Raw genomic sequence first — 64239 nt, 5'->3', positions numbered from 1 at the left:
ATGAGTAATAAAATTCATTCCTTTTTATATCAAAGCAGAACACATTGTTTTAGTTCATCAGAGCATCATCACCAAACTCTAAACCCTAACACATGCTTAATCCCCTGTTTGACAACAATAATGAGAAAAATAGGAAGAAATCTAACGAAAATAGTGGCCACAGGGAGAAATGTAATGAGAACAGAGGTAATCAACAAAGTCAAGCCGAACGAAAAAAACATCTTACCTTGCAAAGTTGTCTTTCGTCATCAATGTACAGGGAGAAATCGAACGAAAATGGAGGTCACAAACCAAATGCCACTATCCGTCACCATGTCGTCAAACCAATAGTGATGCAAAGGTGGGAAGGAGCATAACAAACTTAGCACCCACAATTCATCCTCTCTCTCACAAAAGGTAAAAGGGAAAAGGATAAATGAATGGTCAATTTTTGTTTTGACTTAATAATTGGTAAAAAAAAATGCATATATTCCAACTGACAATTTGGTCCACACATACCTGGTCCAACATGTAACTTTCACTTCCACTATGTGGATTTTCCGCATTGTGCCATGTCTCCAAAAACATTAACATAAACATAAGAGACTTGATGGTATGACTCAATTGTCAACTCATTTACAAAATTATGGACTTAATTGATCATTTTCATAGTATAGAGACTAAATTGACACTGAGTGTGTGACAGCCTCTACCCCAACATGCATATAAATGGAAAAAAACTTATAAAACGTGAAATATAATTAAATCAATTTTATTCAATAAAATTGTAAGTAAATCTACGTGGATAAAAGGTCCACATTTACTTTACTATTATCAAATAAAACTTATCAGAAACATTTTCAACTCAAAATAAGGTCGCCCAAGTTTACAAAATAACTCAAGTTAAGCAACAAAATAAAATAAAGTAAAATAACATGCTCGGAACATCATGCAATTAAAACAAAAAACTCATGCCCCAATGTCACATCCTATCAGAGTATTGTGTCCCACGCGTTCTCTAGCACGAGGTTCCTTATAGTAGTCTACCTAGTCATCTATTTCCATGAACACAAGGTTCGAGATCATCATCGGATCCAAACATAAACAACACACGGGGAGCGAGTCATCACATTTCTAAATAAAATACGGATAAACCAAAACATAAGAAAAATACATTATGGAAATATTTATCACATAGCTTGACTTAATACAATCAACGTCACTTCACTGCTTTATCATTTAAAATTCATTTTTCAATCATCAATCACATTACACATGAATCACACACTCAAATCAAGACGAACAGCACTCACCAATTTCATGATAAACAATTCACAGACGTTATGCAACAATTATACTAAAACTCAAGCCTATATGTAATGTGGTACCATGCTAGTGAAAAACAATACCAAAGCGCTTAGGAGTACATAGCCAGACATGCCGCACAATGGGTATGTCAGGTCACTCTCACTAAGTGAAATCATAAGGTGACCAATCAAGGTCACTCTATTTTTTGAGAATGCTCCAATCATATGGGATCAACATAGGCTTAAAGGAACACTCAAATCGAGTGTATTTATCCCTAAGGCCTAGACTTTCAAGAATTCTTTAGGGCTTGACCTTCCTAATTCAGGTCCAACTCCTAAAACAACTTTTGCACACAGACACTGCTAATGAATTATACAATATCCACGACCTCACACTTATTTTCAAACGCGTTTAACACATTGTGCTACAATTTAACACCTTAAGCTCCTAACTTAGAACCCTACACTTTTCTTTTAACACCTTGCACATAAACATTTTTCTCAAGGTAAACACCAGTCAGATTATTGTATAATTCACAATATAAGTAATATCACATCAAGAATTGACCAAACACTTATTCACAACCATATCCCAGGCCCACAATTTAACATCTCAAAACTTCACAATCCACAATCACATGCTTACGTGTATCTCATAAATTATCACATGCTCAACTTGTCACTTATACTCAATCTCAATCACAATTTCATAATCCCAAAATATCATGTCATTACCCTTGAAGAATCATATACACATCACACAACAGTAAAATTTACATGACACAAAACACACACACACACACACACACATCATACAATTGTAATCTTCCAACATTGAAGGCATATAATCATTCACTTATTCATTCGATTAATATCAACCACATGTGCATGTGTAGTAAACAAGTATATCCTTACATTTCCTCCTAAGTTACTACAACCTTTGTAGAGTAAAATTACAAGTACATGGTATGTACTAATCCTATTAAGTTCATACTTATCTTTCTTGAAAGCTAAGAAAATAAAGGTGGTGTCCAAATTTCAGGATTATCTAACGATTAATGAGTCTGGGATCTTAATTTTACTGGAACATGTTTGGGTGTATGCAGGTAAAAGAGAGGGTTTTGGGAGAGGAAGAAGATAGAAAAAATCTAAAAGGAAGAAAAAGCGTAGAGAAGTATCGTAATTATAAAAACTACATAATATGTCTCCATTTATAATTTATAGCTAGGGTACTCTTTATTTTTCTTTATTTTATTATTTTATAAAAATAAACTGTATTTTACCTTTTTCGTTAAATAAATAACCTATCAAAATAATCTTTATTTTCTAAAACATCATTTTATTCTATTTATTTTCTAATACTATGAAACCCTTATTTTAATTAACAAAACCATTTCCTCACATTTATTTAATTTCTAGAAATTCTACTAATTTCTAAATAAAACTTTTTTTATTTATTTTACAAAAAAGTGGTGTGTTACAACTTCACCTCCCTTCAAGGATTTCGTCCCCGAAACTTTACCGAAAGAAAGAGAAGAAAGAGATTACACATTTGGTTCTCAATAATAATATTTTAAATTATTTTTTTGAAAAGAAGAAAAAAATGACTCATGAAGTATCGTTAATAATATTTTAGAAGAAATATATTTGTTTGAAAAAGAATGTTAATTTTTTTGATTATTTTTCTATGATGATACGTGGTAAAATGATATATTTTAAATTTAACTTTTCAAAGAAATATTACTGATTTTGACTAACTTTTATTAATTTTTGTAACCATTTTTTTTTATTAATTTTGAAAGTCCTAATATTAATCCCTATCGCCGTTTATTATTGAAGTGACATACATTTAGATGACTCATCGTCGTGTATCATCATAGAATTGTCTTTACATATCTAAATACATGTTACGTTATTACTATACAATGTTTCCTTTCCTAAAAAAAACAATGCTAAAAATAATTTAAAAAAATCAAATTTATGGGGATTAAAATAAAAAAAATTAAGGATTAAACTGAAAATTCATCATATTTATAAAAACTAAAAACATAATTAAATCTTTACATTTTAATAAATACAATTTTATGTTTTTATATTTTAAAAATATTTTTCATCCTATAATTTTACACTTGGTTGAAATAAATGTTGAAGTTTTAATATTAATATTTGGTCACCATTTATTTCATGAAAAATGTCATATTTTTACACTTGGTTGAGAGACAATAATTTTTTTTTTTTGAAATTGACAATAAGTTTTAAGTGTGACTAAAATTATATTTGGTAAAATTAGAGGTGAAATTAGCTGAAAATTTAAAAGTTAGAAAGCTAGCTTGTAACTAAAGGTTGATAATCGGAAGTTAAAAAACCAGCTTATTAAATTTAGGTATTTGGTAAAATTAATTGTTGAAATAGTTGAAAAATATAAAATAATAGAAAAATAATAAAATTATAATTTATTTAAAAGAGTAACTAGAAATTTGAATAAATATATCAAAGATAAAAATGAAAACAAATATAAAAAGTTAGAGGTTAGCATTTTAAAAAATGTTACTTCATTTAACTTTTAAAAAAATAATAGAAGCTATTAAAAAATTATTTACCGAAATAGTCAAATAAATTTTTAAATTAGTAAAAGATACTAAAAAATAATTAAAATATTTTGTTAAATATAACCTAAATTTTTATTAAAAATTAATTTCATAATTAGTTCAATATGACAATATGTTCGCTAGCACCGAAAAGCCTACTGTGGTTACCAAATAAAAAAATAAAATGAGAAACGTTTCCTTCTTTATTTTCTTTTCTCTAACCAAACATACTGTTTGAGTCAACACAAGGTCTCTTCCCTCTTTGCAATTTTTTCAACACGTGTTATAATTATCCACGGCACATTTTCAAACAATAAACTTTACTCACTAAATTTCATGACACTCGTGCCATTGTAAATGGCACTAATTTCCAACCAGACAATTGCCTGCAATGGCAAAGAAAAGGTGTACTACAAAACGCATGGCATGAAATTCCAACAATGGAAAGGGTAAAGTAGGCACTGAGGAAAAAAAACACACCACGTATAATGTTCAGCCGCCTTAGCCAGTTAATGAGATTGCCCTTTCACTGTCAATGAACATTTTCAATGGTGTTGAACTCGCTGATTAATTGACCAATGACACCAATAAAAAGACGTGAATATTGAATAATGTGCCCCACCACAGAGGCTGAACACGCAATCCAAATGTAATTCAACTAGGCATCAGGCAAATCACTGTTCTAGGGGGGGACCATTTTCACATGGGAAAGGATAAAAATAAGAAAAAGCCACAATAAAGGACAAACCTTTCATCAATCCACAATTTTACCCCCCAACTGGGCCACACATTTTAGATTATTATTGATCATATGGTAAAACTCCAAGACAAACTTATCATAAAAAATATTTCTAAAATGATATTGTAAAAGTATTTTACATTATTAATACATGTTTATTTTTTCTCAAACTATAATTTGGAAGAAACTTCAACTCTTATTTATATCCCAGTCTTGCATAGAATAGTAATCTTAAGTAACAAGGCTAGACTGATAAAAAAAAAAAAGCACACAAGGGCTAAACATATAAGTTTTTTATTGTAACAACTACTAGACCTGTAAAGGATAAGTCAAAAATATCTAGTTCTACTAGGCCTACAGAATTACATGTGAAGAAAATTCCAGTAAGACTTGGCTGAAGGAACATCACATGAAAATAAGAATTCATGATGTGGATAACGAGCTTCCAGATTCAACTTGTCATTTTCACTGGTACCATATTGAAATATCTGGCTGTTTCTGAAGAGTATCCATCCCTACTCCTTGCATATCCTCCTTGAAATCAAATGATGCCAAATCACAAAGGGAACCAAACATTGAGTGGAAGTTGTTGTTGTTGTGATTGGTCTCAAAGGGAGCATTCAAAGCTTTGAAACGGTCAAATTGACCTTCTTCTCTTGCAAACATGTGATGATTGTTGGGCATGTTAGCTTCATCAAAGATGTTGCCTTCTGCAGTGATTCCTTGACCGCGAATGAAGTTGTCCTGTTGCTGCTGCATGGCATGCTGAGGAAGGTCGAAATTTTCTGCAGCTAAGTGATTACAGGAACTTGTCTTCTTGTTGCCTCGAACATTTGTGTCATAGTTAGTCATAAGGTCAGTAATCATTTTCTGGCCATTATCTGAAACTTCAAGTCCAGTTAGATCAATAACAGGTGGAACCATACTACCAGGCTGAGCAGTAGATTTGGGTTGAACAAAGGACGGGGGGTGTACGACTGGCTTTATCTCATTAACAGGAAAACTTGGACCCCCAAAATCTGAAGTACCTCTATAAGCACAAATCAACTGATGGTTGTCCCTTGAAATTCGGTCAGGGAAACCGAGGCGAACTTGACTGTAAGGGCACTGAGGGTGTTCACATGTGTAAATTTTCAGATCCATCATGTTGAAGTCATTAGAAACCTTCCTCTTCCGAATGAAATCCAAATTTGTAACAGTCTCTCCCTTTATTGAAAAAGAGGGCTGTTGAACTGGCAGAGTTACCCTCACTCTTTCCATCCCAAGATTGGATGTGTGAAGATTCTCATGTTTGCAGTCTTCCACGTCAAAGTTAGGCTCATCCTCACCCCCTTCAACATCATACTCATTGCTATCATTGATCACCAAAGATCCACTACCTCCAGCTGAGGCTAATGGGGGGATATAATCAGGGTATAGCTCTCTTGCTAAGGCCTCCTCTTGATTGATGATTGCAAGCCAGGTTGCACTTTCCTTTGCTGTCATCTTATCTTGAAGACATTTGGACTGCCTCACAAGCTTGCGAATCTTTGCAATATCAGGAGACATGTGCTTAATAACTGCAGTCAGAACACCGACTTTCCACGCCTTCTTCAGGTCATGAGGCTTCTTGTAAGGAGGAGAATTTTGATCTTTTGATAAACCGATTTGGGGCCACCACTCTTCATTCCCTGTGGGCCACCATGGTGGAGGAACACCCTTCTCCAATGGAAACCGCCTCTGAGGGGGATCACAGTGCTGCATGAGTGCCGACAAGAGAGAACCCAAGGTTGTGTCCTGCAGCTCTTGCAAGGTGTGTGGAGTTGGACCAATGGAATTGCATCCATCATTCCTCCCTGGGATAGTGTTATCAGCTTGATACTTGGCTATGGCAGCAGGACCATTTCGATCAAACCGGACTTTATCCTTCCACCATTCACGAAGATTATCAGATGCCCCAGTCACCGGTTTTCCCTTCTCAGGAATAATCCCATAGACAAATCCTTGGGCCTTACAAACCTCCATCATCTTCAGCATGTACTTCAAGATTCCATCTTGAGCCCTCGACATCTTTTTCCTCCTAGCCTGTTCTTGGGACTGCCTCTGCTTCACTGCATCAATTCCTTCCTTAGATTTACTTTGTTCTTTCAGTCGCTTGAGACGCATTTTGTCCTTCCACATCCTCTGCTCGAGTTCATCTACCCCAATTTCTTCATCAGTAAAATCATCCTCAACAATTACCTCAGGATCAGTTTGCCGGGTGGTAATATCCTCCTCTCCAAGGGGAGCAGATATCATATCCAAATTATTACAAAGCCCCATCTCATCAAACATCATCATCATTTTCCAAGGAGAAAAAATATGGATGCAACCTGTAAGCTTCTGACGATGAAAGTAACAAGATAGGTTTCAAACTTTACTCTCTAGCACTATACACCAGTTCAAGTTGACAAATACTAAACTTTTAAAGGTCTTTACACCTGCCAACAGCAACAAAACAAAGAACAATCAACATGGTGCGAAAACAAAATTCTTTCCAGATGATGAGAATCTCTACATCATAAAATATGCACATAACACCAAGATTTATCTGACACAAAGTTTCAAAAGGATAAAAACATCAATCAAAAAACAAAACAAAACATGAGCATATGCTAAAAACACAAATATAAAAAAAAAATCTCAAATGGCTCATCACCACAAAAATAATTTGAAATTTTATCAATGACAAGGATAAAAATTCCATCTTATATATGAAAACCAAGGTTTTAAGGTCCATGGTTGCGATTTCGACTGCAAAGTCAAGGTTTTTGAAGTCTCCAGACTACAATGTGATCGCAATTGCAGCCTGATCAACCGCAATTTCTCGCAACATCAAGAATCACTACGAAACTGAGACCACAATTTAAAAACTTGATGAAAACTAATAGATCAGGCTACCCTGATTCCACAGATCCAATTCACCAACGAAACAAACATGAAAACAAAAGCAGCATAAGCACAGACAATAAATGATGATGCCAATAAAAACAAACAATAAATGATGATTTCAAAAGATTCTCTCATCAATCCATCATGGAAAAATTGCAGCTTTCAGATAAAAAGACAAATTAGCTAAATTGATGAGGAAATTTATCAATCTAATAACCCCCCACACCCAACAAAAGAAAAAATCAAAAACATGTAAGTAAATTTTTTTGAAAAAAACAGAAACTTCTCCATCATAGATCAAAAGGGTGGTGAAAATCAGTACCTACTAAAAGCACAAAACAAAACAACACAAACCCATGAATACGATTAACCAAGCAGATAGCAAAGAGATGAACAGTGAAAAGGGTAAGCAAGAAAATAAGTGCACAGAACACTACCAGAAGATCCAGAAATGAGTCTCTGTGGTGGCCATAAGTCAATAAGAGAAGAAGAAGAAGGTGCTTTGTGTTGAGACTTTCATCAGAGAAGGTGGGAAGAAAGAGAGAGGAGAGAGAAAGGAAAAAGAGACAGAGAGTTGAACATTATGCTGGCTTTATTGCCTTCAGAAAGTGGGGGCAGAGTCCTAGGTGAAAGTGAAGATGGTGTGGTTATTGGTGGATTAAACCCCATATCGAGGATGGATATTTATAAGCTTGTTCCTTCCTACTGACTAGTGTTCTTTCATTATTAATTAAGGAATTAAAAAAATATTTATTGTAAAAATTATAATTAAAGGTAAAAAAATAATCAAAAATATAATTTTGTATATTTTAATAATTATTTTTTGTAATTTTTTAATGTCTTAGTGACACTAATTAGTATTTGTCTATTTATAACATAGGTGAGTTATTTCTTTCTGGATTTAGATATCTTGATGTAACTAAAAAATATTAAATAATTATAGAAAATAAAATTAATTGCAACAGAAATTATTAATTTTGTTTATGTATTTTCATTTATAGTATTTTTTAACTATATTCCTTTCTAGTTTTTTTTTAAAATAAACTATCTTTCTTATAGTGTAAGCAGACCTTAAAATTATTACATTAGTTATAAAAATATATGAATTTATGAATATCTATTATTAAGCATGCAAGTAGCTTAGAATTATTTTAACTTAATTAGTCTTAGTTCAATTTCATGTGTTGTTATTGGGTAAAAGATGAAGAAAGAATATTATTACTCATAATGATCCTATCCTATTCATCCGAAACATTCTTATGATTCTATATGATCCTATCCTATTCAACCGAAACATTCTTATAATTCTATATGATCCATAAATAATACAAGTAGTTTAGACAAAAAAAAGTCTATTTATTTATAGTAACATCCATTATTCCATAGATTCACTCTCTCAATAATACTAACTACTTTGACATTTATATTAAAGGTTATAATTGAGGTGTATCTATACTATATCATTTTAACGTGACTCCAAACACACATTAAATTTCAAATCTATCACTTTTTAACTTTTAAATATATTTTTCGTATATCATTTATCTGGATATGGCAAAGCATGGATGAAAAATTAAGTTAACTAACCAATCAAATTGATCCATATAAGAACTAGTTCATTAAATAGTTTAATTTAGTCTATAAAAAATTTAAAAATTACTTTTTATTACTTACTAATAGCCCGTTTGGAACCGCATCCATTATTCCATAAATGTGCATCTTTGGTTAATGCTAGCTAACTTTTTATCAAAAATTGTAATTGACACTTGTTTAAGCAGATTACATGTATTTCCAAACAAGCATTAAACTTTATATATGTCGCATTTTAACTTTTACCACTATAAGAAAAATGACATATACCTACGGACAAAAACTGTCATTATAAATAAAAAATCCGTAGGTAAATGTATAATAGACTTTGTCCTACAGACGTTTCTTCTGTCAACTTTGAGAGGCGTATAATGGCGGCTAATTGTCTATCACTATAGGTTTTACCTACTATGTATAGCGTGTAGGTAAAAGTCATTAACTTTTACTTACATCTCCTAAATGTAGGTAAAAGTCTTTAATATGTATATATCATCTTCAACTGTAGGTAAAAATCATATAATAATAATAATAATAAATCTTCTAGTTATTCTCCCTTCCGGTCACGATTGTTGTGGGAAAATGTCTTGCTATACCCTTTAGTGTGGCTCTCATCTAATTTGAGAAAACAAAGTCTCAGATTAATCACAAACACAAGCTTTATTCAATGGATATGAGTATAAGAGAAAAATGAGAACAAAAGGAAAATCTTTCTAGTCATGAAAGCCTTATCCGGATCTGCAACAATTGGAGAGAGAGTTCCATCGTAGTCAAGAAAAACTACAATTTGCTTTCCTTTGGCACTATATACTATCTGTTCAAAGGTGTTCAGAGCTGAAGGGTGATAAAGCTGCAAAGAGTGGTGAAATAGAAGTAGAGTCAGGTGATGAGCATAACCACACAGAGAATCATAAACCATGCAACATGTCCAAGGAGAGTGGAAATTCAATCCTAATCCCACACAAGGGTCAAGGAATAGCTGAAAAACTCACATTGGGGCTTACATTTCGCTTATGGTGCCTGATGGGACTTCTAGTTCCCAGGGTGGTGTCAAAAAGTTGGACCTTCAATGTACTGAGAAAACACAACAGCAAACCATTGAAATTAGTGCATTTGGAAGATTTTATTTACAACTTATCTTATGACATACATACTTATGTAAGTATTTGAGAAAGCTTATGACTTATGATATGTCCATAATGTGTTTTTAGCTTTATTTCAATAAACTGTTGAATTTCTTTTTATTTCTATAGCTTTTAAAAGTAACTTACAACATGAAAATAATTTAATCTTCAATCATAGAAAAAACGTATAGATAAGCATAAATGTATAGATAAGCACTTACATTATGCTCAAAGTCAAAGACTTTCCTTCTAAAGAATGCAAATCGAGATCGTTCTTAATGATGGAACTATATATTGTTCTACATTTCAAGTTTCATATTCCATTATAGTACTACATAGTTTATTGAGAGAAGAAATATATAGCACTATATATATATATATATATTGTTAACTAATTATGAGCTAAATTTTAAAAAGTGTAGAATATATAAATTGTATTCACCCCTGTGTGGTTCAATCTTCAACCTTAACATGCTTGAATGCTTTAGCCTCTGAGAAACTTGTCTCCTTTTTAGTAATGTCAGGCATAGGCACGCTACTTGCCACTTTAGAAGCAGCTGAAACAACTTTAGAGGCAGCTGAACCACTTTAGATTGATATATACTAATATACTACTAACATAAAGTAAAACTATATATAACTTGCTCCAATGAAAGACTTCTCCATCATCAACACTTAATTTATTTTTATCAAAAAATAAACTTCATGAACAAAAGGTTTAGATAACAAATAATTTAAAGTAGAATTGCTGCTTAATTTATGTCACAAATTCATGTCACAAACCATGAGTTAAAAAATTTATTTTTATTTGAAATCATGTATGAATGAGTTAAACTCTTGAAACAAATATTTTTTTGAACTTTTTCATTATCATTTTTATTTGGATAAAAAAAACTATAAACAAATTATATACATTAATTAGGCAACCAGATGTCTTCAATTTTATTCTAAAATAGAAAGAAACGGGTGATATAGGAAAAAGAAATATTCACATTATTATTAGAAAAAAGAAACTAAAAGTTAAAAAAAACTCAATATTAAAAGCTGTATTTTTTCAAGGATCCTAGTTTTCTAATCCTATGTAGAAACACGTTGGTATCTATCTCACAAAAAGACTACTAACATAAATTTACTTTTTAAATTGCTGTCACCCCCATATTTCCAGCCACTTCCCTCACAATGGCATGCAACAATCATGGGGTGATGACTGACCTATCTCAAGATGAATAACATAAGTATTTTTTATTCAAATCAATAGCACTTTACACAAGAAAAAATAATGACAAATTAAATTATTGATATGTCTATGGCTTATTATCATAAAGGATTCAAAATGAATGGATTGGAATTATATGAATGCATGTAGCAGCCCGCAAAATGTTAGAAGAGAAACGATTGTTAGGAAATAAAAAATTCAGCAAAAGTTAGACTCTCATATTATCATGAATATGGGTGCTCAATTCCATATGGAGTGTCCAAAAGCTACCCCAAAAGACTTTGGTACATACCCACTAACCATTACTTCAAAAAGCTTTCTTACTGCAAACACAAACTGTGCACACGCTCCAATTGCATTTTCATCAATTCCACTGCATAGTTGCCACATCAAATTGCATAATAAGGTAAATAAAAATCATTCACATCAAATTGCATAATAAGGATCTAATTAGATAGCCACTGGGAAGCATTTCAGCTCGTATGAAGTTTGAAGCAGCTGGCCCTGTGGGGCCACCTGTTGAAGAAGTCAAGGACCTCTCACAAATCTGCAAGGCAAAAAAATCATGAAAAGTGAAATACAATATTCTATCATGAAAAGTGAAATACAATATTCTATCAAATTTCAATAATCGGCAAAATAGAAAAATAAAATGACAGGAAATTAAAAGATTAGATGGAGTTGATATAATTCATTCTATAACCAACATCTATGTGTTGTGCATGAGATTCATGGCATTTATAATGATAAAAGAGTGACCAGCACGTAATATATACTTTGAAGACAACAACAATTTAAAGTTACAAGTTTCCACATCAATACTGGAAATGCTTTCAAATAACAGAATGTGCTCTGTGACGATTAACATGACATATTCATCATCAGAGTCAGAGATGTTAAACTACAGAAAAGAATCGTGAAAGCTGCTAATGGATATTTCATTAACATAAAATGGGAGTAGTCCAAACCTCTATTGCATCATATAATCCAGGAATTGCTGATATGTCGCCACCAATGACTTTTAGAATAAAATCCAACTTTTTCTTAAAGTTAAAATTTTCTCAAATGATTAAATATATTGCATGGTGCATAAGGTTGAATGTCTTTGTAATTTGTAGAAATATGGCTTGACAAGTGTTTCAAGCTTGCTTAAAGAAATGTGAGAGGATGAAATTGCATGTGGCTGTATTAGATCACATTGAAGAGAAAGGTGTCATGAGAAGAAAAGAGGGGTTGTTTCCATAATTAGTAACTAACTATAACCACCAAGGCACAAGGTGGCAACCTTGCTGTTAATAATCATGACAAATGCAGGAAGAGGAGAGTCTTTCCTTCACCTAGTTAAATATAGCATTCAGTTCCAGTGCTAAATGGATTAGATCTGAAAAAGAAAGTGAACACTCAAACTAAAGATATACCTTCGTTTGAGGGCACCATGTCAGAAACCACAAAAGAGAGCGTGGAAATCAAAGTGAGAAACAACAATGAAGTGCAAGGCTTCATCTTGTTTTGTTAGCCACTCACTTAACTTCACTTTAGTTCTATCTAACAGAATTCAAAAGCACTTTCCAAGAAAGAGTAGAACTCGTGAGAAGAAGAAGAATTGAAAAGCTGCAACTAAGTACTATTAAAGGTTCTACAAATCAGCAGAGTGAAAGAGGAGTTTAAAAACTCAAGATTTGGCAACTACCGGTGGAAAGAATAACCAACTAGCTGGTTGGAATGAGAAACAGAGAAAACTAAAAGTGAGCAAATTGTTAGGGTGACAATGACAATGGACTCTCAAACCATAGCAAAAATGAAAACTTGAATTGAAAGAGAGTTTAACCAACAAGCAAGTGCCAACAATTAATTTGATTAAGATTGCCACATACACATAAGCTGTTAAAGATATGCCGTTTCATTTTTATAATTTATGTCATCAAGGAAAGTAATCTAGTAAGAAAAGTAAGGGTATTATATTAACACGTATAAATATGTTCAAAATGACGATTTATGCTATAAAGACAACTATTTTCATATTAACACCTTGTTGTTAACTTGTATTCCACACAGATACATGACAATATTAATTTTTTTATTTAAAAAAGAGGTCCATTGTGACATAGCTCCAACAGAATTACACAACACGCATTTTTCAACTATTCATTGTTGGATCGAGTGGTCTCAGAATAATTAAGAAGGGGGGTTGAATTAATTATTCCTAAACTCTTACTAATTAAAAAAATTACTCTTCTAAGGCTTTTACTATGTTGTTAAGAGAATAAGGAGTAGAAGAGAAACTTAACAGAAAGTAAAAGTGGAAATTAAAATGCACAGCGGAAAGTAAAAGAGTAGGAAAGAAGAAGACAAACACATAAGAATTTTTATACTGGTTCGGCAACAACCCGTGCCTACATCCAGTCCCCAAGCGACCTACGGTCCTTGAGATTTCTTTTAATCTTGTAAAAATCCTTTTACAAGCAAAGATCCACAAGGGATGTACCCTCCCTTGTTCTCTTTGAACCTAGTGGATGTACCCTCCACTAGAACTGATCCACAAGAGATGTACCCTCTCTTGTTCTTAGTCAAACCCAAGTAGATGTACCCTCTACTTGTACCACAAAGGATGTACTCTCCAATGTGTTAAGACAAAGATCTCAGGCGGTTAAACCTTTGATACTTTGTGAATGGAGATACAAAAGAATTCTCAGGCAGTTAGTCCTTTGAACACTTTTGTATAAGGGAATGGGAAGAATCAAAATAATTCTCAGACTATGTTGTTTTGAATTCTTTGACAAGGGAGAAGGGAGACACAAAAGAATTTAGGCGATTAGTCATTTGTTCTTTTGGAAAAGGGAGAAGAGAGACACAAAAAGAATTCAGGCGGTTAGTCCTTGGTGAATTCTTTTTGGCAAAGGGAGAAGGGAATGAAAAGAAAGAATAACACAAGTTTTCAAGGTTTAGAAAACCAGAAAACTTTGGAAAGCTTTTGGCACAAAGAAGAAGAAGAAGTTCAAAGAGATTCAAGGCTTGTAAAAGATTGATTGAATAAGTGTCTTGAAAAGAAAATCAAAGCCTTGCTTTTATAGACTCTTCATGTCTGGCCAAATGGACCATTTAGAAGAGTTATAACTTTTAGAAAAACTTAAAACCAATTTGAAAAAGTCAAAAAACCATTTGAAGAGTTACATCTTTTGATTTATTCAGAAACAATCACTGGTCCCAATTCAATTAAATTTATTTCCCAACACACACATCAAATATTCACTTAATGCATGTGAAATTACAAAACTACCCCTAATACAAAAACTAGTCTAGGTGCCCTAAAATATAAGGGCTGAAAAATCCTACATTTCTAGGGTACTCTACCTACATTATGGAGCCCTAAATACAAGGACCAAAAATGATAAAATCCTAATCGAATATGTACAAAGATAAGTAGGCTCATACTTAGCCCATGGGCCCAAAATCTACCCTAAGGCTCATGAGAACCCTAGGGCCTTCTCTTGCATCTCTGACCCAATCTACTTGGAGTCTTATATCTAATGCCCTTGCGGGGTAGGATTGCATCAGAACTCGGTTTTTATATTTTGGTTTTGTGATTCTGATGAAATAAATAACATAAAATAAATTTTAATAAAAATTAAATGAGAATAAAATAATTAAGTAAAGATAGAAACACAAGACTAGGATAGTGATGTCGATCTTGATGAATAAATGTCTAGGTTTGGACTTGGAATTCACTCGGTTCTCTGTAACTTCACAATTCTCTATTCATCTCTTTTGCTAACCCCCAATTCACTAATATATTCTACCCAGCTCTTGTGATGCAATCCTCCCAAGGAGGGGACCCATCACCAAAGCCATGGCTAGGAGACTTTAGAAAGATTGGTCCAGGGATGCAGGAAAAAGGCCCTAGGATTCTCATGAGCCTTAGGGTAGATTTTGGGCCGATGGGCTAAGTTTGAGCCCACTTATCTTTGTACATATTATATTAGGGTTTCATTATTTTGTGGGCCTTGTATTTAGGGCTCCATAATGTAAGGATGGTACCCCACAAGTTTAGGGTACCCTAATAATGTAGGATTTTTCAACCCTTGTCATTTAAGGCACCTAGACTAGTTTTTGTATTAGGGGTAGTTTTATAATTTCACATGCGTTAAATGCACTATTCAATGTGTGTGTTGGGAGAGAAATTTAATTGAATTGGGACATGCCCAATCCAATTAAATTTCAGACCAGCCTAAGGGGGAGGTGAACATTTGCTTGCCAATCAAATTTCCCTCTAATTTTGTGTGACAGTTTGGCTATAAATAGAGACCTTGTGTGTGGATTTTGCAACTTCGATCATTTGAGAAATTAGACTTTAAAGTTCAGACCTCATTCTCCATCTCTCCCTCTCCCTCCACTCATCTTCTCTTACCTTCAAGCTCTTATCCATGGCTTCCTATGGTGGTGAACTTGTTCTTGACTCATCTTCTCCTTGAAGTAGCATCTCCAGTCACCTTTCCTCTTTCTCCATTCCGCTGCCATTGATCTTCAAGAAGCAAAGGACTTTATTGATGAAGAACATCCAAGGATTACAAGCTCTACATTGAGCTACATTATCTTGCATGGTCACAGATTCTAAACTACTTTCCCGATACCCATTCCCTTGGACATACTAACACTAGCAAGTCAATTAAGTACTTGATTCATGTTTGAATTTCAACAAGACTTGCCAAAGCGCAAGTCAATTCCTAAATTTACCTATAAGATGGTTAATAAAAAAACATTAAGTACAAAAAAAAAATAAAGAACTCAAGATGAAGTATTGAATTGATAGAATTAAAGCAAAACAAGGTTAATCCTTTCCTCTCCTAGGTGGAAGGAATTGCACTCATAAAAATAATACAATAAAACCTAGAGTGTCTAACGGAATAATGGAGGCATCTAGTAGGTAGAAGTCTAAAATATAATTCTAAGAATTGCTTAGGACTTCTACACTATTACAATGAATGCCTAGCCTTCTATTATAGAATTGTAGTTAGGTTTAATTAAGGAGATAATCACAAGAAATTACAAAAAAATAATATCTCTAATTAATTAAAGTAATTATCATCTTCAACTGATTTATCCTTGAAAAATATCTTGCTCTTAATTTTCCTAGCTTTTATTTCCAATTTCCACAATTTCTCCTTCCAGAACATTTTGCTGATTTTGGGCCTCTAGAGCTCTTACTAGAATGGCCTGTTTTTTACTAAAAAAACTATCAAAAATTTATTAAAAATGAATAAAACATAAAATTCTACCTAAGACAAAGCAAAAACTGAATTTAAGTCTATTTTGATTCAAAACAAGGCCTAAAGTTAACTAAGATGCCAAATAAACGTCACAAAATGCATATGAAAATCTGATAAATTTGACGTTTATACACACTCCAAACTTAGAACCTTGCTTGTCCTTAAGTAAGACTAAGTGGCAAGAGATATATTAGTGAGATCTCTTGATTCTGCAATTGCTGTTACTTTTGGTTGCCATTGCCTGCTTAAACATCTCAACACTTTGTTAATAAGATCTTCATTAGGAAATATTTTTCCCAATGATGCAAGATGATTAACTATATGAGTAAATCTCTTTTGCATATCTTCTATGGTCTCATATTGAAACATTTTGAACAGTTCATATTCATGTGTGAGAGTGTTTATTCTAGATCTCTTGACATCAGTTGTGCCTTCATAGATTACTTGCAATGTATCCCACATTTCTTTTGCATTTTTACAATTTGAGACTCTAAAAAATTCATCCATGCCTAATGTAGAAGTGATTATATTTTTGGCCTTTAAATTGTATTAAACCTTTCTTCTTTCATCATCATTCCATTCTTCTCTTGGTTTTTCTATAGTTGCATTTCCCACTACCTTTGTAGGAATAAAAGGACCAACTTCAATGGCATCCCATATATTTAAATCTATGGCCTCAATAAGGATCTGCATTCGGGTTTTCCAATAGTAATAACCCTCGCCATTGAACATAAGAGGCCTATTAATAGAATTTCCCTCAAGAAATGGAAAGTTGGATGAGGCCATTTCTATTCTTGAATTTTTTAAACTTTATACAAGAATCCTTCTCTGATACCACTTGTTAGACAAATGGCCTCAATTATCTTAAGAAGGGGGGTTGAATTAAGATAAAAGGAACTATTCCCCAATTTAAAATTCCGCTCTCTCTTTTTAGATTAACAATGCACCCTTAACATGAATTACTCAAAAGACAATTCAGAATAAACTTCTTTAAAGGAAAAAGATAAATAGCAATAAATAAAAGAAGTTTAAGGGAAGAGAGAAATGCAAACTTGATTTATACTGGTTCGGTCACTTCCTGTGCCTACGTCCAGTACTCAAGCAACCTACTTGAGATTTTCCACTCTCTTTGTAAAATCCTTTTACAAAGTCTGAATCACACAGGGACAACCCTTCCCTTGTATTCAGGAATCCTTTACAACAAGAGACCCTCGGTCTCTTAACCCCTTTTCAGAAGTAAAAAGAAAAGAAAAAGAAATCTCTCTTGAAAGAGACAGATTGTACAATGAAGATCAATCACAATTCCTTATTTGAATATGCAAGTGTTTGACCAAGGAATCTTTGAGAGGATAAGACATTTCAATTTAGAAAAACTCTCTTAATCTTTTGAGAGGATAAAACTTTTTTAGGCAATCAAAAAACTCTCTCTCAATTCGTGTTTCCAAGTCACATATAAATAGACCTTTGATGGCCATTCATAAACCATTTGAATACATGTGACTCTTGAAAGTTATTTTCTGAAAATCTCCTCTGGTAATCGATTACAATATTTGTGTAATCGATTACAGACTTTAATATTTGAATTAAAATGTTTATTAACTGCTGGTAATCGATTACCAATATGGTGTAATCGATTACACAGTCTAAAATTTGAATTCAAATATTTAGTAGCTGTTGTAAACCATTTTTGGCCACTAGTAATCGATTACATCCTCTGGTAATCGATTACTAGAGAGTAAATCTCTTGAAAAACACTTTTTAACTCAAATTACTTGGCCAAACCTTTTGCTAAATCAATTAGGAATTCCCTTCCTAAAATACTAGTGATCATCTTGATGTTGTGGCTTGAATTCTTGAATCATTTGCATCATTTGCATCAAATCATCATGATCATCATCAAAACATCAAAGTCATTTGCTTCTACATCGGTCACTTTTCGAGGAACCCAGAAATTCAGGGCTAGGAGATCTGAGGCCCCACCTACATTAGCTACCCCTGCTCCCCCTACATCAGCTCCTTCTACCTCTCCTCTCCCTCCACCACCAACAGCTCTAGTTCTTCCAGGTCCCTTCGCTCATAGCTCAAAGCCTTCCTTGTCTATGCTGCAAAGCCTGCATCAGGGCCAGCTCCTAATCATGCAGAGTTTGCAAGATGTGGTCCAGCAGCGGCCAGTTATGAGCATCGAGGAGTTTCTTCAGAAGGTGGCCTGGCCAAGAGTCTAGCCTTCTTCTTTGGGAGGGGGTAAGGCCTCTATAGCCCATGAGCCTCAGCAGGACCAGGAGGACGACATTCTAGAGGCCTCAGAGCCCACTCCACCTGAGCCTTTCATTTTTGAGACTGATCCAGTTATTGTTCAGGAGGATGTTGCAGTACCAGAGCCATCTCCTCAACCTGAGCCTGAGCCATTTGCACTAGTGTTGGACCTGCCTCTTTCTTAGGATCCATCATCTGCACCAGCACTGGACCTGAATGAGCATGCATAGGATCATTGACAGGATCAGGATTTTTATTCCCATGCTTTTTGAACAAATTTATTATTATCTCGTCTTTAGTACATTTTATAATTTAGATTTATGTTTATGTTTCAGTCTTTAGATTTATGTTTATGTTTCAGCTTTTAAATTTCAGTTTTTAGTTTTTATTTTGGTTGAAAGCTTGTACAAAGTTTGATTGAACAGTGCATTTTTATCATCCAGTGGTTGATTCTTGATTTTGGAATTCAGTGTTTGTGATTGGTTTGAATTGATCAATTGTATGATGTGAGTGAATTGAAATGCGTAAATCATATGCTTTGAATGAGCATGCAGTCATTAGAAGAGAAAGAACATGAAGTTAGGATCATGACTGAAAATGTTAGTTGGTTTGTCAGGTTGATTGCAAAGGAACACGTTAGCCACAACCTGGTGAGAGTGTGATCTTTAATTATGAGAGAAAGACTAGCAGTAAGTAATGGTTTTTGCATGAATCTCTGAATATGAAATGAATGCATGAGTATGAAGATGATGAAGGCCATGTTTTAATTGAAAGTAGCCACTTAGCCAAAAAGCTTACCTTGTGTATGAAGGATTTATCCCTTGCACCCAGTTTGAGCTGAAAGTATGATTGTTTGATTGAACCTTGAGCCTGTACAATTTATCTCCTTCTACCTTGTCTTAGGTTGTAGGAGAGCATCATTCATGAAAGGAAAATTTTGGTTCAAAGCAATTTTCCCCAAATTTAGGAGAGTTTATTGGGTGAAAGCTTCCAACGGTAAGAAATAATAGCACACACAGGAGTTAATAAGCACAACAATGTGTTAAAAAAACTGTAAGTAGTAAATAAAAATAAAAATGTATGTTGTTATTCAAGAAAAAGAAAAGCTAAGTGTAGAAAGGCAAGTAATAGAGCTGGATTAAAACGAAAGAGGTTAATCTATGAATGAATGCTCTCTTAGAACTTAAGTTTTGCATCCTAGAAAAACCATGATTTGTTTGCAGCCTAGCCTCATTACAAGTCTAGTAAAAGTCCTTCGGATTCAAGTTTGTGTGTTCTTGACTGTATGGTATGAGATAAGTGCAAAGATTGAGACTTATGTTGGTTGTTGACTGATGGATAGCCTAAACACTTGTGCTTGAGTGAAACAGTGACCGTGAGGCTTTGGTTGATGATCCTTCCTTGATATCCATCATTCCTACTAACTTATCTCAGTTGTGTTTCATAATAATCATGTTCATGTCTTTGAAAAAATGCATGTCTTGTGAGAAGTTGTTGATGGAAACATTGAATGCCATTCATGTCATGTGATTGAATTCTTTGGAATAAACACATTTGTGAAGAACCACTGTGAATTTTTGTCCCTTGAGAACAAGTGAATTGTTCTTTCTTTGCTTGAGGACAAGCAAAAATGTAAATTTGGGGGAGTTTGTTAGTCGTCATTTACGAATAACTTTTGTATAGAAAAGTTTTCCAAAATGTATATAAATCTCCCAATTTATGGTTCTTTTTGGTAGGATTGTAAATAAAATTGCTTTGTTTTAATCTCTGCTCAGTAGAAGCCTCTTTACATGGAATTAATGTTAAATTTTCTTTAATTTCAGGCAAAAAGGATTTATTTTGAAGAAGTGCCAAAGGAGTCATCGTGCTAAGCGAGCTCAATGCGCTTAGCGCGCATTAACGGCTAAGCCCAGCACCAGCGCGCTTAGCGAGTAAAGGGGAATCTCGAAAGACATCTGCTACGCAAGCACACGCTTAGAGCATTATCAGCTTGCTAAAAGAGTCGTCTGTCGCTTTCCAGGCTTAGCGCGATGATGGAAGCTTGCTTGTGGGGCTTCTATGGAGGCTGGATCTTTGAGCTTCAATGAGGTCCTTTAATGGTGATTTTCCACCATGGAGATGCAGCGGAAGACAAAGTAGAAGAGGTGAGATGAGGCGCCATCCACTAGGGAATAAGCCATGGAAGAAGGAGCTTCACCACCAAGATGAGCCTTGGATAAGAAGCTTGGAGAGGATGTTTCAATGGAGGAAAAGAAAGAGGGAGAGAAAGAGAGAGGGGGGAGCACGAAATTGAAGGAAGAAAAAGGGAGAGAAGTTGAACTTTGAGTTGTGTCTCACAAGACTCTCATTCATCAAAGTTACAACAAGTATTACATATACTTCTATTTATAGACTAGGTAGCTTCCTTGAGAAGCTTTCTTGAGAAAACTTCCTTGAGAAGCTAGAGCTTAGCTACACACACCCCTCTCATAACTAAGCTCACCTCCTTGAGAAGCTTCCTTAAGAATATTCCTAAAGAAGCTAGAGCTTAGCTACGCATACCTCTCTAATAGCTAAGTTCACCTCCTTGAGATGAGAAGCTAGAGCTTAGCTACACACCCCCTATAATAGCTAAGCTCACCCCCATGACAAAATACATGAAAATACAAAAAAAATCCCTACTACAAAGACTACTCAAAATGCCTCGAAATACAAGGCTAAAACCCTATACGAATGGCCAAAATACAAGGCCCAAACGAAGGAAAAACCTATTCTAATATTTACAAAGATAAGCGGGCTCATACTTAGCCCATGGGCTCAAAATCTACCCTAAGGCTCATGAGAACCATAGGGCCTTCCCTTGGATCTCTGGCTCAATCTACAAGGAGTCTTCTATCCAATGCCATTGTAGGGTAGGATTGCATCATTCCCTCCACCTTGGAAAGGATTTGACCTCAAATTTTGAGGTTCTTCATACTTTGGGCTCCTTCCCTCAACACCTGTAAAAAGAACAAAAACATATGTATTAGTGGTGTTTGGTATGTTGAAGTAAGGTAAGGTCTGAAAACCCATTTCCTGGGCATCTTCCCATGAAGGAACATGGTTTCTCACCAACTCAATGAGTGGTGCTACAAGTATAGAAAAATATGGGACAAATCTTTTGTAAAAGTTTGTTAAGTCATGGAAGCCCCAAATTTTTCTTATACTTGGTGAAGTGGGCCACTCAAGAATGACCTTTATTCTTTTAGGGTTCATGGGAACCCCTTGATCACTATTTGAAAAATTAAGAAAAGTAACACAATAAAACATACTTTTTTCTGTATTTTCATATTGATTATTCCTACCAAAAAGTATGACAAACCTAAGGTGTCCCATATGAGTACCTAAGTTTGTATTGAAACTAAAAATAAGAACAAACCTACCTAATGGGTCCCTATGTACATACACCATGAAGATGTTAGGTGCACGAGTGATTTTATAAAAGAGGGTTGCACCACTCAAAACATTCATCATACCACCTATTTTAGGGACTTGGTGTCTAATAATACCTATTTTGGGCACCAACAAAGCACAAGGATTTAAGCTCTTGCGAACCAAACACTCATCCAACAACTTCTTTACTTGAGGAATAAACTCAAGCCCCAGAGGTGTGGCAATGCTAGCAAGTGTCTTTTTACAAAAGAGAAAATGTGGAGGTTGTCTAAGAGGGAAAGTTTCTTTAATGTTTGTCTTTATTGTAAAATGAGTTTCCTTCTTAGCTAACCTCTTGGAGGAGACATTTACCTCCTTACACTTCTCTTTAACCACTAATGGTTGTCCTTCTTCTTGGGGGTAGATTTCTTCACTAGATTCTTCCCTTTTTGCTTTTTCACTTTCACTAGAGGAAGGTGAAATAGTAGCCTTATCTTGGCTACTATAAATGTCTTGGCCCCTCATAATCATGGTTTTTGTGGTGGGGCATTGAGAAGTAATGTATCATCTTCCAAGACATTTAAAGCACTTTATAGAGCTAGTTTTCTCTTGCATACTAACCTTAGGGACTTGCTTTTCTATTGTCTTCCCCTTATCATCATTGGGCTTAGAAGGTGTCACCCCTAAGATGCCTTGACCTTGGTCTTTCTTTGGATAAGAGTGAGAGCCATAAGATTTTGATGTAGACTTCTTTTTAAGTTGTTGCTCTACCCTTATTTCCCAAACTAAGTTAGCCTCTACATTGTCCTTCCCATGGAAGTATGGGAGGTTAATGTTAGCCTCTTGAGGCTTTCTTTCCTTTTCTCTTCTATGGGAGTGAGGTCTAAGATGTGACCTATGCCTTCCTTCGTAATAGTCACGAAGTTCTTCACTTAGGCTCTTGAAAGAGTTATGACTACTATAGGAGGCATATTTTTCTCTTTTCATTTCTTTCATTATTTTTCTTCTTTCTTCCTCTCTTATTTTCTTTCTTTCATCTTGTCTTATTTCTTCCACTCTTTTTTTCCTTTTTCTTTTCTCTCTTGTTTTTCTTTCCATAACTTGAGGGAACTCAACTTATCTAAGATTCTAGATAAAGGGTCTTTATGACTAGTACCCTCGCCATTAACACTAGATGAATGATGACTCATGTTGGTTCCTAAGTTGTGGTTCTTTCTTGTTGGAGGTTTGAAAACAAAAGGTAAAAGAAACTATGGTTGAAACTAGCCAAAATAAACACTAAAAGAGGTGTGAAAGATAAGGGAAAAAAACTAATTGGTAAAAGGAAAGCTATCTAGGCGGTTTGACAATGGAAGGTAAAGGAAATAAGCTATGAAAGTAAGCAAGAAATGTAAACTAGGCGAATCCTAAGAGTGTTTGGATGACCACATTCAAGGTTCCCAACAAAACACTCACTATCCTAAGGGAAAATTGCCTAAAATTATTACACACAAATGGAAGTTTGGTAACCTATTGGAGGCTCCAACACATTTCCAATGAAAGGCCTTTTTGTTACAAAACTTGAAAGCAATGAAGGTAAGTAAATTGAAAATTACAAAATTAAAAAACGGTCCTCAATTTTGGTGGTTGTTCTCTCTTTGGTGATTCACTCAATTTGGACTGCTTCTTAGTCCAATAGCTCTTAAGGTGGTTGGCCCCTTTCTTCTTGACTCAAATTCTTCAAGGGATGGTATCAATCCTCCTTCCAATTCCCTATATGGCAACCCACAAATAAAGAAACAAAGAGACAAGCAATAACCAAATACCAAAAAAAATGAAATGAAAGCAAAACCAATGGAGTTTTAACAAGACAATTTTTCAAGGATTACTCAACAATTAAAGCAATGAAAAGGACATAGAAGCAAGCTAGGGCTCAAAGAGAAACTTAGAATGGCTCTAGAGTAGAGTAAAAAAACTAAAAAAAAAGACTCAACAAACCTCTAGCTTTGGCACTTGTTTTCACAGTAATTTTCAATTGAAATTTCGTAACTAAGATTGGTATAACATAGGCACCAATTATAGAAAAAATTTTGAGCCAAAAGAACAAGCACACTTCCCTTTCACTTTTTTTTCCTGGATACTGATTTTTCTGCCAACTTGTGTGATTTTTAGTATTTTTTCCTTTTATCCAAATCACTTGGTTCTTTTTGTATAACTTTTTTCCAGATGTCTAGAAAATTCATTAAAAATTTCTGCTCAAAATTAGAAGTAACCAATTCTCAGTAATTTTTACAAGTTTGTGTGTCCAAGCTGCCAGCACCAGCGATTTTTTTTTAAGCATGGTATATCGATTGCCTTGGGCTTACTTTCAACCTTCCTATGCATGTTGAACTCACTAGGATTGTTTACCAAAGTTTTAGGAGTTCAATATTCACTTAGGATCAACATTTCAGCCAGCAATTCAATCACCAAAACTCAAATTCACAATAGACACAATCATAAGAAAACCTAAAAGTTCAAGAAAAGGTTCACAATCAAAGACTCTCTAAGAATTTTGCATGAACATGTTAAGGACTAATTAACATGAAAGATTTGACTCAAATCAAATAATAGGCTAAAAGAATTTCATACACTCATGAACAAGTGAGCTAGACAAAGAAACAAGAAAATAAAATTCAGGACAACATAAGAAATCTTATGTGACAAGTTTCATGACTAGACATGACTTCTATGACAAAACTACAATAGGTGAACAAGTCTCTCTAGATTTTTGAGGTTTTATTCTACTTTAATATTTTGTAAGAATTTAATGGTTTAGGTTTCAGCCACAAAAAATAACAAGACAAAACTCAAAGGAACCTAAACTCAACACAATTTATGGTTCAAGAACAAGAACAAGAAATTTGAACCATAGAAAATCAAATATAGCTTCTATAGCAAGTTTAATAGGTGGAAACTCTAAAGAATCATGTTAAAAACATTTAGCACAAGACATGTGAGGAGATACATGGAGAAAAATGAAGAAACAACAATAGAAGAGAAGCTACACACCCCCTATAATAGCTAAGCTCACCCCCATGACAAAATACATAAAAATACAAAAAAAATCTCTACTACAAAGACTACTCAAAATGCCTCGAAATACAAGGCTAAAACCCTATACTATTAGAATGACCAAAATACAAGGCCTAAACGAAGGAAAAACCTATTCTAATATTTACAAAGATAAGCGGGCTCATACTTAGCCCATGGGCTCAAAATCTACCCTAAGGCTCATGAGAACCCTAGGGCCTTCCCTTAGATCTCTGGCCCAATCTACATGGAGTCTTCTATCCAATGCCCTTGCGGGGTAGGATTACATCACGCGAGATTGGCGCTAAGCTCAAATTCACTTACTCGCGCTAAGCGCGAGAATGGCGCTAAGCGCGACGTTGAGATCAGGAAGCCCTTTTTAAGCCTGATTTGCACAGAATTGGGAGGAAGTCAAGTTTACTACTTAGAGGCCTGAAGAGTGTGAATTTCAGAGAGCATAAAGTAGAGCAAGGGGCCAAGTTTTCATCTTTTAGGGAGATTAGTGAGTTTTTGAGTGATTGTGAGATTCCTAGAGATGGAGGAGACATCCCCACTCCTTTTTAAGCAAGCAATTTCTCTTTATTCCTCTTCTTTAGTGGAAAAGGAGCTTCCTTGCCATGAAAGGCTAAAACCCTTGGTTAGGGATTCTTATTGAGTAATTGATGTAAGCTCTTTTTTCATATCTAATTAAGGTTGTTTTATGTGTTCACTGCTTCTATCTATGCTTATTATATGCATGTTTGTGGCTTGATCACCCATTTGTGTGTGCTGTTAAAGACTTTAGCATTGGGAAATGTACTGTTTCCTTAGAACTTGATAGAGCAGGGACTGAATAACTGCATTGCCAAGGATAGTATGTAGGGTTTTAGTTTTCTTTATTATGTTGTGAGTATAATGCTGTTTAAATTAGGCTAAGTTCAACAAGAAAGATCTGTGAACGAAGTCTGATTTAAATTAGTCCAAACTCTGGAGGAATTGATGTTTGGTATTTTTGTCCTCAACATAGAACACAGGAACATCTTTAATTAGAAAAACATCTTTAATTGCATCAACTTACACAGTAGGAGGACCCAATGCCTTTAGATATTTGTTTTCACACTTGTTCTTGTTTATTGCTTTTACTTAGGATAAAATATACTTTTGCTTTAATTCACAATCATTAATTTCTGTTAGCAAATGTCTGCTTACTTAACAAAACTTTGCTAAATGAACAAGTTCCCTGTGTTCGATACTCGGTTCATTCCATTTTAATTATTTTACTTGGCGGCCCGGTGCACTTGCCGGTAAAACCACTCCCATATAAAAACAAGTAATACCAATTTGGAAGAGGGAGTAAACAAGTATTATGGTTGAACACTCCCCCTAAGATTAAGAACCAAATATTTTTTGTCACGAAGTCGCTCCTGACTTTCAGAAACAATAGATGTTTGATAGAAAATATATTCTAATCACTCAAAGAGTGTTTGCACAATAAGCTCACATACAATGAAACCTACTAACTTAGGAGAGCTAAGGTTCACTCAATTCGCTCAAACTCAAGTTTCTTTCGTCCAACTAAATTGACAGTGTTACAATACTATGTTCGTTTTGGCTCAGATGATTCTCTAATGATTCAACAACTTTACATGGGCATCTTCAAGCTTTATATAGACTTCGGAGCTTCGATCCGTTGAGAGATCCCAGCTAGTTGTTGCCTAATAGCTTGGGCATTTTACACGAGGCATGTTACTGTGCAAAGAAAGTGTGGGGACCACAAATATCTTCTGCAGCGTATCTTCAGAGAAGTACAACTTGTCAGTGTCGTCTTGTGCTTAAAGCTGACTTTTAGTGTACAATTCATATACAACATTAATAGCATAGGACAAAAAGAATGAAGAATGTCAAGACAAGACAATCTAAAACTTCCCTCTTGTGCATTATGGGACGAATTGCTTACTGAACCATGAATGTTACTTTCTGATGATTACTTTTAATACTTGAGAATTGAATAATTGTTCCATTGCCTTTGGACAATGAGTCAAGTGCTAAAGCACTTGTCTTCTTAAGATTGGATGTTGAGGCAGCATCGTCCAATGACTAATACTTTAACTATCATTCAAAGCTTTTCTACTCATTGTCTAATGACTAATACTTTAGCTATCGTTCAAAGCTTTTCTACTCATGCTTTCTGCTTGTATCTCATAGAAATAGATAAACATGTAGCTTAAGCATGAAAGGTTAACACAAAATTTATACTTTGTTAACATCAAAATCTTTGAGATTTAATTGTTTGATACAATCCAATATGACTTGGACGTAGTCATACCTAACAATATCTAGTGTTAGAATCTCCTTCCCTAATCCACTTACTTATAGACTTTTGTAGCATCAATGATTCCTCTTTAGTAGACAAATTCCAAAAAAGAGAAATGAGAGAAGCCCTTTCCACCAATTCCTCATTCGATAATTCCTCCTCCTCATCCTTTACGTCCAACATATTTATTTTGTAAACCGCTTCTATATATGCATTGTTTCTTTAAGATTCCTTGTTCCACCATTTCAAACTTCCTTTAAGGTTCTTCAACTTTTCTTTAAGCACATAGGTGGGTCTTCCATGGAAGACCAACTCTCTCCAAGACTTTTCAACAAAATCCACAAACTTCTTATCAACAAAACATTCATTAAGATACGGTTTTGGCCCAGTAAACGAAAATATCTTTGAAGATGATAGGACAATGGTCTGATACACTTCTATTCAAAATATATTGTGAGCTCCCATTCCAAACATCTATCCACCATTTTCCTTTTTCTTTTGCTCCCCATTGGCTCCTCGTCTCTATTTGCCTCCATAGCTGTTATTGGAATTGAATCACCTTTCTACTTCTTCTTACTTGCAATGTTGGCTGATTCTGCCATTGATGGTCGCTTTTATTTAGTGAATGCAGTGAGGTGGCAATGCAACATAAGAGCACAATCGGAGATGCTAGAGAAAGAACAAGAGCAGAACTGGACTACAGCGGTGACGCTACTCTTGCACTGACAGTGGTGGTACGCGTTCGTTCAAGAAATGCAACAACATAAAAGAAGGGAAAACGAGTTTTGGGTTTTTTTTATTTTTTATTTCAACCGTAGATTAAACATTAGACATAATGAATGGCTGAGATTTATCAACAAGACCCTCCTGTTAAAAGTTAAAAAGGAGAGGGTCCAAATCAATTTTTAATTGATCAACAGTCTAAATTTTCAACTAGCATGGCCATTAAACTCAATTTATAATCTTGTGCTACCTTCTTATATACATTGAATTTGCCATACTCTCTAATTCTACCCATTAAGTAGTAAAATAATCAATCGCGAATTAAATAAGATTAAAGATATGTTACTATTAAAAAATGTGAAATGCACACTTAGATATGTTTATAATGATGGAATATACAAGGATCGGTAGAAGAATGATAAAAATTTCATTAAATAAATGATATCCTAAGTGTGCATTTCATTTCACTCTGAAGGGAGAAATCCCAAAAATATATATAGCAATGGTGGATCAAATATTAAATTATTCAATATAAAAGTCATTGTCACGAACAATAAATTTAAGCAAATCATTTAATACATGCAGGAGCACTTACTTTTAGTTGATTCGCGATTCAGCCATATATTATTACCCATAGGTATCTATCGTCCTAGATTTGATATATCGTATTCGGATTAAATTGGATTATATGATGTTTGATAGATCATAATTTTAAAAGTACACCTAGGATACCAAACATTTAACAATATTTAGTTGATTTTTTTTTTAGTATTGTTAGTTCCAATATCACAAAACTGAGTTTTACGACCGATACATGCTAAGAATGCAAAAATATATAATACAATAATCAAAAAATAATTATTTTACTTCTTTTATATTTCCCATCATTATCAAGCTGGCTTAAATACACATTTTAATACCTCACTCACTATTTTGTGATTTTTATTGTCTTAATCATCATGTTCATTAGGACAAAATCACTCTAACTAATTTGAAATTAAAGAAAAATAAAGTCTAACTAAAAATTATTTCGATCAAGGATCAAATTAGTATTATCCGAATAATTCAGTCTTAACTTAATACATCAATCACTTGTGTCCAATCACTTAATTTTATATTTTGGTCATTTAGTTTTTTTGTGCATTTATTATTATTTTATCAAAAATGAAAAAAATGATGAAGTGCTAAAGTGTCTTTTAATTTTTTGTATGGACGAAGATGGCTCTTCCCGAAAAATCAAGAACCATTCCATCAAGGTACTAGGATTTATTTAAGGAATTAACATCTTCCAATAAATATTTTTTCATATGCATAAGTTAGAAATCAAACCTGATCAGATGCTTAAGAGATAATGTGATCTATTTATTGTCACACTATGTTGATCTAATATGTCCTTTCAAAATAACTTATTTTGTCATCAAATTTTAAGAAATACTATTATTTTGTTGTCAAAATGATAATAAAATATACAAAAATTAAAAATCATGATGGTATAACGTGTAAAAAAACTTAAATAGTAAAATGTTTGTGAACATTAAATCTATGATGGTAAAAATGTCTGAAAAAACTTAAACGATAAAATTTGTAAAATAATGATACTTAAGTAGTAAAATATGTCATTAAATTTAAAACTAAAAAAGCAACATTGTCTTTTCGATCACTAATAATATATGAAATAAATATAATCACAGGATCCTAAAAAAAATATAGTCACAGAAATATAAAAGTAGCATATATTGATAAAACTTTGTTGTGAGTAGGTATAATCGTTTTTAAGATAATATTATGTATAAATTTAGAATAGGTATCTACTTAAAAATTGCAATTTGTGGTTTATATATATTTTGCCAATGACATGTTATTGAATGAAACTAATTTTTACGGCTGATTAGAAAGAGACGAGAAATCTTATTAGTTGGATTAAAGACTAATTGAAAATTAGTTATATTTCACCTTGCCATTTCAGTGTTTGTTTGTTCTACTAAGCCAGCCTTTTGTGTGTGTAATGTATGCGTTTGAATTTCATAAATGGTCAGGTGGCCCTATCAATTATCAACAATTGAATAGACTTATTCCTACAACACCACACCCGAGAACTTTTGTGTTTAATCTTGCTTTTTTTTAGTTATTTAATGATAAATTTATAAAATAATTTATAATAATAAATAATTATATGATATTTATAATTTTATCATAACAATAAATTTAATTCTAGAATATAAAAATATAAATGATCATATTTTATTAAATTTATTATATATTTTAATTTTTTAATATATATCAAACCAATTAAATTAAAAAATGATTGACTTGTTGAATATCTGAACCAGTAACTCATGATCAATCTGCCTAATTGTCATAATGCTCTTTCTCTCTCTTCTCTCTATATATACACACTTACAAATACATATCACACCCAATGGATATTGGATCTATTTATTTATTTATTAACGTTGAAATGTGAAGAATCTACATGTTTCTTATATTCGCGAGTAATATAATATTATAATCATTTAAGTATATTTTAAATTCAATTTCAATGAGTCTAACACACTTAATTAGTAAGGTAAATCAATGTTGTAAATAACAGTTATTATCTGATTCCAATCATTAAGAAAAAAAATCAATTTCAAAATTTATTTATATAAAAAGAAATATTGGTTAAAGATATGGCTCCACCCATATTATAAACGTCCAGCCATTCTTCAATTAATAATAAGTTGTTTTGTGTAGAGTTATTTTGAATTGAATTTAAGTCCAAAAATTATAACTGTACAAAAATTAATAAAAAAATTTAGGTAGACTATGTTTAATCTCCTTCAAATTTTTTATCAAAATTAATTTTAATTCTTATAATTTAAAAACAATGATTCTTATTCTTATTTTTTATGTAATAATAATCAAATTTCGTCACTCAATTAGAGGGCTACACTAAAAAACAGAGTCAAACAGTAGAAAAAAAACTAAAAAAAAAATCCCCAAATAGAAAATAATAAAAATCAAATAATCAGTTTCAAAATACAGATACTAAAGCCAGTCTTAATAAAACAAAAAATGAACTTAAAACACAATTTTTTTAGACAAATATTAATCAGACTATTTAGGATATTTGTTAACAAACTAAAGAATATAAAAAGTATTAAATACATCAAATTATATTATTCTATTTTTTTTATCTATATAATCTTTACAATAAATATTTTTTCTTTTATATTCTTAACCATTATATATTTTTTTAAAGGTTGAGCAGTTCATTTATGACTGGAATCCGAAGAAGGTCAATGAAACTCGTGAGTGGTGAGTCGTAACTCGTAAAAATCCTTTCATTTTTATATTTAATTATTTATCTTCCTGAAACTGGGGATTAACCCACCAATAACTCACTAGTCACCACCTTCTTCACATTCACCTAGGATTGGATTGTCCCCACTTTCTGAAAGTAATAAAATCAGGATAATCTTCAACTCTCTGTCCCTTTTCAGTTTTCCCCTTCTCTCTCTCTCTCTCTCTTTTCCAACCTTTCCTCTGTTTCTTCTAAAAGTCTCAGCACAGCATAACATAACCCTTCTTCATCTTCTTCTTATGTGATTGACTTGTGTCCACCACGGTGACCCATTTCTGTATCTTCTGGTAAGGTTCTATCCATTTCTTCTTTTGGATTACCCTTTTCACTGTTCAGCTCCTTCTTGCAGTCTGCTTCGTCAATCTGATTCATGGGTCTGTGTTGTTTTATGATTTGGGTTGTGATTTGGTAATTTCTTTTTATCAATTTATCTAATGTTTCTGTGTTTTTTTTTAAATTTCATTTTTGTCTATCTGAAAGCTGCAACCTCCTCATGAAGGTTTGATGAAACAAATCTTTTTGAATCATCATTGAGGCAGGGTTTGTGCTTCATGTTTGATTCTTGGGTGGGTTTGATCTGTATATCTCTGATCTAGTAGTTTGTGGTGATTTATCCTTGTGGGTAATTTTATCCTTGTAATTGAAAATTTTAAGATTGTTCGTGTGGTGATTTACCAGTTAGAGACTCTTTTTATTGGTGTTTTTAGCCTATATTGATGTTGCTGGATGTGAATGGTAAAAGTTTCTACTTTTGAAACTTTCTGATCTAAAGATTCTCGTTATCTGACCAAATATTTTATTTTTGAACCTTGTTAATTGTTCTTTGTTTTATTGCTGCTGGCAGGTGAAAAGCTAATTTGTTCACTCTAATAGGTGTACAGTGCTAAAGGGTAAACTTTGAAACCTAGCTTCCTAGTTGAATCATCAGAAGCTTATAAGTCGAATCCATATTTTTCTGGACGTTTAGACTTTCTTTGATTTCCCTGGGAAATGATGATGATGCTTGAAGATATGGGATTTTGTGGGGATTTGGATATGTTTTCTGCTCCCCTTGGAGAAGGGGATATTACCGCCCGGCAAACTGAGCCAGAGGTGATAGTTGAGGATGATTATAGTGATGAAGAAATCGATGTAGATGAGCTCGAGAGGAGGATGTGGAGGGACAAAATGCGTCTCAAGCGATTGAAGGAGCAAAGTAAACCTAAGGAAGGATTTGATGCAGTCAAGCAGAGGCAGTCCCAAGAACAGGCAAGAAGAAAAAAGATGTCAAGGGCTCAAGATGGAATCTTGAAGTACATGCTGAAGATGATGGAGGTTTGTAAGGCCCAAGGTTTTGTCTATGGGATAATTCCTGAGAAGGGAAAGCCTGTGACTGGGGCATCTGATAATCTTCGTGAATGGTGGAAGGATAAAGTTCGGTTTGATCGTAATGGCCCAGCTGCCATAGCCAAGTATCAAGCTGATAACGCTATTCCGGGGAAGAATGATGGATGCAATCCAATCGGTCCAACACCACACACTTTGCAAGAGCTGCAGGACACAACCTTGGGTTCTCTCTTGTCGGCACTCATGCAGCACTGTGATCCCCCTCAGAGGCGGTTTCCATTGGAGAAGGGCGTTTGTCCACCATGGTGGCCTACTGGGAATGAAGAGTGGTGGCCCCAAATAGGTTTGCCGAAAGATCAAGGTCCTCCTCCTTACAAGAAACCTCATGACTTGAAGAAGGCATGGAAAGTGGGTGTTCTGACTGCAGTTATCAAGCACATGTCTCCTGATATCGCCAAAATTCGCAAGCTCGTGAGGCAGTCCAAATGCCTTCAAGATAAGATGACAGCCAAGGAAAGTGCAACCTGGCTTGCAATCATCAATCAAGAGGAGGACTTGGCACGCGAGCTTTACCCTGATTATTGCCCCTCATTAACTACTTCTGGAGGAAGTGGATCTATGGTCATCAATGATTGCAATGAATACGATGTTGAAGGGGGTGATGATGAGCCAAACTTTGATGTGGAAGACCGGAAACCTGAGAATCTTCACGCATCTAATCTTGGGATGGACAGAATGAGGGGAAGACTGCCAGTTCAGCAGCCTTCTTTCCCAATCAAGGGAGAGGTTGTTACAAATTTTGATTTCATTCGTAAGAGGAAGATCTCTGGTGACTTTAACATGATAATGGATCAGAAGATTTACACATGTGAACAACCTCAGTGCCCTTACAGTGAAACTCGCCATGGTTTTGCTGACAGAAATTCCAGGGACAATCATCAATTGAGTTGTCCTTATAGAGGTGCTGCTTCAGATTATGGGGCTTCAAATTTTCAGGTTAACGAGGTAAAGCCGGTCATATTCCCCCAGTCCTTTGTTCAGCCAAAACCTACTACTCAGTCTGTTAACTTGGTTCCATCTGTTATTGATCTAACCGGACTCGGAGTTCCAGAAGATGGCCAGAAAATGATCAGTGACCTTATGTCAATCTATGATACAAATTTTCAAAGCAACAAGAACCTAAGTTCCAGTAACCATGTAGCTGCAGAAAATCCCAGCCTTCCTCAGCCAGGCATTCGGCAGCAACAGGACAACTTCTTTCGCAGTCAAGGAATCACTATGGAAGGAAACTTCTATGAAGAAGCCAACATGCCCAACAATCATCACATGTTTGCAAGAGAGGAAAGTCAATTTGACCGGTTCAAAGCTTTGAATGCACCACCCTTTGAGAGCAATCACAACAATAACTTCCATTTGATGTTTGGGTCCCCTTGTGATTTGGCATCCTTTGATTTCAAGGAGGATATGCAAGGAGGAGGAGGGATGGATGCTCTTCAGAAACAGGCAGATATCTCTATTTGGTATCAGTGAAAATGACAGCTTAAAGCTGGAAACCTCATCATCATTATCATCTATCATGGACTCTTTATTTTCCTTCCAAAAGGGTTGGCACCCCTGATCATGTGAAGTTCCTTTGGCCAAAAAAGGTTTCACTGCAATTTTCTTCACATGTAATCCTGTAGGCCTAGTAGAACTAAATATTTTAAGCTTGGCAGGTCTAGTATGTGTTATATACATAACAATATATAATAAAAACTTGCATGTTACCATTATATGTAGCTTTGTGATTGTGTGTTTCTATATCAGTGTAGCCATCTTGTTACTTAAATATTTTTCTTATGTTAGACTGTGATATAAATAAGATTTGAATTTCTCTTCTAAATTTTATTTAGAGGGTAAAATAAAATTGTTGGATAGATGAATGGTTTTGTCCATTATTGTGTCCCTTTCTTGTGCTTATCCTTTCCCATGTGAAATGGACCCCATAACAGTTGTTTGGTTTATGCCTAGTTTGAATAATTCCTTTTGGATTGCGTGTTGAGCTTGTGTGTGGTGGGGGCAAGTTGCTAACATCTTTTAGGAGTTATTGGCTTTTTCATTGTTCACCATTGAACGTGTCTTGTCATGGATAGTGAAAAGGCCATCTCATAAGTCATAAACTGGCCAAGGCGGCTGAACATACATAAGTGTTTTTCTTGTGTGAATTTAATTTGTGTTCCTTAAATTTTTAATTAGTGCTCATTTTAGTCTCTAATTTGATCACTTTCTTACTTTTGACTTCATAAAATATTACTTAAAGTACAAAAGAATAAAATGAATGACAATTCAAGGATTAGGGGTTGTCCTAATTTTTTTTGTTTGAAGTTAATTTAAAATTAAAGCTCATAATAAGAATTTTAAAAATAACAATAATAATTGTTTGAGGAGAGCACAAAGGGTGAGAGGAAAGAGAGGGGTAGAAAGAGAGTGAGTCACTTCATAAACAAATTTTTACCCAACTTTTTAAAACTATTTTATAAAAATTAACTTATTTAAAATAATCTTTTAAAAATAGGTTTTAACCTTTAAAACATAAATTTAATAGTCATATATTGAAGGTATAAAATAATTTTATATTATTATTTAATTATAAATTATTATTAATATAACTAGATATGACAATTTAAAATTATTGTATATTACCAGTTCCTAACATCTTTTTTAAGAAAAGATTAAACTTTACATAAATTCATTGCCACTAACAATGTTAAGAATAATAAACGGGTTTACTTGTTTTTGTGAGTGGCCGCCAGCTTTATCCTTTCAGATGTTCAATTTTCATGCCAGAAAACATGCTTTTCCGTGTTATTGGAGGAACTTGTCTAGTAGAAAACTAGCGATGCAGATTGGCACCGGTGTCATAAAATTCAGTGAATAAAAGTTTTTGTTAGAAGTTGTATTGTAGTTAATAATAGCACGTGTTGAAAACATTACTCACTCCATTTTTAATTATTAAACTTTTTTAATTGATTCACACCTCTTAAAAAATTAATTAATTTAATTAAATCTGTCAATTAATTGTATTAGATGTGACTATTTGAGCAAATCAATTAATTACATGTGAGAGTCTTGGGTTTATGTACCCATTCCTATTTTATATTTCCAATAATTTATTTACACAATGAGCATGTTGACGGGTTTATGTACCCATTTCTATTTTATATTTCCAATAATTTATTTACACAATGAGCATGTTGACTCTTCAAGTTCATTCCTTTAATAAGTCACTAGATTATCAAACATCAATATTTCATTATTTAATTATTTAAACACTTAATTTCATATTTTACACCTAATTATCATCATTTTACAAAAAATTTCATTTAAAATTTATTTTACAGTATCACTCTAGTTTTCATTTTTCGCACATTTTACCAAGCCAGTTTGTTTTTTTTTTAATTTTATCACTTATGTTTTTAGTTTTTGTACATTTCATCATTTTGTTGGTAATAAACCGTGTTGTTTCCTAAAAGTTTGTTAATCCTTTTTTTTATTGACACGTCAACTTGGTAAAATATGTAAAAATTGAAAATTTTAATGATAAAATTTGTAAAAATAAAACTTAAATAGAAAAATTTGTTAAGTAATAAAAACTGGATAGTAAAATATGTAATTAAGCCTAAAAACTAAAATAATTTGTATGTATTGTTATAAACTCTAAGCACTTAAGTTAGATTTTTATGAATAAAAAAATAGAAAAATACATTCATTACATGTGTTAAAAGTATGTTTTATGTTTGACACGTGTTTCTTCTATCTTTTATTTATTTTTATTAGCTGAAAAATTAACTTGAACTTATTGTGGTATAATGTTTAAAATAAGAAGTTTTTACTTAAACTTTTGTTATAGTTGATAAGCTTCCACAATAGGCCCGTTAATATGTAATTCTAAATAGAGCAATTTCTGTTAATGTTGTAATATTTAACAGCAAGAAAGATTCCTACAATAATACGCCATGTAACTAAATATTGAAAATTAGAATAAAAATTCTTTTTCCGTAATATGAATTGTTTATCCGGCGTCAAGATTTTCGTATATTTATTATTTTAATTGAAAAGATAACTTGGTGATGCAAAATTCCACCGATTTAGCATCTAGCAGGCTGACACTTCCAATGCATTATGGAACTTAGTGACCAGATGATTTGTTTCATAGCACTTTACGAAAAAGGCTGTTGCAATTATGCTGTTTGTTCTTTATGGACAGTTGGATGGTTGGCTGTGTGTATTTATCTATGCTTTGTCGTTTGTGTATCGAGTAATAATATTTACACAAATATACCAATTAATTTATTTTTTTAAAACTTTTAATTATTTAGTAGAAATACACTCCAATATATTAAAGAAATCTAATTTAATTAATTAAGTTGAATATATGAGTGTTAAAACTTTATGATATTACCTTTGATTTCTAAAAATAAAAAATAGATGCCAATATAAAAATTTCTTTAAATATATTTTTAACACAATTTTATATCTCAGACTTAAATTCAAAATTATAATTAAATTAAAATAATTACATAAATTGATTTACATATGTAATAGTAACTATTTACATGATTTTTTTTAGCTCAAGAGTTTCTGTTCCTCTTTCATTATAATTTTGATTTATCAATAAATCATTAGTGTAAGTGATATTGAACTCGGTTCCTTAAGAAAAAGTGTTGAATTTAAGTATTGTAGATAAAAAAAATATTAAGAGAGAAAAATCACACTAAAAATAATCAATTAAATTGTTTATAAAGATTAATTATTAACAAAATTAATAAATACTTCATATTAGTAACGTGATAAAAAAAATTACAATTATGACCTTCCCAACAAAGGATTAACTTCATACTCATTATAATTATAGCTAGTGGAAGTAGGCTATGGAACCCACCAAGTAATCTTTACCTACAAAGTTCGAACCTAGAAGATGTTCATGTGGAGAAAAAGAATTTATCTAATCACCACTCCTTACCCAAGTGTTTTTCTGACAGCGCGCTATATACTATGTCAAAATCCAAAAATTATGGTAGAGGTGCACCAAGAACATGTTCTTGTTCTCAACCTTGAAGGGCATTTAGGACCACCCCTTTGGTCTTCCAGTTATTCTGTTATTGTAAAGGACAAACCTATTTATGGTCATAAGTCCTACACTTATCTGACAAAAGAACATGCGGGGTTCTAAGTGCAAGCACCTAGACACTTTGCAACGCTTTTTTTTTTATCAATTCCATAAGGAACAAACACCAGTTAGTCCACAAACATGTATGAAGATATGTTAAACAAATTGAAAGTACGTACTTGTGGATAAAACTTTAGTTTAATCAATTAAAAAATCGATCAGGTTAAGTTTATAAGTAGAAGTAGCAAGTCTCTCACAATATAAGTGAATCTAGGTTTGTAAATTTAGGTTCGAATCTCTACTAGAAGAGGTATTTATATTTAATACTGATCATGTTTTTAATATGATTGCTTCCTACTTCCTAAGGAAGATATCTATGAAAAACCAAAAAAATAAGAAATCAATTGCAGTGATATCTTTCCATTTTCCGGAAGGATTGCCCATTAAATTCAATTAACTAGAAGATCAAAGAAAAAACACAAAACAAAGTGGCAATCATACTGAAGACTTGTTAGTTTTAGAGAAGTCGTTGACTTTGTATAGTGCATGCATGTCTTCAAAATAGTTTGTAGTGAAAACTGAAATGCTTTCATTGACTACACATAATAAATTAAATTCTTGATTGGTACTTAAGAATCTTATGTAGCACATAAAGGAAGAAACTGGATTCGGATCCCCAGACTGTGGTTTTTTGTCTTTGTTAATTTTACTTAAATATAAAGGAAGACAACAACAATGTTGACCATATGGGTTTCTTTTGGTGTGCCCTACAATAAAACAACAATATAAATGAAGGTGAGAAATCTTATCTTCTTAAAATAGTAGAAAGCGCCACAGTTTCTTCCCATTTAGTTGACAATCTGATTGTCTATATGATAAAGATCTTGATGAGTTTAATCTTTATTACATTAGAACACTTAGAAATTAATGAAAAAACAAATATAATGCCTTTTTATCGTCACAATTGTTCCAGCCACACATAGCAAGATTGTACATATGATTCCATCTAAATTTAATTACCATTAATTGAAGTGGGTCATTCTATATCTGTTGTTCTACATAATTGTGAGCAACTTTCACTATCAGCATTGTTGCTCAGTCCTCATGCAGCGCACCTATAACATCACAATTTTTTATTTTAAAAACTAATTAATATAGAGTTATACAATGGCTTAAACTATTTTCCCTCTATCCTTTTCAAACAAGAAATAAAATAAAAAATTCAAATGGGTATCAAAAGATGAGATAGTGATTCTAAAAGCGTGAAATATGTCAAATTTCTGAAGTTCCAACTTTGTTGATGGCGACTTCTGGATTAATTACAAAGATTTTGACAATTACCAAATGAAAAAGGTAATAAGTTTTTCATAGGTTCCTTTCTCTTTTAATGTTCTTTTTATCAGCTCCTGATTTATCCATCTGTTACATCGTTGAAGTTATACTCATACATTGTGCTCTCACTTTATATGAAAGAACCTTATTATTCAATGGGGCCAACGTACTAAACAATTTTTTCTTTGTTAGGTTTGAAATCAAGTGCCAACTAATTATTTTTAAGGTCATGCAATTTTAGAAGTGAGATGCTTACCTCTACAACCAAAATGACATGTTAACCTATTACAGATAAAAACAATTACTGAAAATGTTTAATATTTTGTGAGTCATTATTTTTACTCGAATGTTTTTAATTGGGTTTCTGAATTTCGTTTTTAATAATTAGGTTTTATTGTCTAATTATCATTATAAAAATTAATCATAAATACTAAATTAAAAAGACAGACAATGGATTGGTGCTTCCAAAGTGTGTTGAAAGCACTAAGCAGAATTGAGTCAATTGTAAGAGTTGTTTGTTGTAAAGTTTCAACCTTATGCCTAATCAAACAATTATAAGAGATTTATGAAAAAAATACTTAGATTGAATTAACACATGGAGATTGAAATTCTACAAAAATCTTTTGTAATTAACTCAATTATGCTTATAACACAATGAAAAAAAAATCAATTAATCCACGGTTTGTATCTCTAGCTAGTTAGATCTTTACGATTAATTTTTCATAATAATAATATTAATTAGATGGGCAACCCAATTAAAAAAAAAGTTTAGGTTTCCAATTAAAAAAGATAAAAACTTAATTAAAAAATTTACAAACATATAGGGTCCACATATCAATTTAACCTACTGAAAAAGAAAGATTACAAATGAAAAAAAAAAACTAATTAAAAGTTACCCCTTTCCAGAACCCTTCGGAAAAGGAATTTGGAGGAGAAACTAAAGCACGTGAGCTTTGTGTTTCGTGACTTCATAAAATATGTAACCCACCACCCCAATTTCTCCTAATTCAAAACAAAAAGCACTGCTACAAAAAACGCGTTCAACGTGGGTGCTTATCGGAGATCAACGATGGTGCAAGGCCGTCTTTGAATTAGACGTCGTCGTAGGCCTCCAGCAAGTCTACGACGGTCCCCTTCCACCGTTTTAGAAACACAGGATTCCTGCGACGGGGATGAATGGAGGCCCATAGTTGCAGGTTCGCCTTCAAAGACGTTGCCGGCAGGAGGAACGACGTTGAAAGGTAAGCTTTTAAGGTTGGGTATGGCGGCACCGACGTGGCGTGTAACAACCAATGCTTGAAAGGTAAGGTCTTCTACGTCATTGTTGTCGAAAGCAACGACGTCGAAAGGAACCTAGCTACGTCGTTTCCGAGAAGGAATGTCGTTGAATCCATGGCCTCACATCGTGTTTGGGAGAGGAACATCGTGGAATGCTGGCTACATGGGAAGTTACGTCGTTGCTGTCGTAAGCAACAATGTAGATTATGTTCTTCTCCTATTTTAAATTTTTAAATTATAAACGTTATTTGTATAAACGTAAATAATATGAACTCGAAAATTTTAAATTATTATTGTCAATTAATAATTATTATGATAAGTAAATATAATTTTTGTGCTAAAATTTTTGGTTTTAATTAATTTAATATTATATAAATAAGCAAGATAATGCATGATATTATATAAAGTAAAATATATATCAACCAGTATTTGAAATGTAATTAACCTGATGAGATTAATAAATAACAATAATTAAACATGATATAATATAATAATAAAAAAGTAAAATGTACTAATAAGCTGAAAGTATATAAATTAGGTATATATTATCATTTTACTTAATTTAAATTTATATTAATCTTAAGCAACAATAACATAATGATTATGAATACAAATAGCCATTTAACAGTTGTTAAAATATTGTAACTTAATCATATTAACAATTAACAATACATATAATTAGATTTAACAGGTAATTGTTAAATTTATTAACAATAAACATAATATATTAGTTGCCAGGGGAAGACTGTGGTTCTTGAAATCAGTAACCTTCTCAATTTCTTGGTATTGGTTTGACCAAAATTGTTGGAGCTGTTGCTAAAGCTGGTGTTAGAACCATATGCTAATTGAGCTCCACTACCATAGATGGGTTCTGGCTATGCCCTTGATGATCCATTCTGTTTCAGATAAAATCAAACATGCAATGACATGAGTGCCTACACTTTACACAACCAAAATAACAAAGCATACAATCATCAAACCAAAATTTTCAATATATTAGTGAGTATACCATGATAAAATATTCACTTTCACAGGTGCTCGATCTATTTCATATTTGTATAAAATTGTAATTAAATTGTTAATTGTGTAAGAATGTGGCATGGCTTATTATTATCTTTCAATTCATATCTAAATTGTGTACAGGGGAAGATATCAATCATCTCCTCACAAACTTTTAGTATGCTCAACTTATGAACAAACGAATATTAATTTATAAGTTTCTTTGATTGATCACGTTTTATATTTTTTTTTCAAGAGGAATTGTTATTTCTTTGTGAGTGTTCTTGGTAAGCCAGTCGAAAAGTTTTTAAATTTCTATGTCTAGTTTGATAATTTGAGTAAAATGTATCATTTTAATACTCTTATAAATTTGAGGAGCTTTGTACCTTTTTCTTTCCAAAACGATGAGGCCCTTAACAAGTCTATAATTTGACTAAATGCACTATAACTTTCTTTGTTCCAAGTTGATGGCTTGTGGCGCTTCCAGGTATGCTGATACAAATCTTGAAGCAGAAAAGAAAGAGTATATTGATCACATTGAAATAATTGTTCAGTGGATGGGTTGGAAACCATTCAAGGTATGTTGGTTTGTTTTGTAGCACCTCTTGGCTCATGTGATTGTTCCAACTTAACTATTTAGGTGTTTAACAGCTTTGTGATAATATTTGCAGATTACTTACACAAATGATTACTTCCAAGAATTGTACGAATTAGCAGTGGAGCTCATAAAAAAGGGTCATGCTTATGTTGATCATCAGGTTGGTATCTAAACATCTGAATAGCTTATTACTACAAATATTTAACTTGTTTTTTTTATTAGTTTTATTATTATTTGAAAATTAGTTTATGATATATAGATTAATAATTGTATACTACTTTATTCCTTATTTTCTATTCCTAATTATGATTTTAAATATACTACATGAATTAGTTTTAAATTTAATTCAATTTTTAACTACTGTTGTCACAAGAGAGAGATTCTAACGAGAAATAGATTTGCAGAATTTGATTTCTTACAAAAATAACAAAATAAAGATATATTTTTAGGAAAAGTATATGTTCATTTTGGATCTTAAACTGGATTTCTAATTTATTTAATTTTATGATAGCAAGTTATACTTTTAGGAAATTTTTTTTTAATTTTTTGGTCATGCATACTGAAAAGATTTTGTCGGAGTCGACAAAACCTACTACTTTAATCTTCATGATCAAATACTCTCACTTCCCAGTAAGAAGACAAATTGGTGTTTATTAAATATGTCGCGGGTCACCCTTAGATGACTGGCATGACACGTGGTTAATCCATCACGCCTTTGGAATGACAGTTATAATAAAGGCATCTTAATTAGTGCTTCCTATGATCATTTGCCTCATAGACTAGTTGCCTATACTAGTAGAATTCATTTTTGTTGAAAGTCATCTAGTTTGCATGTAATGCAAGTTGATAGAACCAACCAAACAAACAGTTGCACAAATCTCTATATATACTATATTTGGTGCTAGCTAGCTTAATTAAAACAGTATAGTTAATTCAAACATTAACAAAGAAAATGTGAAGAGCAGCAATCATATCCATTGTCATTCTCCTAATTACAAGGTCTGGAGCTCTGGCTTCAATATCATGCGTCACAGTTATTGAGGATATGAAAAATGACTTGTTTGGAAGAAGGAAAAGCCACACTTAGAATGAAGCAACACATGCAGAGTGATAACTACAATATGTATGACCTTATTGCATATAGAATTAAGGCAAGTACTCAACTACATTTTTTTATTGCTCAAATTTCTAGGAAGATAATGATTGATTTATTATGATGTGAATGCTTTCTGCATTTTAGTTTACCCCACACCCTCATGCTGGAGACAAATGGTGTATCTATCCAAGTTATGATTATGCACTTCTCACATTAGGTACACTATAATAAGTCAAATCAATTCATGTCCAGATTTTCCTATTGGTGGTGGGATTTATTAGTCGGATTAAACAGGATTAGGTACACTATAGTAAAAACATTGTGTGTGTACTGTGCACTGTGTACACTAAATGTTAACCACACCCTACTATCAACTAGTGATGAAACTCCAAATGAAGGATATATACCTGATGAGGTACTCATACCGAAGATGAATGTTGATATTCAAGTCTTTTGGAATTTGAACCAGAACTAGCAAGAGAACTACTAGCAGTGGACAACAGTGAATTATACTCTTCCTCCATTCTCTGTAATAATATGCCCTTTGACAATCCCTCCATTTTCCTCCTCAAAATCTCCACCTGTAAATTTTAATAAAATCTATGAGAAGAAAACACCAAAATAACAAGAAAAGACAACTAAAAGCCAAACCACTGAAAACTATAGGGTAAACTGAAATCTGCATCATTTCCTTCAATGCGGAACCTGACTAATTCAATATTTTGTCAGTATTTTAATGTAATGTAATTCCTCAATAGGGTAAACTTTGTAGTAAGCTTCCTAGATGGTAGAAATAATCCCAACAATAAATACCAACTTTATGCATGAAATCAAAATGGACCCTGCACTGTCCAATTCAAGAACCTTGCATCACATTGTAGTTAAGATCTTGGACACATGATTCCCACATAACACCCGGTTCAAGGGAACAGTTATTTTAACAAGAGAATCAATTGAATTCATGTAGTTCATACCTAACTGCTGGCGAAATAACTCATTCCTAATTAAGTTACACAGGAAACAAAAGCCTGTGAAATAGATTGATGCTATCATTTGGACTTGTTGCTGCTTCATTTTGGTTTGGCTTGACTGCTTCATTTGTACCTGTTAAAAGCAACAAAACATTCTATAATTCCAACAAAAAAGAACAAATTCAATAAAATTTCAAAATGCTTGGTCTAGCATAACTTCCAAAGACTATCATAGTTCATATCCAACACAGTGATGCATGAGCAACTCTAATCTAGTGGATCAAAAATATAGTTACATAGTTTCCCCAGTGGGTATCTCTCTCATCAAACTCCCAAGAGAACCACCACGAACAGCAGATCCCAAAATGGGGATATTCTTTTCCTTGTCATTCTCATCAAAATAATACACTGGAGCCTGCCAATTTGCATCCTCAAGCACCGCACCAACCTCAAATGTCATCACGTGACCAGTGTATCCTGCACCCACCAAATTCCAAGTGGATTCACTTCAAGGGGTTCAAAGTATAATTCACATGCTTTTCTTTTGCTACCAATGCATATAAATGCTCTAACCACACATTTTCATTAAAACATATGAAGGGACTGTGTGGCCTATGTATTAAGGTAAATTTCATACCAATTTTATAACCAAACTTGGTTTCTTCTGCAGTAATTGGTGATGTCAGAGGAAGAGGCCTAATGCTAGGAGTTGAACTTGTCACTGATTGTGAACTTAAAACTCCAGCAAAAAATGAAACATTGCATGTAATGGACCAAATGAAAGGTAAAATCCATATCCCTCTAGTCTAGACACATATTTTGATCCTAGCTATAGTTTTCTTCTATATTATTACTAACCGGTCATTCTCAATTACTACAGAACTGGAGTACTTATTGGTAAGGGTGGTTACTATGGAAATGTTTAAGAGTATACGTAGAAAAGCAAAAAGGATTCTGTTTAAATGAACTTTGATGTTCAGCCTTTGACTGTACTATAGGCATTCTGTTTAAATGTTTAAGAGTACACGTAGAAAAGCAAAAAGGATTGGTATGGGACAAAGAAAGAAAAAGGATTTAAGAGTAGACTTAAACTTGAAATTTTCAAAATCTAATAAAAGTTACTACTCTTGCTAAACAAGATAATTTTGTCCTAAAATGCGCCCGCCATGGTTACCAAATCACACAAAGTGGAAACTTCGTACTCTTTTCTTAGCTGTCACTCCCCATCATCTTTCTAAATCCCCTATTAATTGACCACTTCCTTCGTACTCTCTCCACATCCTCTAACACACATTCTTTCCCAAACCCAATTCAACAGCACCCACCACCTGCTCATATCTACTTAAACTGCATAAATTAAGCAACCACATTCATATAGATGAAAAATGCTACACATATCTTGGATGAAAAATGCATAAATTATTGAATGCTAATATACACCAATTAAGATAGATATTAGTATTCATGAAATACTGGCAAGCAAACACCATTAAAAAGCAGATTCCATAAGTAAGCATATATGGCCAATAAACAAAGCATACATTTACGTAAATGTCCTAGATTTTTTCTCAAGGTGAATATTTTGTGGAAAAAAATTATATCATCATTAACCTCAATCTAGTATTGAAACTCCTCCGCATACCAACATGCAATATTCTCAACTAAAACTGCATCAGAGACTTGATAAGGCACCCACCTTGTTCCCAATGACAGGAGAATTGTCAGCAAACCATGTATCCTGCCTCTCAGATTGGCAGTGAGCAAAACATGAATTTATGAACAATCCATTTTGAGGTGATCTTGAGAAGCCTTTAATAGCATTCAACATTTGATTCCTGAATCCTGAATTAGATACAGGGAAATGACTTGTTACAGTAATTTACTGAAGACATATTTGTACTTCTTGTGCTCTTATAGACTTCATAATTCTTGAAATCACCACATTTTCTTTTGCTTTATAAATGTTTGTTGACCAATACATGTTTCTAACAAATTTGTATTGTTAGGAAAGCACTAATTTGAGGAGGCTATGAAAATACCAAATGCCAAAAGTGCTAAAGAAACCCAAGAACAATTACAAATTTCATATGAAAAAGTTCAACAAGAAGATGCATGAGGAAGAGTAAAATAATGAAGATCCAGAAACTATAAAATCTCCTGCCCTTGGACAAAAAAGAAAAGACTTCCTCCTGTTTTTGGATTATTATAGCATTTTTTATGAAAGCAATTACAATGTTCTTGAGAAATGGACAAGTAGCCATTCTCAGTCGTCTGTTCATATCTCTAAAACCAATGAGAATCAAGTTGGCTCTATTGCTCAATATAACCAAACTTGGAGTGATTTCGAATCTTAGGCTTTGATAATGATCTCACAACTAACCCATTCAAACTTGAATCCTTTCTCTTTCTTCATTCAAGTTCCCTAGCGTCATTAATCTCTTTTTTTTCCCTTCATTTTAGAACATTAGGTTTTAATTTAACTTGAATCCTTTCTTTTTGACACCTATCTTACAGTGATGCATGTGAGACAGAGAGAGAAGAGATTGGGAGATTTTCGTAATCACTAGAGAGCTTCATAATAAATTTAAGAACATTAGGTTTAACAGCTCTTGATCATTAAAGCTATTTCTCATATGTCAAACCACCTTGCAAATATTGGATTTGTCAAGAAGTACATTTACCATGATTTAAGCTTGTTTGGACCTGATGAATAGTGGGGTTCTAATACCGGCAATCAAATTCTGAGGGAAGAAGCACTGAAAGAGGGGTAAAAGATACATCACTAAAAGAAAAACTCAGAGCAAGTAACAACTATGGAGCATCAAATCTTTGCACAACCTTACCTTCAAAACACAGCCGTGTTACGACAACTCCAAAAAGGGGTACCCACTGGCTTCGGCGGTGCCACCACATGAGACGCCGGACGAGGTCACGAGGGTGCGGGCAAACGCCACAGGTCACGGCGAGGTCACAGTACACAGAAATTTCAGACACACGGAGATTTCAGAAATTTCAGACACACAGAAATTTTCGAGCGCGAGTGTTCATGAATTAGCGCCAATTACAACATCATATACATCAACGTTAACGACGATGGCTTAAGAACAACGTCTTCGAAATTCAAAATTTCAACGACAGTGTTTTCAAGTGCACCGTCTTAACTTACCTGTGCGCTACCAACAAAGACGGGCACCCACGGCCAACGTCGTTGAATGTGTCATGCGCCATGCACATGGCACATAAAATGCTCACTTATTTACGGAACTGCCACCGCTACTCCTACTACGACGTTTTTGGCGGAAACGATGTGGAACGCGCGTTGTAAAATAGTTTTTTTTTAGTAGTGAAGGTGGTTAAGTTTACTAATTGCAACCGAAAGTTATCTAGGAAAGTGGTAAAGAACTTGAAAGAAAAAACAATAAAAAGTAATTAATATATTATAATTATAACAATAAAAATAGGAGAAAAAGAGGGAACAATCATATATTCCACATCATCTAGAAAACCATAATGCTAGTTTATGCTCTATGCTTGTGATGATGCAATATTAAATCAATATGCCAGCTAAGAGCGTCTGGTACACATGTATTTTTAATGTATATTATTATGTACAAACATACGCGTGACAATTTACTCACTTAATACGTTTATATTAATTATTAAAATATAATATTTTAGTTAAAAACTTGAAAGCTACTACTATACTATACTATTTTTTTACTGTAACGTAATATACTATTCTTTAATCAGTTGACAACTTGACAGTTTTATTATTTTATTCATTGTCTTAATAAATCTGTTTTCAAGTTAAGCTATGCCAAATAATACATTATATGTTATGAAAAAATTATTTGTAATTGTCATCTTTCTTTATCTTTTATAATTTACCCTTATTTTTTTAATAAATTTTCAGATATATTTTATATCTATAAATAGGCTATCCTTAAATAGGGGTGCGTGTAGCTAAGCTTTTAAATATTAAATGGTTAAGTCATCCTTAATTTTTGCACCAAATAATAGGAAATAAATACGCTTATTATCTTCTTTAATAATAAATAAATTATACATTTGCAAGTGTATTTTAGATGAAACTTCTGTCGAGTGTCATTCTTGATTTGTTAAGTAGTTTCCTATGGTGCAATTCTTTCCTTGATATTCTTCATTCCTTTCTCAAAATAGAAATAATTCAAATTTCAAATGTGTAATGAATAGATATTCCAACCACAATTTCCCTTGAATTTATTTTGTTTTTTATAATCACATATTCTGTTTTACATTTTTTTTACCTATTAATTGATTTAACCACTTTTGAATAATAGATACCAATCAATCAATCACAAATTTAATAGATCATTTTAATATTGATATTTTAAATATTTAATCAAAAAATGAAATTAACTGATTTTATAATTATTTATTTTTTCTTTCAATATTTTAAAAAAATAAATTTAACCACTTTAATAGATACCAATCAATCAATCACAAGTTTAACATATAATTTTGATTTTGGTATTTTAAATATTTAATCACAAGAAAAGAAAATTAACTGATTTTATAATTATTTATTTTTTCTTCCAATTATTATTTTTTTTAAATTTTAACCACTTTTGATTTAATAAATACCAATCAATCACAAAAATTTAATAGATAATTTAGATTTTGATATTTAATATTTTTCTTAAAACAAATATCTTCAATGGCTCACTATTTGAATAATAAGTGTGCTAGCATTGTATTGGAATTCTAGAAGCCCGTTTCTTATTTATTTTATCAAGAGCATGCTTGACGGTTAATGCCAACATAGAATATGAAGTGGTTTTGTATCTCTTCTTTGTATTGAAAGTTCAAAGACCTTCATGCCTATAAAATGGTGCTTCAAAGACTCACTACTACAAAACAGACATTTAACGACGGTTGATAGAGACATTTAACGACGATTGCAAACCATTTTTATATTGAATGTTGTTGAAAGTTAAAACTTTTAATTACAGTTATTTTATAAACATCATAGAAAAGTTGAATTTTTTAAGACGATTCTGAGCTAATAACCGTCTTAGAAAATCTTAGACAGTTGTTAACTAACAACCGTCTTACAAAGTTACCTGTATAAGACTTTCTAAGACGATCACGGGTAACAACCACCTTAGAAAGTATCCTTTCTAAGACGGTTGTTAGCTAACAACCGTCTTAGAAAGTTGTTTGTCTAAGACTTTATAAGAAGATCGCGGGTAACAACTGTCTTAGAAAACGTACACATTCTAAGTTTGTTACCTAAACGGTCTTAGTCAAATGAGTACCAAATTTTGTAAATTAGAAACAAACAAGCAAACACATCCAATATTCAACATGCAACATGTCCATAAAGCATTAATTACAGTCCATACATTGTAGCTATCTCAATTTCTGCAAAAAAACTTCCAATATTCGCCTTCAAAATTTGTGGCACAACCCATCCCTTGCCATAGACATCAAAATCAGTGGATGAAAATCATTTAACAAAACACATTTATTAATTTTGCTTAGCAAATTAAATAATTCAAAAGAAAAAAGGGACAAAAATTGTGATAAAAGGAACAAATTATTATAATAGCATAAACCAGTAAAAGAAATGCAACATGTATTTGAATATGTGATTCAATGAAATTCACTAGACTACACCTAGGTCTTCTAGTCCATTACACAATTCACTAAGAATCAAGCTAACTAGCTAATAAAAATAAGGGTCGTGCTAATCAGGGTCAAGTCAAATGCTCAAGGTGAAATTGTGCTTTTCCTTTCCTAGTTATTTGTTAGTACTATATATCTTATAGTCGAGTGTTTATAATATAACTGAACAACAAATCATGCAAACACAAATTAAAGTACATAAATATGCATAAAACATACACAACTATAAAGGCTAAAGTAAAAATAAGCACTTACCAGAGTATCCTCCCTGAGAAATTTGCATGTTCAACACAACTTGTTTTCTTGCAATCTTATTTTGTGAGATCATTGGATTGACCTGCACGCCAACAATATCTTCAGACCAACATGAGCCATGGTTTGTCATATTCTAAATAATTAGTAACAATGTGATTTCAGACTTAAGAGAAAAAAAGTAAAAATATTGAACAATTCAAGAACTACAATAAAAAACAAACTAAGGGAAATTAACTTTCATATTTCATCTTTAAACCTTAGTTGAATCCAGTAATGCATGTTGAGCATTCCCAGGGATTAAGAAAAACAATGATGCAATGGTCACACATCTGAACTAGATTTTCCATATTTTAAATAGTAGCACTACAAAAACTTATCATGAGGTCCCTCATTAATTTTACCAACATCGTTATCAATTAAAAAGATTTATTCAATTGAAGCCTTAAATATGCAACATTGTATCCAATTGCATCCATAAACTCCGTCTCTAACAAAGAACATTTGATTATTAAGATCTCACCTTAATTAATTTTGTACCACCCAAAAACTTCTAAGACATGACTTAATAGATTACACAAGGAGAACAAAAGGTATATTACTTATCTTAATCATTAAATGTTATTATTTGAGCTCACACATCTAATATAACATCATTTAAATATTATATTTATATCATAAATCAATTATTTGATTATACATTTTTTTTCATTTTCAAACTAATTTTGTTTGAATAGTATTTTGTTTCTAACCTAGGGTTGAAGTTTATGCACTTACACATTCAAAAATGTGCATGAGTGCATACATGTCTACATTTGTTTTAAAATGTTATATGCATGAATGCATTCACCCAAAAAGTCACTGTAAGGAAAGGGATTATAAACACAAATTAAAATACACCTTTCAGCATTTGCAATGATAAAGGCCTCCAAAACCCAATTTGGGTAGCACAACTTTATGAGGACCTTCATAAAGACAATATCTCTTTTTTGGTTCGCAATGAGTCATAACAATCGGGAGAAGCACTGACCACTACAAGTGATGAGAAAAGATCCATAAAGAGAAAGTGAAATGTATAGCTATTATCAACAATTTCAAAATATATATATTTATCAAAAATATTAACCATTGTCCTTAGAACATTAGTAAGAAATTAAAAGGAGAAAGGTTTTTATTATAATATGTAAAGTTATATTGCCTATGATTTTTTTACCCTTTTTACAATAAATATTTTCTCCTTTTAATTGTTTAATCACTGTTCTAATGACATTGATTAACAAGACCCTATATTTATATTATACATACCAGTTGTGCTGGAGCAGGCTCAAAATAAATTGCTATTGCATATATAAGCCATGCCAGTTACACAATACACAAGGCAGACCAAAATTGCATAATTACTTGCAAAGCTTGACCTTGGATTGCTAAAAAAAATAGAACATGGACAAATAAACTACAAGTTTGATGATTATATTGAACAATTTAATTGTATCTTTGGCCAAAAAAATGAGCCAGACTACTAATTCTGAACAAAGTATAGATGCAATACAACAAAATCAAAATAAGATATGAACTATATGTTGACATCATACTCAAAAAATAAATTTTATTTTATGGAATACGTTAATTTCTAGCAGGTTGGTACCACGAGCGAGATTAGTCTCTCATCCAAGACCAAAAAAGAAAAAAGTACATGTATAGGAGAATGAGATCTTACCTTGGTTGTGATGCAATCATCCCTAGGAAGGGACCAGTCACTAGAGCCATGAGCAAGAGGCTCCAAGAGGATTGAGCTAGAGCTGCTAAAGAAGGCCCTAGGGTTCTCATGAATCTCATGGTAGATTTCTGAGCCCATGGACCAAGGTTGAATCCAATTATCTTTGTAAATATTAGATTAGAATGTCATTATATTCGATCCTTGTACTTAGGGCTCCATAATATAGGTAGGGTACCCTAGAAATATAGAATTTTTCAGCCCTTGTATTTTAGGGCACCTATACTAGTTTTTGTATTAGGGGTAGTTTTGTAATTTCACATGCACTAAGTGAATATTTGATGTATGTGTTGGAAAATAAATTTAATTGAATTGGTAGAAGCCCAATCCAATTAAATTTTAGAGGGGGAGATGAGCATTTGCTTACTACACCCCATTGCCACATCATATAGTCACACTTTGTGCATGTCCTTCATTCTTTACATGCCTCATGACACCTAAGCACACTTAGTGGAGAATCTTGGAATTGATCTTGGATTAGTGGGCTGAACCATAACTGAAATTCACTAATTATAATTAGTGAAATTTTGGCTCCAAAATTTGGCTCCACAAATTCAATTTCAAATTCAAGTGAAATTTGAATTCAAATTTCCCTCCAATTTTATGTGACACTTAGGCTATAAATAAAGGTCATGTGTGTGCATTTTTTGGAACTTTGATCATTTGATAATTAAACTTCAAAGTTCAGACCTTTTTTTAGGCACAAAATTTCGTGCTCCTTCTCTCCCTCTCCCTCCATTCATCTTCTCCTACCTTCAAGCTCTTATTCATGGCTTCCTATGGTGGTGAGCTTCTTCTAGACTCATCTTCTTCTTGAAGTGGCGTCTCCTCTCAACTCTTCTTCTTCTCCATTCTGCTACCATTAAAATTCAAGAAGCAAATGACTCCATTGATGAAGAAGATCCAAGGCCTACAAACTCCGATGGAGCTACATCAGATTGGTGAAGTACCATGCATATATTTACACCTTCAAGTGCTTCGCGACGAAGTGCTTTAAGTAGTAAAGTGGAAGATGCACTGTCTAGGCTAGTTATAGGCTCATCTAAGATTAATAATGAAGGCTCCATAACCATCTCCATCCCTACATTTACACGCTTTCGTTGCCCTCTAGATATACCTCTCTTCTCTACTGTCCCAACAAGGGAATCCCTCACTGCCTCAAGTCCTAAGGACTCAATTACTCTTTCAACAATCATAACCTTATCTGGTTTTGGCATATTTGCAGACAGTCTCGGATAATAACAAACAACCATTTAAATGAAATTAACAATTAGAAGACGACAAAAAATAATATACAAAAGAAAAATTAATGCACTTATTTTGTATGAGACATTTAGTGCATGGGTTCACTATAAAATCAGAAAGATGATTATGTAGTTGGTGCTATTGAACCAGTTCATTTTATCCATCCTTTTTTATTTGAAAATATTGCATCATTCAAAGATCTTCATAGTTCATTTTAAAAGTTAGCACCAGCATAAAAAAGTAAGAAGTATTGAAATGCATGATTAGAATCAATCTAAATCTTTACCAACTCCTTTTATTATTGATTATTATTACTATGTATTCCAAGTTTTTAGATAGATAATGTAGAAGCAAAGCTTCATGGTGAATCAAGAGTGATTCAAAGATGTTTTGATGATAACAAAGATGATGACAAAGGTGATGACAAAAAGCTCAAAGGTCAATCAAAGAATGAGTTCAAGATATTCAAGATTCAAGAGGAAAGTTGAATTCAAGAATCAAGAGATCAAGATTCAAGACTCAAGATTTAAGAATCAAAAGAAGGCTTAATCAAGATAAGTATGAAAAGGTTTTCTCAAAAATTGAGTAGCACATGGTTTTTCTCAAAACATGTTTACCAAAGAGTTTTTACTCTCTGGTAATCGATTACCAGATTATTGTAATCGATTACCAGTAGTAAAATGGATTTGAAAAAGTTTTCAAACTGAATTTACAACGTTCCAATTAATTTCAAAAAGATGTAATCGATTACAATGTTTTGGTAATCGATTACCAGTGCCTTTGAACGTTGAAATTCAAATTCAAATGTGAAGAGTCACATCCTTTCACAAAAAAACTTTGTGTAATCGATTACACTGATTTGGTAATCGATTACCAGTGATAGTTTCTGAACAAATCAAAAGATGTAACTCTTCAAATAGTTTTTGACTTTTTCAAATTGGTTTTAAGTTTTTCTAAAGGTCATAACTCTTCTAATGGTTCTCTTGACCAGACATGAAGAGTCTATAAAAGCAAGGCTTTGTTTTGCTTTTGATCATCTATCTTTTCCAATTCATTATTTACACAAGCAATTTTTCCACATTGATTTCTGAGTCTCTTTGAACTTCTTCTTCTTCTTTCTTTGTCAAAAGCTTTCTAAAGTTTTCTGGTTTTCTAAACCTTGAAAACTTGTGCTATTCATTCTTTTCATCTCTTCTCCCTTTGCCAAAAAGAATTCGCCAAGGACTAACCATCTGAATTCTTTTTGTGTCTCTCTTATCCCTTTTCCAAAAGAACAAATGACTAACTGTCTGAATTCTTTTGTGTCTCCCTTCTCCCTTGTCAAAGAATTCAAAACGACACAGTTTGAGAATTCTTTTGATTCTTCCCATTCCCTTATACAAAAGTGTTCAAAGGACTAACCGCCTGAGAATTCTTTTGTATCCCCATTCACAAAGTATCAAAGGTTTAACCGCCTGAGATCTTTGTCTTAACACATTGGAGGGTACATCCTTTGTGGTACAAGTAAATGGTACATCTACTTGGGTTTGATTGAGAACAAGAGAGGGTACATCTCTTGTGGATCAGTTCTAGTGGAGGGTACATCCACTAGGTTTTCAAAGAGAACAACGGAGGGTACATCCCTTGTGGATCTTTGCTTGTAAAAGGATTTTTACAAGGTTGAAAGAAATCTCAAGGACCGCAGGTCGCTTGAGGACTGGATGTAGGCACGAGTTGTTGCCGAACCAGTATAAAATCTCTTGTGTGTTTGTCTCCTTCTTCCCTACTCTTTTACTTTCCGTTGTGCATTTAATTTCCACTTTTACTTTCTGTTAAGTTTCTCTTCTACTCCTTATTCTGTTAACAACATAAGTAAAAACCTTATAAGAATAAATTTTTAATTAGTAAAGGTTTAGGGATAATTAATTCAACTCCTCCTTCTTAATTATTCTGAAGCCACTTGATCTAACAGATAAGTCCTAGCATAACAAGTAGAATAAGAAAAAAGATTGATGTTAACATGGAAGACATGAACTAATTTAATGAATCCTTCATATTTAAATAAAAGGGTGAAATATATACACCCTCTGAACTCTGAATTATTGTGAAATATATTATCAACAAGACCATGTAATTTGGTTTTGTGAAAAATCTTACTTTGTCAGACACTTGAAACCAAATTTCAAGAGTAAATTACATAAATCCATTTTGGACAAAACTATACAAATCACATTTTTTGTTAGTCATTTTAAATGTTACATAAACCTTCTACATCTTCAATTTTTTTGGTGACTATTAATTATTAAGTTCTATGAAAGGAGAGCTAGAGGGAGAGCAATGGACTAGACTATGGAATTAAGGAGGGTGGAGTAGGAAATATGAAGCATATACATGGTCATGGAATGAAATGTAGTAAAAATGTTAAGGTATTTGTAGAAATGAGGAAGTATTTGGTGAGGAATCATAGCCACCCAAAATCCTAGGCATCTAGTCAACCAAATTAAATAGGTAAATGTCAGAACAGTCAAATCCTTTCAAATGAATTTCCATCAAGTTTTGTTTAAATCGTTTCAAATTACTCTCAATAATAAATTTATATTGTAGTATAAGTATTTTTTATGTTAAATAAATAAACATTAAAAGTACCAGTATTTGAAACTCATATCTTATCCTATGATATATGCACTTATAGGTATTATAAAAATGAGTTGTTATCTTATTAATTGATTCATTAGCTTTTCAATTTATATAAAAAAATTCCATAGTAAAACTTATCAAAATAAATTCATTAGCTTTTATTGTATAAATAAATAATTATTTAAATTATTCATCCAACAATACATATATATTCTATGGATAACAACTTTTGTTGAAAGTATACCAATATATAACATGAAGTTAATCATAAACCAGTAAGTCCATCAAACACTCAAAAATTCAAAGAAAACTCCACTGTGTCAAAGAAATTAAAGCTCACCAAAATGAATCAAAACTAGTATGCTATTATAATCTGATACCACAATTTCTAATAATACATTTTTTTATAATGTACTAATTTTATTGGTTAAAAGTTATTAAAAATTATATAATTATAAGAGAGAACCATTAAATAAAATTTAAACTCATAAAAATTTTATAACATTTAATTAATTTCAACCAATAAAAAGAATATGTAAAAAAAATGTGTTCCTAACATTTTTAATTATAAATTATTTTTCAATTTTCAGCTACTACTAAAACTTAATTAGGATCGTACCTGAGTATTCCAAATTCCATGGTTGCTTTATATTGGAAGGAATCTCCACGGAAGCAACCAGAGCAAAAGCTGCTTCCTTTTTCGACGGGTTTATGTTTTTGAACATGATTTCTGTGAAATTAACAAACTACACCAAAGGGAAAATGTGCTTCAATTAGTTTTTTTTTCTTCAATAATGAAATCATTAGAAAATATTAAAATTAATCTCAAAATTCCTAAATATTAATATAATTAAAAAGTCTTCATTCATGCCTCTTTCATGAATTTCATCCACCAGGAAATGACGAACACCTGTCAAGTCTGGGTCTTGTACCTATTTAACAACAAAGACAGTAAAACACAAGCCCACTAGTTGCTAGGAAGAATATAAGAACATCCCATACACAGATGCAAAATTCTCAACTATATATTTTTCCTCTTTCCAATTAAAAATAGAAATTGAGTTATGGACCAATCTTGTAATCACCTAGCCATTCTATCCTCTCCTCACAGTATTAATTTTATGTTCTATACAAGAACCAGTGACACAATCTGCAAGCAGAAACAGTCCCAAAAACTTAAACTAGGTGAAGGCTCACATTTAGTTTTATAAATTTATATTAACTCAATTGATCACACAAGCATTTAGGACCGAAAAAGCACAAACTAACCTTATGTTGAAATTCATTTTTCTTTTATTTGGAATATTGGGGACAAGAAACAATTTTCTGACCATTATACCATGTCATCATCAACTCTCACAATTCAAAAGATTACGCTATTAGAAGAAGGCTCATAAATGATTTTATATTTACTATATAAGTATGAGACGTGCAACAATACATGCAAACATATGATATCAGATTATGGCCAAATGCTTAGGTACCTGTACAAGTTCTTGCCTTTCCTTGAGTGCAACACTAAGTTTCTCCTTAGAAGAATCAGTTTGTTATGAAGAAACAGATTTGATAGTGGCTGCAGATTGTTTTTGTCCAAGGTCAGCTGATATAGAAGGAAGACTAGACAGTGTTGCCCCAATTGACTGTGAGCTATTCAAAAGATTTCCTACTCTTCTCTCAAAGATTTCAAACATATCATGCCTGATATTATAACTGAATTGTCTGAGGTATACATATTTACTATTTTGTATCTGTGATATAATGAAGAGTCTATGTAAATTTACTTGTATCTTATATTAGGCATTCAAGTTGGGAAAAAGTGACAACTAATATAACAAGGACAAAGATAAAAGCAGAGAGATACATATATGATGTAAGCTCCATTCGAGCTTGTAGGCCTAGGATCTTCTTCATCAATGGATTCCTTTACTTCTTGGAAGATGAATGACAGCGGAATGAAGAAGGAAGAGAGAGAGGAGATGCCACTTCAAGGAGAAGATGAGTCTAGAAGAAGCTCACCACCATAGGAGGCCATGAATAAGAGCTTGGAGGAAGAAAGGGATGAATGAAGGGAGAGAAAGAGAAGAGCACAAAATTGTGCTCTAAAAGAGATCTGAAATATGAAGTTTAATTTTCAAATGATCAAAGTTGAAAAAAATGCACACACATGACCTCTATTTATAGCCTAAGTGTCACACAAAATTGGAGGGAAATTTGAATTTCTATTCGAATTTCACTTGGATTTGAAATTGAATTTGTGGAGCCAAAATTTCACTAATTATGATTAGTGAATTTTTGTTATGATTCAGCCCACTAATCCAAGATCAAGTCCAAGATTCTCCACTAAGTGTGCTTAGGTGTCATGAGACATGTAAAACATGAAGGGCATGCACAAAGTGTGACTATATGATGTGGCAATGGGGTGTAGCAAGCAAATGCTCACCCCCCCTCTAAAATTTAATTGGATTGGGCTTTTACCAATTCAATTAAATTTATTTTCCAACACACACATCAAATATTCACTGAATGCATGTGAAATTACAAAACTACCCCTGATACAAAAACTAGTCTAGGTGCCCTAAAGTACAAGGGCTGAAAAATCCTACATTTCTAGGGTACCCTACCTACATTATGGAGCACTAAATACAAGGCCCAAAAATAATGAAACCTTAATCTAATATGTACAAAAATAAGTGGGCTCATACTTAGCCCATGGACCCAAAATCTACCCTAAGGCTCATGAGACCCTAGGGCTTTCTCTTGCATCTCTGGCTCAATGTAATTGGAGTCTTCTATCCAATGCCCTTGCGGGGTAGGATTGCATCATTCCCTCCCCCTTGAAAAGGATTTGACCTCAAATCCCGAGGTTCTTGAAACTCTGGGCTTTTCTCCTCAACACCTGTAAAAAGAACAAAAATATACATATTAGTGGTGTTTGGGAAGTTGAAGTAAGGTAAGATCTGAAAACCCATTTCCTGGGCATCTTCCCATGAAGGAACATGGTTCCTCACCAACTCAATGAGTGGTGCTACAAGTATAGAAAAATATGGGACTAACCTTTTGTAAAAGTTTGTTAAGTCATGGAAGCCCCAAATTTTCCTTATACTTGGTGGAGTGGGCCACTTAGGAATGAACTTTATTCTCTTAGAGTTCATGGGAACCCCTTGATCATTATTTAAAAAAATTAAGAAAAGTAATGCAATAAAACATACATTTTTCTCTATTTTCATGTTGATTATTCCTACCAAAAAGTATGACAAACCTAAGGTGTCCCATATGAGTACCCAAGTTTGTATTGAAACTAAAAATAAAAACAAACCTACCTAATGAGTCCCTATGTACAAAAATCATGAAGATGTTGGGTGCACGAGTGATTTTACAAAAGAGGGTTGCACCACTCAAAACATTCATCATACCACCTAATTTAGGGATTCGGTGCCTAATAATACCTATTTTGGGCACCAACAAAGCACAAGGATTTAAGTTCTTGCGAACCATACCCTCATCCAACAACTCCTTTACTTGAGGAATAAACTCAAGCCCAAGAGGTGTGGCAATGCTAACAAGTATCTTTTTACAAAGGATAAAATGTGGAGGTTGTCTAAGAGGGGAAATTTCTTTAATATTTGTCTTTATTTCAAAATGTTTTTCCTTCTTAGCTAACCTCTTGGAGGAGACACTTACCTCCTTACACTCCTCCTTAACCATTAAAGGTTGTCCTTCTTCTTGGGGGTAGATTTCTTCACTAGATTCTTCCCCTTTTGCTTCTTCACTTTCACTAGAGGAAGGTGAAGTAGTAGCCTCATCTTGGCCACAATAAATGTCTTGGCCCCTCATAATCATGGTTTTCTTGGTGGGGCATTGAGAAGTAATGTGTCCTTTTCCAAGACATTTAAAGCACTTCATAGAGCTAGTCTTATTTTGCATACTAGCCTTAAGGGGTTTCTTTTCTATTGTCTTCCCCTTATCATCTTTGGGCTTATAGGAAGTCACCCCTAAGATGCCTTGACCTTGGTCTTTCTTTGGATAAGAATGAGATCCATAAGATTTTAAAGTAGACTTTCTTTTAAGTTTTTGCTCTATCCTTATTTCCCAATCTAAGTAAGCATCTACATTGTCCTTCCCATGGAAGTATAGGAGGTTAATGTTAGCCTCTTGAGGCTTTCTTTCATTTTCTCTCCTATGGGAGTGAGGTCTAAGATGCTACTTATGCCTTCCTTCATAATAGTCATGAAGTTCTTCACTTAGGCTCTTGCAAGAGTTATGACTACTATGGGAGGCATGTTTTTCTCTTTTCATTTCTTTCATTATTTTTCTTCTTTCTTCCTCTTTTATTTTCTCTCTTTCATCTTGACTTATTTCTTCCACTCTTTTTTTTTCCTTTTTCTTTTCTCTCTTGTTTTTCTTTCCTCAACTTAAGGGATCTCAACTCATCTAATATCTTATACAAGGGGTCCTTAGGAGTAGAACCCTCACCATTAACACTAGATGAAGAATGAAGACTCATGTTGGTTCCTAAGTTGTAGTTCTTTCTTGTTGGGGGTTTGAAAACAAAAGGTAAAAGAAAATATGGTTGAAACTAGCCAAAATAAACACTAAAAGAGGTGTGAAAGATAAGGTAAAAAGTAATTGGTAAAAGGCAAGCTATCTAGGCGGTTTGACAATGGAAGGTAAAGGAAATAAGCAATGAAAGTAAGCAAGAAATGTAAACTAGGTGAATCCTAAGAGTGTTTGGATGACCACATTTAAGGTTCCCAACAAAACACTCACAATCCTAAGAAAAAATTGCCTAAAATTTTTACACACAAATGGAAGTAGGGTGACCTATTGGAGGCTCCCAACTTACTTCCAATGAAAGGTCTTTTTGTTACAAAATTTGAAAGCAATGAAAGTAAGTAAATTGTCAATTACAAAATTACAACAAGGTCCTCAATTTTGGTGGTTGTTCTCTCTTTGGTGATTCACTCAATTTGGAGTGCTTCTTAGTCCAATAGTTCTTAAGGTGGTTTTCCCCTTGCTTCTTGACTCAAATTCTTCAAGGGATGGCACCAATCCTCCTTTCCAATTCCCTATATGGCAACTCACCAACAAGGAAACAAAGAGACAAACAATAACCAAAGACCCAAAAAATGAAATGAAAGCTAAACCAATAGAGTTTTAACAAGACAAATTTTTAGGGATTTTTCAACAATTAAAGCAATGAAAAGCACATAAAAGCAAGCTAGGACTCAAAGAGAAACTTAGAATGACTCTAGAGCAGAGTAAAAAAAAAACTAAAATAAAAAGACTCAAGAAACCTCTAGTTTTGGAACTTTTTTTTCACACTAATTTTCAATTGAAATTTCAAAACTAGGATTGGCCTAAAATAGGCACCAATTATAGAACAAATTTTTTAGTCAAAACAACAAGCACACTTCCCTTTCACTTATTTTTCCTGGAAACTGATTTTTCTGCAAAATTATGTGATTTTTCTTATTTTTTCCTTTAATCCAAATCGCTTGGTTCTTTTTTCATAATTTTGGTCCAGATGTCTAGAAAATTCAGTAAACATTTCAGCACAAAACACATAGTCACCAATTCCCAGTAATTTATACAAGTTCGTATGTTCAAGCTGTCAACACCAACGATTTCAACCTAGAAATCAAGAGTAGTGTTTATGTTGCTTAAGGCTTGGATAGTTACAATTTGTGTTTGCGTATGCTCAATTATCTTGAATAACACAATTCAAGAGAGCTTAAGACTTAACCCAGAACCTTAAGGCTCATGTTTATGGGTCTTCTCCTCACTTATATGGTGTTCAACCTTTCTACTTCTACCCGATGTGGGACTTCACTTCACACTTGTAACCCAACACATCTACTTCACCTGCAGGGCACGCTGTGCCGCTAGCCATTTTGGCCACCTGCGGTACTTGCATACTCGTCTGAGCCGGTCACCAACTTGAACCATCGGCTCTGATACCAATTGTTGGGGAGATTCGAGGGGTACACCTATGGACCATGAGCCACCACATAAGAAGATCTGACACCACACTCTAACCCAAAACCTTAAGGCTCAGGTTTATGGGTCTTCTCCTCACTTATATGGTGTTCAACCTTTCCACTTCTACCCGATGTGGGACTTTACTTCACACTTGTAACCCAACAGTGCTATCACGAGGGATCAGGGTACAAGAACTTAGTTGTGTATGTGTGTCTTAATGTGGTCTTGGTTGAGTTTAGTCTTACAAGAGGGATCTGCGATCGAGACTTGATCAGGACTAGGCTAGGCTATCATGAGGAATTGAGGTCTAGCAGTCCAGGAGACAACATAGGAACACATGAGCATTGTTAGATAGAGAACATCTTTTTTAGCATCAGGAACCTATGAGGAAGACCAACGCTTTCTCTACTTGTTTTTACACAGTATTTCTCTTGCGTGATTTTCTTTCTTTTTGCCTAGATAGTTTACATACATGTTCATAACCACAGTCATATTTTCATACCATACACCTATTTATCGAAATAGCTTGCCAGATAACACAAGTTTCCCGAGAGTTCGATACTCGGTTCTTACCGTTTTATACTACTTGTGTGATCCGGTACACTTGCCGGCCACGAACACAGCTTCAGCCATGATGAAAATCTTTTAGATTGTTGTTGTTGGAGTCGAAAGTCATGAATGTAGTTGAACTTCCTGAGGCATGGCAATCACTGACCTAAAAGTTTTATCTGTAGTGTCTCATGCAAACCTCCAAGGATACAACAGGAATGTCTTAGCGGAACTAAGGATATAGAACTCACAAAGATAAACAACCAAGAATAGAGAGATTAATAGAAGCAAAGAGGAGGAACAACAATATCACTTGAAAAAAAATATTCTCACATACACACTTCTTTTTCCAAGAGTGAAGAATGTATATATGGTAGTGAAAGAAAATATTGTTAGTTAACAAAATTTTCAACGTTTGAAAATAAATTATGTTAGTTGTCAAAATCTCCAACATTTGAAAACAAATTATGTTAGTTATCAAAATTACACCTGACCATCATCATCTTAACGTTAAATCATTAACCAAGAATTTGAATAAGTCAAATGAACATTAAACCAATAGAAAGAAAATTCAAGACTAGGAAATTGATAGTTATAAATAGTTTATAATATTCTTTAATTAAATATTTTAAAAAAATTCTTTTGAAGTAAACATCAAAATTACAACAGGTGCCATGTTTGACTCATATGGCTATAGCCAGTGTACTTCCGCAACCGGTAAAGGAGGCATCCTGCTCAAAATATTGGAAATATAATTTTGGGAATGACTTATGTTGTGAATAACTTCTGGGTGTACATAGCATGCCTTTTAATTGGAGATGAAGTTGCAAGCTCTCAATGATGAGTGGAATTTATTTTGTTTCATTTTCTAGAAAAAAACATGCTTGAATCTGACCGTGGCATATGCACCTTTAGTCTATTCGGTAAAAGGTTGTTGTTCTTTGAATGATGGCTGTGAAATAATGAATTGAGTTGAATGGATGTTTGATTCAAGAATATCATGGCTTATAGGGTGCAGATGCTTTGTGTGCCTTTGGTGATTGCTTGAATTGCAGATTGTTTCGTCTCTTACCTGTTAAAACAGTAGGGAACGACGGCTAAAAGTGGCCAAAGATAGTTAGATACCTTTTAGATTGTTTCACTAAGCAATTTTTTGTGGTTTTAAAAAAAATTCAAAAACCCTAACTGCCACATCATTATTAACCACGAGACTTGACCACATAAACTTAAAAATCACACAGAATAATAGTTTAGGAATAAGACTAATCAAATAAAAATTTAAAAGACTAAAAACATAATTTATTCTATTATTTTTTAATGCTTAACTTAATAACTATTGGGTCACTTTAAATCTTCTTGTTACGTTTCACTCAAGTTTGTTGTAAGAATCAGAGTTTGTGTTGCATAGCTTGCTTCTTATTATTATATATAGATTAAATTTTATGATTCAATTAATTAATCATGTGTTATTTTATATAATTTATGTTATTATTTTGTTGGGATAAGTCAATTACACTTAGAGGTTTAAATGAAATAAGATCCTGGTTGCACACGTCAACAGATAAAAACAAATCCTAACTATTTACTTTTCCTATCCTTGCCATTGATCAAATTTATCGCTCTAACAATTACTGTATATTT

The 64239-nt window shown here is 33.1% G+C and overlaps 3 protein-coding genes across 5 annotated transcripts; 1 reads left to right on the top strand and 2 right to left on the bottom strand.

Moving 5' to 3' along the window:
- Positions 1-4789: 4789 nt before the first annotated feature.
- Positions 4790-8187, bottom strand: LOC114381254 (ETHYLENE INSENSITIVE 3-like 1 protein). The gene is made up of 2 exons (XM_028340472.1): positions 7961-8187; positions 4790-7072 (listed from the first exon to the last, which is right to left on the bottom strand). The coding sequence occupies exon 2, from the start codon at positions 6933-6935 to the stop codon at positions 5079-5081; it is 1857 nt and encodes a 618-aa protein (XP_028196273.1). The 5' UTR covers positions 6936-7072; positions 7961-8187; the 3' UTR covers positions 4790-5078.
- A 23649-nt stretch (positions 8188-31836) lies between these two features.
- LOC114382679 (protein ETHYLENE INSENSITIVE 3-like) lies at positions 31837-34975 on the top strand. Its single transcript, XM_028342249.1, has 2 exons — positions 31837-32054; positions 32612-34975. The coding sequence occupies exon 2, from the start codon at positions 32758-32760 to the stop codon at positions 34621-34623; it is 1866 nt and encodes a 621-aa protein (XP_028198050.1). The 5' UTR covers positions 31837-32054; positions 32612-32757; the 3' UTR covers positions 34624-34975.
- A 6478-nt stretch (positions 34976-41453) lies between these two features.
- On the bottom strand, positions 41454-47814 carry LOC114382010 (pectin acetylesterase 5-like). Of its 3 annotated transcripts, XR_003660139.1 has the most exons (8): positions 47360-47814; positions 47198-47272; positions 46213-46358; positions 44813-44993; positions 44520-44649; positions 43953-44126; positions 42238-42354; positions 41454-41748 (listed from the first exon to the last, which is right to left on the bottom strand). XR_003660139.1 is itself a non-coding variant. In XM_028341244.1 (5 exons), exons 1-4 carry the CDS (start codon positions 47427-47429, stop codon positions 44053-44055), a joined length of 420 nt encoding a protein of 139 aa, XP_028197045.1. In that variant the 5' UTR covers positions 47430-47811; the 3' UTR covers positions 41454-41748; positions 43953-44052. The 3 variants fall into 3 exon arrangements, 1 of the variants encoding a protein (XP_028197045.1); XR_003660138.1 differs by lacking the exon at positions 42238-42354 and having other exon boundaries at positions 47360-47811; XM_028341244.1 differs by lacking the exons at positions 42238-42354; positions 44813-44993; positions 47198-47272 and having other exon boundaries at positions 47360-47811.
- Positions 47815-64239: the final 16425 nt, after the last annotated feature.

The sequence above is a fragment of the Glycine soja genome, chromosome 13 (genome assembly GCF_004193775.1).
Source record: "Glycine soja cultivar W05 chromosome 13, ASM419377v2, whole genome shotgun sequence".
Classification (NCBI taxonomy): Eukaryota; Viridiplantae; Streptophyta; class Magnoliopsida; order Fabales; family Fabaceae; genus Glycine; species Glycine soja.
Note: the sequence above shows the minus strand (reverse complement) of the source record. Positions and strands in the feature narration are given on the sequence as shown.

Excerpts from the sequence above, each read along its gene's own strand:
- LOC114381254 (XM_028340472.1), bottom strand. The coding sequence starts at position 6,935 with ATGATGATGATGTTTGATGAGATGGGGCTTTGTAATAATTTGGATATG.
- LOC114382679 (XM_028342249.1), top strand. The coding sequence starts at position 32,758 with ATGATGATGATGCTTGAAGATATGGGATTTTGTGGGGATTTGGATATG.
- LOC114382010 (XM_028341244.1), bottom strand. The coding sequence starts at position 47,429 with ATGTGGTGGCACCGCCGAAGCCAGTGGGTACCCCTTTTTGGAGTTGTC. Across the intron at positions 46,359-47,359 it reads AACACGGCTGTGTTTTGAAG|GATTCAGGAATCAAATGTTG; the intron begins GTAAGGTTGTGC and ends TATCTAATTCAG. Across the intron at positions 44,650-46,212 it reads CTCCTGTCATTGGGAACAAG|GTACAAATGAAGCAGTCAAG; the intron begins GTGGGTGCCTTA and ends TGCTTTTAACAG.